The sequence below is a fragment of the Vigna unguiculata genome, chromosome 7 (assembly GCF_004118075.2).
Source record: "Vigna unguiculata cultivar IT97K-499-35 chromosome 7, ASM411807v1, whole genome shotgun sequence".
Classification (NCBI taxonomy): domain Eukaryota; kingdom Viridiplantae; phylum Streptophyta; class Magnoliopsida; order Fabales; family Fabaceae; genus Vigna; species Vigna unguiculata.
Genome location: NC_040285.1, coordinates 29,811,749 through 29,881,398, shown reverse-complemented (window position 1 = coordinate 29,881,398; position 69,650 = coordinate 29,811,749). Strand labels below are relative to the sequence as shown.

Here is a 69,650-nt window from a genome sequence, read left to right as displayed (position 1 = left end):
ATATATATATATATATATATATATATATATATATATATATATATATATATATATTAGTAAAAATCAGACCTAATTTTTTCTAAGCTGCACATATTATCTTGTCTTCATTCTTAGCCTTAAGTATTGATACGTTATCTTCTTCCAAGTACACTCTTTGGCATTCTTCTCTTTCCCTTCTTTGAAATTGGACATATACATCAAACCCTATATAGACAATGACGTTTATGATATGCTTGTTGTCAAATGATGAAATCAAAATAAGAATACTTGACACATGACAATTCAGGTTTATTATTTGATTATTTTTCAGAAATCAAGGAGAAAGTGGGCTTATTGATCAAAACATTAATTAAAGAATTCTCATTGTGTTGAAAGTCATTTTATATTTATTTTTATAATTATTTGGACTTGTATGAACTTTATTTAAAATTTATGACATTGATGTATTTTATTTTATTTTATTTGAATTTATGATTAAATATCTGTTTTTTAAATAATTTTGTAAATAGTCATAGATACCCGTGGATATGAAAAATATAGGCAGGTACCCGCATAACCGATACTCGACGGATATGGGTATGAGTACGGGACAAATATTTATCCAACGGGTAAGGTACAGGAGAGCTACTACCTGTACCCTACCCGCCCCGTTGACATCCCTAATTTTGATGCTTAACATAACCTTATTTGGAATTAAATGAATTCGAGTAAAGTAATTAGCAGGTGAAGCCTAATGATTTTTTAAATTAATTAACTTATAAAAATAAAATTTTAGAAAAATGAATGCAAAATAATAATCATAATAAACTTTCAAGTTCAAAAAATCAGTTTAAACATTAACCTTCATCAATTTTTTCTTGGTATAAAAATCATTAATTCAGCATCTAACAAATTAATTATCGTTTGAAATAATTCTCTTACCTACAAGTTGTTTGGTCGGAAAATTCTCCAGAAAATGAATCTAAACATAGTAATTAGATCATATAAAAACTTAATCGTTAGTTAAACTATCAAATAAAGGAAGATGAGGGATTTTCATAATGAAAGGTTACTTACTCTAAATTAAAAACTGAATCCTTGATAATGATCCCAAACTCGCCTGCTACGCATAATGAGATTTGATTTTAAAATAGAAATGTCGTGATAAATTAAGAGAAATCATAAAGGATAAAAGTTAGAGAGAGAAAGGCTTAAAGAGAAGAAAAAATAATTAGGAATATGAAAGAAAATAAAGAAGAAAATTATCTTAGATTTTTCTAATGAAACAATAAAGTCTCTACTTTATATATATATATATATATATATCTTACAAAAATATTAATATAGTTTGAACAAGATATTCTTATAAATATGGTCAATGTAAAAATTAGTTATTTTATAAATTCTTCGTATAATATATATAATATTTACTTTTTACATCAATTATATAAAGATAATATAAGTATTTAAAAAGTTGTATTTGTATGTTAACATTGATTTCTTTATCTTTATTTTAGTGGTGTTTTGAATTCATTATTATCAAATGATTTAATAAGAATAACATTTTATAATTATTGTTATATCCGCAGCTTTGTTTATTCTTCAATTTTTAAAATATATCGAATTACTATTAAATTACAGTTGGTGATAAGTCCTTAATTACCCTTTTTATCTTTCTGAACCTGTCAACAAAAGCACAAGCATAATGCATTTTTCCTAATTTTAACCAGTTATATCTAAAGTGATAAAATTTGTAAATAATTAAATTAAAAACACACACGTAATATATAATTAAAAATTAAGAAATTAAAATAATGTAAAAAAAAGATGAATAATTAAAGTTAAGTGACTAGATTTTTAGAAAAAAAAATCAGGGACACCGATTGCAAATTTTTGTAAAATATACGAGCAAATTTTCAATAAGGTCAATAAATTATTTTAAAAATTATCTTTAAATTTACCTAAAACCGGCCATCAGTAAAATGTAAATTTTTTGCTTTGTTTTAAACTTGGTTAGCATAACTTATAACGTTAATTAGGTTTTGCTTATGCCTAGTGATGTTAATATATGCCCGAATCTCTTTAGAATTTATCGAAACTCCCTCATTGAACCATTCATACATTTTTTAAAATATCAAATACTTTTATAGTTTAATCAACCCAATTAATGATCTCAAAAAATTAAAAAAAAACATGGGGCCAATTTATCTTTGTTATGTGAATTTCCAAGATTTAATTAAATTATTATAACTCTGTCAATATTTACCTATTACTCTATTCAAGTATTTATTGTTCTGTTTTACACTAAATCCGACGGATACGTAGAAATAATAACTGGGATATAAGGATGTAAAACAAAAAACATGGATCGGTTTTGTAAATAATAATTGAAAAAGGAGATTATAGAAGACATATATATTTAACTAAGCTAAAATTCTTCAAAGACATTAATGAAAAAAAAATCATTTCATTGATAAAATAATCGATAAGACTAAGTATTGGATAACAATCAAATATGTAAATATTTAGATGTCATGTTATTAATACGTTATAGATTATATATAGTATATACTAAACACATCGTCTTAAAGATTAGTCACCATCAAAGAAAGTGGAACAACATAGGATTGTATTTGAGGTGAAAACAAAGCACTGTTAAGTTTTGTATAATACTTTTAGTTATAACTAATAAAATGAAAAACGAGTCAAAATGTAATTTGTCATCACTTTAATTTTTCTTGTGTTGTTTCATTTATCTTCTTTTCCTTTCATTTATATTAATGATCTCATTCTTATAATTAATACTTATTTAAGCACTAAAACTAATTATGTTCCTTTGAATTTATAAAACCTAGAACATATTTATCTAAGTTGAAAACCGTATTCGCCGAAATATATATATATATATATATATATATATATATATATATATATATATATATATATATATATATATATATATAAACTTACATTCGTATTTAAGATTTTGGTTAGATATTTAATTTTATATTTTCACTAAAATAACTATAGTTAAATATTATGCATTCACATGTTGTGAGAATGATTCATATAATATGAAACTTGTGTTTTTGCACGATGTAGAAATAGTAAAATTGTAAATTTAATTGAAGAAAAAATTAGAATTACTTAAAGTATTACACTAAATTTTTATTCAATCGTGTTATATATTAGAGTATTTGTACGTTATGTAAAAAATTACGACAAAAAAAAAACATTATTAATTTAATCTATTATTTTGATATTTAATTAAATATTAATTAATTTATAATTATATACAAATTTAGTTAACATATTTCGTTGAAGGAAAACTATTGTACCAAAATAATGTAACAAATCTTGAGATTTACAATCTTGTTTTAGATTATAATTCTTTAGGTGGTTTAAAATTCTACAATATTTTATGTTGCTTTCTTAAAAGTTCATGATAATAAACAATATTTTTAATTTATATTCATTATATTTCGTATAATTTTGATTGATTAAATCTATATTAATCTTTAAATAACATTATTTCAACGCTAACTTGATGAATGCAATTTTTAGTATCGTTTTTAAAGGAAATGTTTAACTGGCATAAGAATGAAGGGGAACACTTCGTGTGAATTATTCATTCAAAGACCAAAGTACAATAATGATTTTGTGGAACTGTACATAAGGAATAATGGATCCTTATGCAATAATTAATCAACTCTATTTATTACATAACAATAATAATAACAATAATAATAATAATAATAATTATTATTATTATTAGTATTATTTGAAATGCACGTGACCTTATTGAGTATTGGTTACTATTATATGAGTATTTTTATGCCATGGTCCAAATAACTGCTACTTCACCATCATCAGTGTTGAGTCCCAAATCATTCCACACAGTTTCCGACGCATCCACCACGTTGTTCTTGCATGCTCTGGGGCATCCATTAACGGAATCACACTCGTCCACCACCTTCGCCACCGTACTCCTTCCGTTTCTAGCTTTGATTCTGATCATTCTCCCGCACCGTGCGCCGTTGCTGTACCATCCGGTGGACAGCGCCACCACTCTCTGCGGCAACGGGTGGAACTTGCCGTCGCACTCGGAGGCGCCCCCTCCGTCTCCGTCGCGACCGAAGTCGTTGAGAGTGAGAATGGCAGGCGTTCCAGAGGGATTGATTTCGGGGGAATGAGCGCCGTTGGATCCGCATGAAGCTGCGTGCGTGAGAAGTGTTGTCACATTCAGTAGGCAAAACAAAATCACCAACGCAACGATATTTGCCATTGCTCAATAACTAAATATGTCGCTTATTTACTTCAGTTGAGTTTCTCATATATATATATTAGGCAAAGGTAAGGGTGATTAATCTCGGGTTTATCACTTTAATATTTGATTATTGTGTACTAGTGAGGCTGCAAATTATATTAGAGTTTCATTTTTACAACCGATGAAAAACCATGTGGAACTTTCTTTAAAGAAAATGATTTTTTGACTATTAAATTTTAATAACTTTCTCTTACAATTTTAGGTGGCATCTTTTAAATAATTTTTCATTTTTTCATTTTTTCATTATCAATATTCCAAAACCACTTAAAAAATAACACATCATATTATAAAGTTGTCAAAATTTAGTAATCAAAATATCATTTTCCTTTCTCTAATCTACTATAAGTGAAACCAATAAATAAAATAAAAAAACACAACGTGTAAAGAAATTTAAAGACGGCAAAAACAGAAGATAAAAAACCAGCTAAGAAAATCTCTCTGCTTGATTCGATTTTGCAGACACTTCTTGTTACCATTTTTTTTTATTCCGAATGACGCAACCTCGGAACTTATAAAAATAGATGGTTAGAAAATATCGAAAAGGATTGAAGCTTTAAGAATTTCAGTTTTTCTTGCCGGTCACAACAAGAACCAAATAAAACAAAGTTATTCTACATGTTGTTATAATATATATTGTTGTTATTATTATATAGTTTCAAGTAAATTGACTCAGATGTATCTACAATTGTGTTTATTTACAACACTAATCACAACAATACACTTATTTAAATGTTGTTTGTTTTATAGTCATGAAGTTATTTTTTTTACTTACGGAATAATGAAAATACAATAAAGTAAATTTAGAGTTTTTTTTTTTTAATTTCCAGTTATCACGTGTTCAATATTTGAAAATTGACATATAGTATTAAAAGGTTTACTAAATATTTGTAATATAAATAATTTTGGAAAAAATAGCTTATAAATAAACTAAATAAATTAAATTAAAAATTTACAACGAATAAGTTAGTCTTACGTAAAATAAAATTTAGATTATAGGTGGTATCTTTCGATGAATCTATGATGCACAGATACGATACGTGTATCAGATACGACACATATATGATACATTATGTTTATTTTTAAAATAATAGGATACGATACATGATAGATACGTGATATATGGATATTGGAAATTTTACAATAATTCTTACAAACATAATAAATATATGATTGTTAATGTGTGGATCCAAATTTCCTAATTAGAGACCAATTATTTTGGTAACCAAAATCTGGTAGCTAATGTTAGTGACCAATTTAAAAATCAATTCATAATTGAAACTATTTTAATTATCAATTTAGAGACGAATTATAATTTTTCGGAACTATTTTAGTTGTTAAATTGGTCACTATATAGTGATTAATTATTTTTTGTCACTAAAATTGATTATTATTCAAATATTTTTTGTAATGTACTACGACTTTATAAATTAGATACTTCATTGATAACTATCATTAAAGTATCCTAAAGTATCAGACACGATACGTGTCAAATACGGATACGTGATCCAAGTTGAAATATCGGTGCATCATAACAATGAATAGAATCTAGATTTCAAATGATCAACTCGTTTCAATTTATTTACCCTTAGTTGCGATTGTATTATTAGGACAAAAATATCGTATAGATTTACATTGCATGCATTCAAAGATTTCAAGGTTTGTATGCAACGGCTGAATAGCCGCAACAGAAAAAAAAAAAAAGAATACAAAGTTCTTAAAAAGTTTAAATTTCCTCCTTTCGAACACAAGAAAATAAGTGAGCAATATTTTTTTTTGTAGTGTATCAATATAGAAAAATTATTATATCTCAGTTTTATATAAATATATTTATATTATTTTATAAAAGTGTTGCTTTTGTGATCAACGTGATCAATAAAAGTATTGTATTATAAAATGATAATGATATTTTTACAACTAAATTTTGACAACTTTTTTTTATAATTTCATGTGACATTTTTTTAAGTGTAAAGCTGTCAAAACTGTCACCGACTCGGCCTGGTCCGACCCACCACGGGTTGACCACTTAGTAGTGAGCCAACCCAACCCGGTTGTTAACTTATTAACGAGCCAAAAAAATTTGAACCCGACTCGGCCAACCACGGATTGGTGGGTTAAACGGGTTGACTCACTGGCTCAATTAAAAAAATACATTTTTTTTCTTCAGTCCTAGAACAACTAAATTATAATTGTGATTAAAATCTAAATAAACTTCAACTCAACCTGGTTGTTCACTTATTAACGAGTCAAAAAAATTTGAACCCGACTCGGCTCACCACGGATTGATGGGTTAAACTGGTTGGCTCACTGGCTCAAATAAAAAAAAAAAATACAATTTTTTTCTTCAGTTCTAAAACAACTAAATTATAATTGTGATTAAGATCTAAATAAACTTCAAAATAAACCAAATACAATCCAAAATAATGTTCAACCCCAAATACAACAAAAATCACAAAAATATTAGGTTTATATTTATGTTGGCTAAAAAGAACAACCCAACCCAATCTAAATAACAAAAGAAATTGTGTGATCTTTTATCTGCGTGTGGGTTGGTGAGTCAACCTGACTCACCACAAGTTCAATCCTAGTGAGCCGGGTTTTTGGTGATCGGGTCAAAAATTGATAGATACTGAAATTTGTAAAAAAATCCAGTCCAACCTGAACCGACGTTGTGTGGACCATGTTAGCCAACGAGTTTAAATCTACTTTGACAGATCTATTTAAGGGGTTTGAAATATAGAAAAAAAAAGTAGAAGCCATTTAAAAAATATCAACTTAAGTAAAGAGAAAATTATAAAAATTTCATCGTTAAAAAAGATGTCTTTGCTTTTTTATTGAGCAGATTTTTGTTTCTTAGATTTTTATTGAGCAGAATTTAAACCGTTAAGCTTTTATTGGAGGGAAAATACTACTTTCATTATTCAAACTAAGAAAGACACGCACATAATTATCAGACCAAGAGATAAGAAAACAAAACGCATAGATGAAGTAATAATGTATTTCCTGATGATGAGCTTTTTATGCCATGGTCCACGTGATTGCTACTTCACCATCATCAGTGTTAAGCCCTAAGTCATTCCACACACTTTCCGATGCGTCAACGATGTTGGTCTTGCATGGCGATTGATTCGCGTGTTCTTCGTCACACCCTTGCGTGGAGTCGCACTCGTCCACCACCTTCGCCACCGCGCTCCTGCCATTCCTCGCCGTAATCCTGATCGTTTTCCCACACCGGGAACCGCCATTGTACCATCCGGTGGAGAGCGCCACCACTCTCTGAGGAAGCGGGTGGTAATTCCCGTCGCACTCGGAGGGGCCTCCGCCGTCCCCGTCGGGACCAAAGTCGTTCACGGTGAGGATAGCCTGCGTTCCCGAGGGGTCGATTGCGGGTGAATGTGCGCCGTTGGATTGGCACGATGCTGCATTTGTGAGGTGAGGAAAAAGGGTTAAAAAGAAAACCATGAATACTTGACTTATTGCCATGTTCAGATTTCAACTACTTCTCCTGATGTGTTGCTTAATTTACTAACTTCTGTTACTGCATTATTGTTCACAAAATAACTCCTATATAAAGATATAATTTTTCCGAAAGAAATTTATTCAATTATAAAATTGTAAGTTATAAAGTAATTTCTCTTTGGCATGTAGTAATTTAGGTTGGAATTTGATGTGAATAGAATGATGTGGTATAGTATGTAGACATGACAAAAAACAAAGCACACTCACCATGTTATGCTAGCTCCTATTTTGAAATTTTCATCCTTATACTTCGACCAGTGAAACATGATCTATGCAATGTTATTCAGATTTGAATTTTTCCCAAAATGAAAAATATAATATAATAAATATGGACTCAACTTGATGATAATAATCATAAATTTGAAGTTACATATTTGTATTGGTAATATGATGACATGGTTTGATTTTAGGTTTTTTACTTGTTTGATGGGTTTAAGTTAAAACTTTATACATTATTTTTTTAGAAGAGGTTAAGACAAGACAGTGTTTGGAATTGAGCTTAATTAGAAGCTTGTGAGACTCAGTTTTGTTCCTCTTTTTATATCCTCTTAGCTTAGACGGCAGGAATATAAGTGAAATAGTCCTGTGAAGAAAAATAAATGACTCAATCACATTAAGTTTTACCTATATATTATTAATATCCTTTAAATAAAGTTTAATCTCCTTGTATATAACACACAAACTGGATTCAGCAAAAGTATTTTTTTAATTTTTTGCCTTTTTTTTTCTGTAAACAACAAATAAGTCTTTTTTCAGTAAAATTTCAATAATTCTATAAAATGAAAAAAATGCTATTTACAATACCCTATAATCGCAATAAACAAATAAATTAATTTAAATTTTCTGAATTTGTAATTGGATTAATACGGTAAGATACCATACAAGTGATATTTAAAAGTATAAAAATGTATGCATGATTTTTAGACCATTTTTTTAAATTAAATTCAAAATATACATAATATAATAATAAATAATTTATTTCGATTTAAAAACTTTATTTATATTAAGATCAAACTGGATCAATTTTATACTAATATTAATATATAATGTGTTTATAAAAATGAAGAAGATCAAAACATGTTTGTTTTCTCATTCTAGAACTTCAAGGGTGTCAATGGCCCCCACTATCCCCTATTTCCGGATTATCATGTCTGACATGAATAATTTACCTTGGGAGCCAGCTAACACATTAAATTATGAGTTTCTTTCTTCTTCTTTTTTTTTTTACGAGTGTTTGATATAACTATACATATATTTAAGATTATACATTGAGATCACGGATTCATATTTAATAATTTTACACTAATTATTATATGCTTTAATAAGTCGTAAGTCCAGATGTTTTAAATTAAAATTTTACAGATGAGAAAAATGTCAAAATTAATGCATGCTTTAGTTACATAATTATGGAATACGAGTTTTTTTGTATTCGATTTCATGTTGTTTGTTAGAAGGACAATAAAAAATTGATGAGTGAGAGACTAAAAGAAGGGAAAAATGTAAAATTAACATCCTTTTGTGTTGCAATTTTTATGTTTACTTCTGTTATGTAGTTTTCTGGTTTTGCTTATATTTTTTTGAGGAATCCTCAACTTGTAACGCATTTGTCTTAATAACTTGTTGGCAGATGTTTGGAACATCAATAATTGAGGATAGGACTCTGTCAATGTTGGCGCATGCAAGAACAAAAGGACACCATAACAACAAAATTGCTTTAAAAGGCTTACAATTCTTTCAATATCATTGCTTTTTTAACTCAAATATAATACTTCCAATTTTATGCTGATTTTTTCAAAAGAAGACTTAACACAAATGAAATAGGATTCCGATCCATTTATTTAGGAGATTTCATTAGAAAAAAATTACCTTGATTCAGTTTACATAAATAATTAATACTACTTTTAATCTAAAATATTAAGACAATAAATAAATTTATGTATTTTTTCTTATATAGTGTTTAATTTTATTATTTGTATTGTATCAAATATTATCTTAACACTTAGATTATTTTCTCTCTAGATTTCTCACTTTTGTATTCATCTATGAGACCATAAGGTGATCCTTGAGACAAACTTTCTAATTTTGTCTGATCAATTTCTCGAATTGAGTAAGTTGATTTTTCTGTTATTTTCTCTTGTTTAGTTTTGATTTTTGTGTATGTGGAAAATTTTAGTCCACATGTGTATTTGAGCTTCCTCTATATTTTTTCATTGATCAGTGGTTTTGATGATGTTTCCTGATTATGTTTATGTTGTTCCTAAGACAGAGAATAACTGGTCTTGGAAGTCGTTGGGCGAGCAATTACTCGCTGGATGAATTCTAAGACAAGGAATCATTGTCTTGAAAGTCATTGGGCGAGCATTTACTTGCTGAGCGAACTTTAGGTCAGGGACTCACTGACTTAGGGCTTGCTGGAAGAGCAATCACTCGTTGGATGAATTATTGAAGGATTTTTCCTTTAGAGTCCCACCAATACACTCACTGGATGAGCAGTTTGTTGCGGGACGAAAATGTATTTTTAGTCCAGCGAGAAGATGTGTTCGCCGAACATGTGGATTACAACTTGGACAAATGTTGATTGATTAACTTTTAAATACTTGGTAACTTTTATGAATGATTTATTTAGAGGGTAACTGGTGAATTAGAACTTGTTAATACTAATTAAAGGATAATTAGTAGTGGATTGTATAATGTATGCATTGATGTAGGGGTCTAGTTGGAGTCCAGATTCTCTACTGGTTTTTTTGGTGTTTCCTCTACTGAGCATTAAAAATTCACTGTATTGATATTTTAAATATCTTTTTAATATATGGTATCAGTGTATTATGAAGACATAGTAGAGGAACAACACAAAAAACCCAATAGAGAATCCAAATTCAGTTGGAAGTTATCATGAGACTGTAATAACCATTCAAATTCTTAATTAAAGAGGAATGATGTATGTGGTGAGAGGAGCAGGAGGTCCTAGTATAGGGTTTTAACTTCACTAAAGGTGTTAAAGGACTAACCTTGTATGTGGTAGAGTACAACTCCTTATTTACCGTTCTGCATAGCATGATATACCACTATAAGTGCACAACTTACTAGGATCTGATATCAATGTAAGTATTCAGATAATCAAGTCATAGAAGTCTTGATATGAAATTTAATGATAGATTATGTGTGACTTATGTAACTTCATTTATAAATGACTTTTTCTTTTAATTACATTAGTTTATCTTTTTTCTCTATGTCTTGTTTTTTGGTGTCTATTTTTTTTTTTTTTGTAATGATCACCTGATTAGTGTTAGCAGTTGAAGATCTTGTGGCTAGATCGGTGCAAGAAAGAAGAGATGCAATTGTTTAGTTTGTTATGTAGAATTTCTAGTGTATAGTCTTTCTTTCCTTTTGAAAAACTTTTATTTGGTTATATATAGTATTTGTATTTCAGTTTATCTTATTTTTTGAATGACTGTAATATAATAATTATATATTAGAGTTTTATGTTTTGATTTGATTAATTATGTAATATTTTGTTTGATGGTTTAGACGGCTAAATGAGATGTTATATTTGTTATTGATTATTTTAATTTTATTCTTATATATTAGTTAAAATATTTAAATTAAGATAATTATGTATACTATTTTTTATTTGTCATTCCACAATTTTATTTTAATGTTTTAGTTATATTAGAGATGATTGCAATTTAGTTAGAGCTTATAATACTAAAACTAACGTACAGAAAAGAAATTATAAACATCTAAAAAAATGAGTTTATTAATAAAAAAATATTAAAATAAATCATTGAATAAAAATAAGAATTATATATAATTATTTTATTTTTAATGTACAAGACATAAGACACATGTTATTTAATTAAACACGTAGGTATTTTAATTTGATTTTTTTTTACTTTAATTATATCTATCGATATCTTTCATTTTCATCACTAAACTAGTTATAATCAGTGAAAAAAACTAAAATAATTACAAAATATAATAAATTTAAATTAATAATTTTTTCCGGAGATTAAAACAATCATATTTGCAGATATTAAAAACATAATTAAAATGAAAGACCACTAGAATAACATAAAAAAATTAAAATAACGAAAATTAGAATTTACACAAAATTATTGCGATGCTTTACTCCTGTTTCTGCTATGTTATTACTTCGTCAGATAAAATCATCCGTCTCACTCGTTTGGTGCTGCTCGCAGGTGCCGCCACCATTTCTGGTACGTTGGTGTTCTTGTGATTTCAGATTAATCATTTTCTTTTATTCCGACATACATCTTTTTAATTTTGAATAACTCTATTGCATTCTTGAGGATGAATTTTTAGAATGATTTTGGAGAAGAAAAGAATAGTTTAGTTAAATGTATAAAAGTTAGGGTAACAATGAAATCGATGTTTTGAAATTGGAATGGAATATCACTGGATGCAATTAGGGCTTAAGTTTTGGCATGTGACATTGATTTTTTGTGTGCCTCCAAAATATTTGCTTATTATGGTGAGAATTTGGGATTTTCTGAAATGCCTCTGTTTTAGGGTTTGATTTGATTTCGGGAAAGAAATGGAGTTTGTTAGCCGAATAGTGGACATAGCTGCGAGAGCTGCAAACAACAACACATTGATCAACGTTTGTCTGCTTGCTTCGTTTGCAACCCTTGGGGTAAGATCTATGAATCAACAATGGACCATTGAAGCTCTTGAGGCTGAGAAGGAATCTTTAGCCAAATCCAACAAGTCCATTAGAAGGACCATTTGGAACTGGAAGCAGCAGCTTTATGCTGAAGCCTCTACTGATTCTTTGGTGGTTCCTCTGGCAAGGCTCAGAGCCATATATGGAGATGCCGCGCCTCCTCCACATGCCAGACAAGGTAACTCATTTACTTCTCTTACCCTACTCTAGACTCTATCTATTGAGTGAGGCAATGAAATTTGACTTTGTTTATGTGGAAAGTGGTTTGGTGGATTAGAAAGGAAGGAGCAAATTTTGTGTTGAAGTTATTTTCACCGTTAGGTTGCTTTATAGATTCCTACAATCATTTTCCCTGTTATATACGGTTTTTGTGTTAGCTATGCTAGAACTATTGGTTGGGCATTGTGCATTTGGGAACTTAGGGGCCAATTTTGTGCCTTTACTCCAATCCTTTGTGCTTTAGGAGTATCAATGTGCTTATAACATGATCTGTTGTTCGGGAGGGAATGGACCTTCTTATGCTTATAGTCTCTCTAGAAAGGGTTTTCCTAACTAGTTTCCTGAGGAGCTGGTTCAGCACCATATAGTACACTTTAAATTGGACATATTTGTGTAAGATTCTGCATAAATCTTTCTTGACAAGAAAAATAAGAAGAAAAAATAAAATGAGTCTCTCTATAAGTAAAAATTAGCTTATGCAAAAATTAAGTACAAGAATCTAAGAAAGCTATGAGAAAATTTTTACAAATTAGCTTGTACATAAACTAATATGGATAAGCACATTTCTTTTCTTTTTTTTTATTCTCTTTTAGAAATGTATATGGAGACATTTGTTCAATTAGGCCTTACATGCTTTCAAGTACTTAGGAGAAACAAATATTAAATTATTTCTGTTCTTGTTATAATACATATTTTATTTTTCATTAAAAACTTGATACTTTTGATTCCTTATAATAAATGATTAGCTTGTGCCTTCTCGAAAAGATCTTACATTTTTATTAAGCGAGGTTCAATTGGGGAAAAAGTGAACTAAACCTCCTTCACATTCTTATATTAAATGTATATCAAGCAAGTTGATAATATTATTGTTGGAAGACCATGGAGATAATTTGTTACATGCTTCTTAAAAGTTTTTTTGGTTTTGCAATGTCTCAACGAAACAGAAGAATGCATGTGAATTTATTCTGATTATCTACCAAGGAGAGAATTAGCCTTTCTTTTTGAAATTTTCCTTTGATAATAGAGAAACAGCGATAGGGGAAAATGAGAAAGCAGGGATGGAGGCAAAACGGTTGAGTCAACTGTTGAAGTTAACTTTCTGAAAAAAAAGAAGAAGAAAGGAAACAGTACTGGCCGATATTTATTTTTAGTCAAATTGTAAGAAGACGAAAAATGAAAAAATAACGAAACAGACAAAAGTTCAACATAGCAATTTAGTTCTATCTCGTAGAGAAACCCCACTAAATCGTAAAATAGTCAATATTACATCATCATAGGGAAGCTAAATGAATACATTTACTCGTATACACTGTAACCCAAAACTAAGCATTAGAGTTCAAATCAGACTGTATTTCTCTTGAAACTACTTATACTTTTATATTTCAATTTTGACCATTGTGTATCCCAGTTTGACTCCATATGTGGCTGCATAGTTAACAGTGACGTAGCATTAAGCACATTTCGTTTTACTAATGGTGTGAATTTCTTTTACTATATATGTTTTTGTGTGAAAAAATGTTATAACATGGCTATCGTGTAAAGCTGTAGTAAAAAGATGATGTTTTCCAATCGTAGTTAGATATTAATCACACAGATTAGACGTGGTCAATCTGCTTTATCTATGCATATCAGCTATTGCATTATGTCTTGAGTTTTGGCGTTTAAGTTGTTTTTCTTTTTCCAGGAGATACTGTGACGAAAGATGCATAGTCATCTGGTACTACCAAAATAATGGCCCGACACCTGTTTAGTATCAGCACTTTCAAAAGTTTTTGGCCTTGGAAAGATGCTAATGAATGTTTTTCAAGAGAACAAAAAGGTATCCTTTGGTAATTTGTTGTTCTGTTAGCATGTAAATCAAGAACTTTGAAGATGTTAGAAAGGGTGAAAAAAATAATGATTGTAATGACAAAAACACTCTTATTTTTGTTACACATGATATCCATCTAACAATTTTGGGGGGCAGATGAGAACTAAATACAGTTTTGGTAGTTGATACGGCGCAGTCTTCAAATATTGTTTCATCAAACTTGTCTGGTCGACTCCCATGATTCGTGTAATGAACGACTTCTCGTGAGCAAAAACATTGCTTCATTTTATATCGCCTGTGACTTGTAAATTTTACTTGAGATCGTTATAATATGAGCTTTTGGTTCAAGCTTTCAATTCAGGAGAGAGAGACAGAGTTGCAAAAATGGTATTTGTTTGGGATATAAAATGATCACTCACACCTGTGTTCATGAATGGATTCACAAGGTTCGATAATTATGATCCTTGTTTCCTGCATTTTTTTTTAAACAAAATGACTCATGATATTCTGTAGATTGACAAATTGAATTGTTCTTTAATCAAGTAATGTAGTTTATTCTAACTCGAGGAGCAACATCCCTATGTGAGTTATATTATCACATTTTGTGAGCTTTATTATGTCACTATTTTTTGGTATTTTTGTAACTGTTGTTTCAAGGTCTTGTACAACTTAAATTTTAATAAAAGGTTGATTTGTTTACTATATTTAAATATTATTTTAACGTTATTATGATTAATTAATTAAAGATATTTGCGTACTCAAGGTGTTAATAGGTTAAAATGGTTTTATTGAGATTGAAAATTAATTATTTTATTCTTATGATTCAAAGTTTTATTTAATATTTAGATTTAAATTTATAATTTTCTTATATTATATAATATGTTTTAATTTGGTGAAAGTATCATATAATATTCAGATCTTGATTATCATATCCGAATTTTAATGAAATTGTATTGTAATATTTACATATTAATTACTCTTGAGATATGAACATGATGATTTAAATCTATAGATTAATATTGATGAGTTAAACCACTTGACAAGTGAATTATCTCGACAAGTTCTCTCTGCTCAAATCATACTCATTTGAGGTCATCTTCAGGACAATTCATCAAGATAAACCACTAGTTCGCTAAGGCAAATTATTAGTTCTAATATCAGTATTAGTTATGAATCTTTTGTTAAAGCATTTATCAGGAAGATTTAATATCAACATAATCTGAATCAAATCTAAGAAATTGATTAAATTCAAATTCAAATTCTTTAAGACAGTTTATAAATCTTTCATACTTAATTTTCTCATTTCCATTTAATGGACTCACAGTTGAATTCTTGTGTTTTTTTCTTGTAACATGCAAAAAAGAGAAAAACTACAACAAGTTTTTGACCATTTCAAACTTCTTTTTTATTAATTTTTGTGAAGAGGAAGGGACAGATAAAGGGATGCAGATGGTTAAATTAACTGAACAGATGCAATGTATCATTGAAATCAGGTATCTGCTTTTTGAAAATTCTGTTAACAAACAGTGTTCAAACTCAGGGCAGAAGAAATTTGTTTCCTCCAATTCCTTGGAAGTTTCGATTCCTTATGTGAGGAAGTAAAATTTGCTATTATTCGACAAAATTTGAAAGAAGACAAAATTAATTCCAATCAAAGTTTACCTACCTATTGATTTGACACCCATAGAAATGGAGTAGCACAATATTTTATAGACACAGTGAAACGAAAAAAAGGATAAAACATTCCAATAATACCTTTAAAAGAATGAATTAAACTCTGCCCTTTATTTTTTTTAACCTAACCATTGACAACAAGTTTTTCTTAGAGTATTACATAAGTAATTTCTTACATACGTTATAGTAGTGGTATATGAAGGATATTTCCAATATAAACTCTATAATGTATTTTAAATAATGATTCAGAATAAATAGCTAAATTATGTGACTTTTCTTTCATTCATAGCAGACCTCCTACTAGTTTGAAGTTAAAACTTAATGACGAAATACTAAAAAAAAATCTGTGGAAAGTTCTATAAAAGAATAGCAATTAATTGAAACGATTAGCAATTCAATTAAACTCAAACTCAAATACTTTGCCATGGTTAAGGATCATGAAATGTTCAAATCTAATCAACAATCCAGTGAAAGAAGGACAAATGTGAGCATGAATTAAAAAGTGAAAAGTGAAAGGTTAAATGGAAAAACAATCATTCAGCAAAAAAATTTCGTTGAAAGAGACTTGGATCGCAGCCATATGCTGTTTAGTTCAAAGGAAAGTAGCCATAACTTTCACTGTTTTGTTCTTGAAATTCTCTGTCTCTCTCTCTCTCACACAAACACATACAACCTAAAACATAAATACAAAAATACAAAAATCTGTTTATTGATTTCCCTGCATCATAATTTGATCATGGCATTCATCTCTTCACCTTTCATAACTTGCAAGGTCTTTCCACTAATAAACTTACATTCCACACACACACACTACATCATTATTACTGTTAATTTTCTCTTATTATCATAGACTATAACCATTGCTATCTCAGATTCTGAATTATGATTAATGGAATTCACATATTCTGATACTTTGTTTCAGAAAGACTTGAGTTTCTCTGCTCTTTCTTCACAATCCTTTACAATAGGGCAGAGACAGACCTGCAAGAAAACATCATCAAAGAAGATTGTTTCTGTTGTCTCATCCCAGAAGAACAAACGCAACCCTTCTGCAACTGGCTCAGTTGTGTTCACTTTCTTCCCTGTTTTCCAACAACAATCTCAATTATACATAGTGCTAATATTGGTGAGTCCTGTGTTGGTTCACTGTAGACCAAAATTCCCATGACCGCAACAGAGAAGATTCTGGCAAGAGCTGCTGAGAAATGTGAAGTGAAACCAGGGGAAAACGCATGGACAAATGTGGATGTTTTGATGATCAATGATATCACTTGTCCAGGGATAACTGGAATCTTCAAGAAACAGTTTGGCAACACTGCAAAGGTATCTTTGTCTTTTAACACGTTTTCTTTAGAACATGTTTGAAATTTTAGTTATGAATAAACTTTTTAGTGATATGTTACTACATTCTTGAATAATAATAGTGATGTGAAATTTGTACACCAAAAGGTTTGGGACCGTGAAAAGGTTGTGGTTATCCCTGATCACTATATATTTACAAATGATGAACGTGCACACCGCAACGTGGATATTGCAAGAGACTTTTGTGTGGAGCAAGATATCAAGTACTTCTATGATATTCAAGATCGCAGTAATTTCAGGGTGCGCTTTCACATTATTTACATTTCCAGATTTTCTACCAGTTTGGTGTTGTACTTTGCTGAATCTTCAAAATACACTGATGTTGGTACTTTAAGAATCCTTGTAATATATTTTAAAAGATCGAAATAAGTGTTTATCAATGTATTTTGAAAACACAGAAGAGAAATATTAAAAAAAACACAACAAAGAATCCAAATTCTTGATCCTTTGCCGTTTTAAAGATTTCAAAGAACTGATCTCAGCATAGAAAATGTTTGTTTAATGTCAACCATTATTATATCAAGACCTTAATTCTTTGACACTTTGCAGGCTAATCCAGATTATAAAGGTGTTTGTCATGTGGCTCTAGCACAAGAGGGTCATTGCAGACCTGGAGAGGTGAGTTCTGTTAACAAAGCTAAGACATGTTAAAATCTGAAACCTAAAGATTTCAGAAATGTTCTGATCATTTCATATGTGACAACAGGTCTTGTTTGGTACTGATTCACACACCACATCAGCTGGAGCATTTGGTCAGTTTGCCACAGGAGTTGGTAACACTGATGCAGCTTTTATATTAGGGACAGGGAAGATCTTACTCAAGGCAAGTAAAAAAGTTTCTTCATTTTGTTATATGTGAAAAATACTTGGATTTTGTTTATGAGGGTGAAGACTTTTTCATTAGGACTATGAGTCTATAAGACTGCTATGAAATCATCCATAAATATCTTATTTATATCAATTCCAAGGATCCTACTATTAATATTTTGGGTGACACACCATATTATCCATGCACCAAGCTTAATAGTATTTTGGGTGAAGGAGAGTGTATGGGAAAATCCAAATTTTGTGTCTTTCTTCCAGATGAGCCAACACCATTATTTCTGCTTCTGCATAACATCTTAGTATTTTTTGTTATCAACCATGGGTAATGTCTGAAATATGCTTAAACTGCAGGTGCCTCCAACATTAAGATTTATACTGGATGGTGAAATGCCCAGCTATTTGCTTGCAAAGGATCTAATTTTGAACGTGGGTGATGTTTTCCTCTCACTTTTTTTTCCATTTGAATAAAATGTGGCTAATCAAAACTATTTGGCACTAGTATATTATATCATTGTTTTCTGTCAAAGGTGTTGCCTTTTGAAACCCTTAACCTTCATTCAGATAATTGGTGAAATATCTATGTCTGGTGCAACATATAAAACGATGGAGTTTGTTGGGACAACAACTGAAAGTTTAAGTGTATGTATACTTAACTTTTCTTTTTTTGTCTATGCTATGTTATTTGCTCAAGTACGTGACTTTGGAATTGGTGTATCGTAGATGGAAGAAAGGATGACACTGTGCAATATGGTTGTAGAAGCTGGAGGGAAAAATGGTATTGTTGCTGCTGATAGGACCACATACAAATACCTAGAGGTTATTGGAGTTTATCAAGAATACCCATAATGTTTTTCTTAATTTCATTCTGTCTCTCTTCTCACTGGTGGTAGGAAGCATCTAATATTTCCTTATGCATGTACTTACTCACATATACATATGTATACACACGAAAGATGTTGAATTTTCAATTAGAGAAACATTGGCTAGTTCAGGAATGCTTGAAATAAGCTATTGCATTACATGTTTGTATAATAATTTTTGCATAACTTTATACACAGTTTTCACTTCTTAATGCATTCCCCTTTCTCTCAGTGCCATGGATTTTATATTGTTGAGTGGTTTTGCACAGGATAAGACGTCTTCACCATATGAACCAGTTTTTAGTGATGAGAATGCAAGGCAAGTTCTGTTTGCTACTCATATACACACAAATATAATTTATTTGATCCATAATAACCAAGATATAAATTCCCTTTTCTGAATAGTTCATATATTTCCACCCTTGGTTTTCTTGTATGTGATTTTTGAAATTTCTCTTCTTTTTTCTTGTCTTTTCTTGTTATGTGCTAGATTTCTAGCCCAGTATAGATTTGATGTATCAAAGATGGAACCATTGATTGCGAAGGTACTTTGACTTTAACTCATCATATTGTTTAGCTTCATTTTGCCATAAAAGTGTAAAGAACTGTATTGTAAAAAAAAATCATTGTGTTTGATTGCTAATATAACGTAATATGTTTAAACCACCACACAGCCACATTCCCCTGATAATCGTGCTTTGGCAAGAAAATGCAACAATGTGAAAATTGACAGAGTATACATTGGATCCTGTACTGGTGGAAAGACTGAAGATTTTATGGCTGCAGCAAAAGTTTTCTTAGCGGGTGTATGTCTATTACAATTTCTTATTCTACTTTATATTCTTTACAACATACAAACTGCACATATTTTATGGTGGAGATTGGAAGAGGTTATAATTTTGGGGAGGGATTGAAGCAATCACTTCTCATCATGCATGAAGGATGACAATCCTGCAGAGACTTTCATGTCTATGTTTGGAATCTGTCATGCTGATGAATTAGAATCAGGAATTTTGAATTGAGGCAAACATGTTATTTTTCACTCCACCTGTAGTGAAGTATTCAAATTAAAAATTACTATAGATAAGTTTTCTTCAATATCTATGACTGATTGTAAATGTGTAAGCCATATATAACTCTTGCAAATGAGACTATAAATTATAATACTTACAATGCATAAAAGAAAAGCACAGGTTTTATGAACAGGAGTATGAGAGGCAATTGGATATTTTGATCTCAGTTCTTATTTTTTATTTTTCTGCACAGTAAACAATAGTAACTGGCACTTCTTTTTCTTTCTTTATCATCTTTTGCATAATGAAACTGGTTCCATTGTAGGGAAAAACTGTCAAAGTTCCTACTTTTCTTGTTCCTGCTACACAGAAGGTGGGTGAAGGATTACTGTTTCTATTCAACTTATGGGGTGTGTTTCCTATTTCATTAGTGTCAACTACCAAAATTGTCAAATTTTCAGGTTTGGATGGACCTGTATACACTTGAGGTACCTGGTTCAGGTGGCAAGACTTGTTCAAAGATTTTTGAAGAAGCTGGGTGTGATCCTCCAGCAAGTCCTAGTTGTGCTGCATGTATGGGTGGCCCAAGAGACACATTTGGACGCTTGAATGAACCCCAGGTAAACCTACACTTTCTTCAAATCGAACTTACCCTTCATAAAATATTGCTTAAAAAGAAAAATCTTAGTTTGTAGCTAAAATAGTTGAATCTCTCGGAAACATCATGTGACAAAAATTATTGTTCAGAGCCAAATATAAAACCTAAAATGTGGTTGGGTCATATTCCAGTTAGCGCCACTGCCCTTCTGCTAAAGTTAAATTCCTTAGAAAAGGCTGGTTTCTATTTTCTGGAGCAGCTATAGATAAATGTACAGAAACTTCTTTTATATTTTGAATGTGTTATTGTTTTTGCTTTCTATGCAGGTCTGTGTCTCAACAACAAATCGAAATTTCCCTGGTCGGATGGGGCACATAGAAGGGCAGATATATCTTGCTTCTCCGTATACTGCAGCAGCATCTGCACTGACTGGTTTCGTAACTGATCCCAGGAAGTTCCTGTAGATAAGCTACCATGTGTACACAGCAGTTTCTACCTACTTGGAAAAATGAATGATAGAACTGAAAGGATTTATATGCTAGAGCTAGAATGATGCATTTGGTAAATATGAGCTTGTAAGCGGGATTTTTAAAACTACAGCACTTGGAAAGTTGTCAAGATAGATTGCTATGGTTGATAATGTTTACAGAACAAGATATACATGCAAGGGTTTCTGTTGAATTCATATGCTACATTACAACACAAGAATAATACAATGCTTCTTAAGCAATCACAGGGTGTGTTTTTTTTTCTTCTTTTAGTTAATTTCTTCATGTTATCAAACAAGAATAGTCAATGAGTTGAGGTATGTGAAAGTTTTGAAATTGGCCTCATAAATGCTTACTCAAGCATGTTTATTTAAGCACAAAATAGTTTACTTGAGTAGTTGACATGTGTGATGTGTGTATTGATGACATGGAAACAAGATTTTGCAATAAGGCACACGAATATTCCCATGTTGTTGTAGTTGGGCTGGGTTCTTCAGAGAAGGCTGCTGGTATTGTCTTCCATGGAGGACGAGCGGCGGCGGCCGCCCTTCTTTCCTTTAGAATCGCTGCCGCAACCAACGTAGCATTCAACACCGCAGATCTTACTAAAGCATGAGAACAACCCAGCCCCACTACGACCCTTACCCTTACCCTTACCCCCGCTCCCACCCCCACTCCCGCTACCGCCTCCGCCTCCACCCGGTGTACTACCACCGTCGGTGTGCCTCCGGGAGTGGCGGCTTGTCTTTGTGCTCGACGACCGGTGGCTTGAGAGCTCGCCCTGATCAACCACTGGCGGCAGGTCTGACCGCCACCTTTCCATCTTCGACTGTAACCCTTCCATGCTCCCGTCCAAGCTCCACCCTCCCGCCATCTCGTTTTCCCCCTCGTCAATAATTGGCTTTCTCGCTATCGCCGCGGCCACCTCCGACGGAGACGGTCCCAGCTCCGACTCCGTCATCACCATCTGTCCCATGTTCCCCAAGTTTGACCTCCTTGGCGTCATGTACTCCATCCCCCCGTTCACCTTCCCGTACGTATGCATCGGCGTCCCCCTGTTCGGATTGAGATTCGATACCGTCGGCGACGCCCGGAACTGCGGCGCCACCACCGCCGGTGAGTTTCGAAACTGCGGCTTTGGAGATGCTAAATATTGCGGCTTCGGAGACGCTAAATATTGCGGCTTCGGAGATGCTATGTACTGCGCATTCTGCAAATTCTTAAACTGCGGCGCCGGAGAACTGACGTACTGCGGTGCCGGAGAGTTCTTAAATTGTGGCACAGGAGAATTCATATACTGCGGTTTCGGAGAATTCATATACTGCGGTTTCGGAGAATTCTTGAACTGGGGCGCCGGAGAATTCTTAAACTGCGGCGCTGGAGAGCTCATATAATGTGGTGCCGGAGAATTCTTAAACTGCGGCGCCGGAGAGCTCATATAATGTGGTTTAGGAGAATTCTTATACTGCAGTGCCGGAGAGTTCATATACTGTGGCGCGGGCGAGTTCTTAAATTGCGGTGCTGGCGAGCTCATATGCTGCCTTGCCGGAGAATTCCTGAACTGTGGTGCGGGCGAATTTATATAGTGTGGCGCCGGAGAGTTTCGGAACTGGTGTTGGGGGGTGGCGCAAACTTCGTACGTAACGTTGTTAACTGGCACGTATTCTTCCTCCATGGCCTCGGTAACGAAGTTGTTTTCGCCAATGCTAACGTCGGAATCGGAGTTAGCGTCGGAATGCGCGTCGTGGTCATGGTGCTGGTTATGAACATCTTCGTAAACGACGTCGTTGCGGTAGTGCTGAAGTGGCGAAATCTCCTCCACGTGGAGTATATCGTCCTCATGAGGACTCGTTTTTCCGCTCTTAATCTTCCAGGGCTGAACGGTGTCGCTGAGCATAGAGCATGTTTCCTCGTTGATGTTACTCGGAGACCTCGACTTCTTCTTCTTTCCTTTCTTCGTGTTATCCAAGTTAACTTGGTATGCTGAAATGTTGGAGTTCGCTCTGTTATGGTTGGCCTTGGCTCGGTGCTGCCGCGCCACGGCTTCCGAGGCCACCACGGAGCTTGTGTCGCTCTTGGAGCGGCGGAGCTCAGGCTTGGGGGTGGCGCCGGCGAGGACGTGGGGGCTGAGATGGTTATGGCTGTCGTAGGCGTCCTTCTCTCCCATAAGGTGGCGGTAGCCGACGGCGGATGGGTTGTGAGTGTAGAGCGGCATGTTGTGCATGGAGCCGTCGAGGATGGTGAAGCCGATGTTGAGGATCCCCTGGGGGCGGCCGGAGGGGCGGCGGACCTGGAGCGCGACGAAGCGCGTGCCTAGCGGGGTGCGGTGGGTCTGGGAGGGGCGCGAGGGTGGAGGAGCGAGGTTTCCGACGAGGACGCGAACGGTGCCGACGTGGATGTCTTTGAACCAATGTAGCGCGTAGATCTCAATCATGATGGCGGAGGAATCGGAGCAAAGAAATTCCTCGTCGACGCGGAAGACGAACTTGTCGTTCCACGTCGGGTTATTGTGGCCCTGCGTGTCGACGCACGTGGAGAGCTTCCGGTCCGGGTGGACCCATGAAACCGCGTAGGTCCGCATGGTGCGACCCACCGGAGCCAGGTCCTGAGCCGAAATGACGCTGAGTTCCAATAACTGGAAAGGTGGCATGATTTGAGACATTATTTGTGTGCAATAGGGATTGGTTTGTTAAAAAATCAGGGGGAATTGGTGACAGTGATGCAATGCAGGAAGGGGGTTATTGCGTGCATTGCATGGTGGAGCTCTATTTGTTCTTGTAGCCTCGGAGGTATTTTTCGTAGAGTCTGTCGGCGGTTTTGGTGCGTTTAAGGGTTTTGATCCAGGGACGGCTGAAGACGGAGGCGATACGGCGGTGGATGCGGGGAGGGTTGCCGCTCGCCGTCGTCCAGGCAGGGGACGGCGAGGGAGGGCGTGACATGAATTGGGGGTGGGAAATGGAGAGTAAGAGACCCACCAAGGCACCGAATCAGAGGAGCCATTCATTTCTTTTGAACCCTTCTTCTCACCGCTGTTTTCGCTTCCTTCCTTAACCAACTAAAACCACTTAAACCCTTTCATTCCTTTTTTTAACCTTCTTTTTTTGTGCATCCCCCTTCCTTCTCACATCACCAAACTATCTATCAATTAATACTATTTTTAATACCCATTATATTATTCAACAACAATATTCATTTTATGTTAATAATATTTTCCATTACATTCTTTTTAAATTGTTTTCTTTATTCACTAAAAGCACTTTCATGTGACAAGACTCTTTCTTCCTGCGCTTCTTCAGCAGAATCACGTTGGTCTTGCTTCTTGTGGGTGCTCTTTTGACCTTCTTTTCATAACTCCACCTTCAAAACTAAAATCAATTATAATTCTTTACTTGAATCTTAATTAATAAATTATTTTTTACCCTTTTAGCGCTTTCAATGTTTAGCTTCTCCGCTCAAATTTGTCAAACAGTTAATAAGAAAGTATTGCTTAGTTTATAGAATAAACAAAACTAGACTTTTATTACATTTTATTTTTATACACATTTATACAGTTTTTCTAGCTCAGTTTAAAAAAATTGAGAAACGCGGTTTATTAATATATGAGAACTAAATATACAATTATTGTGGTCATGTTCCTCCTCGTGGTCTAATGAAAGGTGGACTCGGGATCTGGATTTTTGTAACATAAAGCAAGCAAAAGATATTTTAAAAGCTTGGACCAGAATTAATGCTCATAACCATAATAAACAAACACTGCCATTTCTCAATAACTCGGTCTCTTCCATATTTTTGCTAGCAACATCTAACAACCGACCTTGCCTTTTTAGACTCTGTTTTTCATCCTTGTATATCAACTTTAACATCTCTGAGAGTAGTAGCAAATTACAGATATTGGCATATCTTGTTGATAGCACCATGGACGGTTCCAAGTCAGTGATGGAGGATGACTTTGAATCAACAACCTTGCATTCAGCTCCATCATTTGCAATATACAACAACCCTGATGGAGATGATGGCATCACCCAAGATGAAATTTTGAAGAAAACTGTTTTGTTGGGAGACAATTTGGAAGTCACGGGCAGTGGTGAGTTCAGTTTTGAGAACAAGAAGATGGATTTGATTGAGGAAGGTGAGAATGAGAATGATTGGTCCAATGGGATTCAGAATTTGAGTATTGAAGAGGAAGATGTTGAACCAGCAAGTCCTCCCATGTATCTTGCATCAGGGCTTGGGGTTGATGCTGACGCAGGATTTGATAAACTCATGGATGGTGATATATTTAATCCCAACTTGCAAGAAAGTGAGGATCTTGAAGGGTATTACAAGAGGATGATTGATGAGTATCCCTGCCACCCTTTGCTTCTCAAAAAGTATGCGCAGCTTTTACAAGTGAGTTGTCAATCATGAATGAAACTATTGCAAATCTTGCAGATTTCGGATTAGTTTGTGTATTCTTCAATTCAAAAGTACATCAGTTTTGAAATTTTGGTTCTGACATGAATAGATGCAGGTCTTGGTTTTAGATTGATATGGGCATAGACATTGAACCTTTCATGTTTGTAGTAAATCCCATGAGACATGCTTTGTTAGGACTACTCGTTTTCTAAAAATCATTTGTAAGAGTTAATTAGGTTTGTAGGAGGCATGCTTGGATGACAAATAAAGGTATATTGTTTAATCATCATCTTTAGTTTCTTTGAGGCTAGCATGAAGTTTGTCATAGTTTTTCTCAGAAGCTTGACATCCAATTTTTTACATCTAATGCTGATAGTCTAACGGAGACCTTCAAGAGGCTGAAGAATACTTTCTTCGTGCTACCATGGCAGATCCTAATGACAGTGAAACCTTGACGCAGTATGCGAAGCTAACGTGGGAGAATCATCGTGACAAGGATACAGCATTAGTCTATTTTGAACGTGCAGTTCAAGCTGCACCTCAAGACAGGTAGATTGCAGCATAGGCATTGTGTTTAAAGGATAAAATTGTCATCAGTTAGAGCTTAGTACTTGCCTAAAAGTTGCTCTTCAACCTTTTTGTAGCCTGTAGAAACTTAAAGTTTCTATTTAGACATGCAAATTGTGCAGCTTTCCATGACTAAAATAAGATAAAAGTAAACATGTAATGTATCCTTTTTCAGCCATGTTCTTGCAGCATATGCTAGTTTTCTCTGGAAAGTCGAAGATTTTGAGGATGAAGATGGAAAACATGAAATTCAGGTGCTTTTGCCTTTTCTGATCTTTTCATTCCTTACGGGTCATTTTGTCTTCCGAATGACACATTGATTATTTAATACTCACGGTTTATATCTAAGCGCAGAGTGAGATGAAAAATCAAGAGACCGAACTTTTGAAGCCCTCCAAAGAAACAAGTGATCCAATCAGCCAACTTTCAGTTCTTTCAAGTAGACAGGAGATTGATGCAGCACAAATTACAGCAGCTAATAGTGGTGACGAAAGTAATTTTGAAGATTATTTGAAGAAGATGATTGCTGAAAATCCAAATAATCCTTTGTTTCTGAAAAAGTATGCTCAGTTTCTGTTGCAGGTGAGGTTTTTCGTTTTATTTTAATGTTCAGAGTCAAACAAATCTTTTACGAACTATGTTGGACATATGATTAGACACCAACAGATGCTTCTTTGTCTAATTTTTTTTCAATGTAGCAACACATGCAAGCTTCTTCAACTGTCTTAATATTTTGAATGAAGAAGGTCTTCTTACCATTATTTTCTGTTCTTTTTTGGTCCTAAATGTACAGTCCAAGAGAGATCATCAAGAAGCAGAGGATTACTATTCACGTGCAATAGTAGCTGATCCCAGTGACGGTGAAATTATATCAGAATATGCCAAGCTAGTATGGGAACTTCATCATGATGAGGAAAAAGCTTCATTTTTATTTGAGCAAGCAGTTCAGGCTACTCCAGGGGATAGGTACAGTTTTTGAGACACGTCTTATACAAAATGTTATGCTTCTGAACATGTTTATAATTCTGAAAAATATGAGAGAAAAATTCATGGTGGCCTGGCTCTTCTTGATCCTTCATTGGAAGCATTGTTGAATCATCTAGAACTAGTGTGCAATGCAGTATATATGTGCCCTTAATTCTGAACAAAAGAAAAAGAAATCTTTACATAAATAATTAAGATGCAACTGTTTACAACTTTTCTTCTTTCAGCAATGTTCTGGCAGCATATACGTCGTTTCTGTGGGAAACAGATGATGGGGAAAGCTGAAATTTAGAGGCAGAGCCATGTTCAAGTGATATTCTGCAGAAAAAGTTGCCAAATAAATTCTTGTGGCTTCTGGTGAATTAAGAAACCGCACACAATCAACACATCTAAGGAGAAGGCTCAACTCATCCACAATAAAGAAAACCATATTTATTTACTAACTGCATTTTTTTGGCCTTTATTTTTCTAGAATGACATGTATCTAATGTTGCAGCAGGACAATAATAGCTTACGAAATGATTTATGATTATGTTAAAAAAACTCAACTAGTTAAGAGAAATTTCTTTCCCTAGTTAGTGTTGCAGCCATTAAGAGTGTACCCTGTCTAATTCATGGACCTGATTTTAATCTATTCTGATATACTATGTCCATCCACAAAGAGCTAGTTAGGGATAAAATTTTCTAATGTAGCCACACAAATAACTCCATGAAAAAACCTACACTTTATTTTGTAAAGATTAAGTTATGCTAATAATAATGACAGAGACAACATAATAATATCATTTTTTTTAATTGTGTTCCACTAATTTGTAATGGAAATTGTAGTTTGAAATGCCCCAGCACACGCACAATAATTTCACTTTTTGTTAAGATATTAACAAATTATATATAGTTTCCTGGACCTGTAAGAAGTTTCTACAGGAATAATGTAATGAAAGCGCTTATAAATTGCACATTTTCACAGATATTGCAAAATAACAGACCATACACAGTTTGATTTAGAAACAATTAAATTACTTTAACCATTTATTGTTTCTTATATTTCCTCCAAGAAAGTATGTAACAGTTCGTATTACTCCAAATGATCCTGACTCTATTTAAATAATAAAGACCAGACATCGACATATAACTTTTAAAAAATGAAGTACTTGGACTCGGAAGTGATGAGAAAAATAAGTAATTTCAAAGGCGATGAAAACAACTGCAGAACGTTTCAAAACAGTGCAAACTAATCATAAAACAAATGAAACAAAACGGCTCTTACATTATAAATAAATAACAATCATATTCCAAGAACATGAATGAAGGCATAAAAATATCAATATTTGATTCTTAAAATCTATTGAAAGGGACTATTTAATGCTGAAATCTCAAAAATTGATTCTCTTGGTAAAAATTTATGGTGATAGTTGAACCTTGATAATCTCAATATCCCCTCTCTTGGCGGGTAGTGGGTCTATAGAAAGCGTTTCCTCTAGTTTTGTTGTACTCTCTTTCACTTCCATCTTGCCCATTTCCCCTGCCATAGCTTCTTGGACCAAAACGCCCTCTCTGTGTCTCTGATTGATAGCTACTTCTTCCTCTGCCCCTCCCTGTTCATGATCAAGTCAGAACATCCATAAAGCTGAACAAGAAAAAAAGTTTCTAGAAAATAATCACAAGCTACAAATTTTCAGATTCATAAAAACAGCTAAAAAGTGAAGAAAAAAAGCTTCCAAAACATGTAAGTTCTCTGAACTTTCATTTTAACTAAGTATTATATGTACATATGGAGTCAAGGATATTCATGAACAGAGAAATTTTGGAGAGAAAAATACACAATAGAGAAGAAAACTTAAGAAACATACTTCCTCCTCGGGAAGGGATGTTACTGTTTGGTCTTCGTTCCTCGATGTATACTTGTCTTCCTGCTACTTCAACAGATCCTGCCTGTAAACATACAAAACAAACATGAGTCTACAGAGATCAGAAACAGTTTAATTTGTAGATCAGCAATGCAGATTGAAAACTTGTGTAATCATTATGAGCAACTAGTTTGTTTAACATTATTTTTGGCTGAAAAAAGGGGTGATATTAAAACATGATTTTAATTCCAAAGCAAGTGGATATCATAAATTTATCGAAAAGGGAATCCAAACCTTGATTGCATTGTGAACCCCATTCATATCTTCAAATTCAACAAATGCATAGCAGACTCCGACGTCCTGGAGATAACTGGAAAAATTAGCTCAGTAATGGGATACAAATGAATTAATAAAGTAAAATAATTATTTGAAACATAGTAGTCATTCCCTAATAGCAGTGCAAAGCCACATAACTGCTAATTTGAAGTTACACATTACATAAATTGCAATACAAATACATAATATTGATGGAGACATTATATAAAAACCTACCTTACGACTTCTTATGACTACACCATCCGGTCGAATCCTGCCAAAATTTTTCAATTCCTCTTCAATTTCAGAAGCAGAGACGGTAGGGGACAAGTTTCTCACATAAACAGATTTGATTTCATCTGAAGGCATTTTCAATCAAATAAAATGTTACAAATAGATGAGGAGTTACAAAACCCATGCAATGATTATTTTAAGCAAATTAGATTATTGGTTAAAAGATGTAATGAGCCGTCATAAACAGGTATCAACACCAAAGAGTAACTATCTACAAAAAAAAAATTAAAAAGATTGAATGAATTAGTCTCAACAAGTACACACAGTAACCTTCATCTTCAGCTGTGGTAATGTCCTCCACTGCATCAGTTTCAGATCTTTCAAATGCTTTATTCAATGTAGGTGTTTGCTGACTATTAGTTGGTGTAGAATGCTCCTTGTCCAAAGAAGACGATTTCTTCAGAGATGGCTGAGAAGCTACAGATGGTGTAACTTGTCCTTTAGCAACCTGTAACTTCCATTAGTTTCATAACATAGTCAGTTCCGAAGTCATAACAGAATCTCAAAAGAAAAACATTGTGCGGCAAGTAAGTAATCCATTTGATAGGTCACACATACGATGGAAGCATAAGTATGTTTTAGGGGCTCCTCAGGAGGTTCTTCGGCAGAAGAAGGTGCGTGTTCTTGTACATCATTCACAGAAGGTTGAAGAAAACCATGTGACTCTTCAGCGATAACATCTTCCCGAACATGTTCAGATTCATGGACTTCTGCCATTTGTTGCTGTGAAAATCCATGAGTATTGACTGCGCCATTTTCTTTGACCTCATTTGTAGCAATGAAGTCCCTTGCCTGTATATCTCCATCCAACATGTAGTTGGAAACTGTAAAAGTAAAACTCATAGATCTCAATTACTAGAAAATACCATAGTTTGAAGAATTGAGTATACTCCATAACCAGCCACAACGGTTATAAGACAAAAAACAAATCATGAGTAAAAGTTTTTGAAGTTTTAATGCTTTATAAGAACATTTATCGACAATAAATGCAGTTCGCAGTTAATCGTCCCTTCCCATTTTACATTATAAAATAAAATCACCACCGACCACTTGTTATGGATAAATTCATATGGATATATGGTTCAGATTTACAAAGCTAGAAGCTCTTTGTTATGGCAATTAATCTTCACTTACCATTTGTCATCATAAAACAAAATCACCACCAACCACATATTATGGCTATATTCATATGGTATATGGTTCAGATTTATTAAGCTAGAAACTCCTTGATAGAAATATGGGGTTGCCATTTATACTAAGTCCCTATTTGTATAAAAGAAAAAAAAAAATCGAACATTCTTCCATAAGTTAAATCAAAATATGCAAGTCAATTTTCAGAGAAGTTAAACGAGAGATTTTCACTAAAGAGCATAAGTTGATTTTTAAGCTACACAGTTATCAGTTTCAGTAGCACCAGATGCAATGGACGTGATGATAATAGCTTAGGAATCCAAATAAGGGAATAAAGTTCAATAAGTTACATTTTCTGACTTAACATCTTAAGAACTACCAGATCCTCTGAGACAAGCAATATATAATGAAAATTCAACTACCAGTCTAAGTCCGGTTTTGAACAAAATCAGATAAAAAATCCACATAAAAGAACAGGGATCATCCAGTAGAAAGTCATTGAGACCTAACTTCTAAGTAAATATAGCAGTAGAAACAACATTGCACTTTTCATTTATCTTCAAATGACAATAACTAATAAGTGAAGAAATAATTATAAGATTCAATCAAAACTAAAAAGATCCCAAAGGCTGAAGTAGAACATACCTGGTTTATTCATTGTGCTGGGAGCATTCAATTTTGAGTCTCTCTGAGCCAAAAATACAGGTTGTAGATTATGAACTGGCTCCTCCTCAACAAAGTGAAAAATATCATTGAGCACAAAGAAGCCCTTTTCTTGGGGTGCAAGGAAGAATAACTGCGTAAATTTCCTCCTCACACTGTAGCCCTTATGTTGCGCAGAACCAAAAACCGATATAAGAACGCCACCACTCCAAGATTCCAGACATTGTACTGTCTTGATTCCAATTCCAGTAAAACTGATTGACATAATAAGCGCGTGGATTTGCTGCCCAGAGAGAAATTTCTTTAATTCTGGGGGAAATAAGAGTTTCACTATAATAATTGGACAAAACCAAAACAGTTCTACCACAAAATAAACTGACTAATACACTAAAACCATTCAAAAACATCGGTCAGAACATCTTATCCAAAGATTACACATCACACAAGACAAAACCAGAACAAGAAGATAGAAAGGCTGAAAATGCCCTATAACATATTCCAAATAATCAAATTTACAATAATGCAATTATATTTCAAACCACAATATAAAGGCCAAAAATATAAAATAAAATTATCCTTAAAATAGAAAACAAAAGAGAAAAAAACGAACCAGCATTGCATTGGCAGTGTCCCTGGCGTTGCCATCAATGCGTACCATAGTGCTGGCGTCAGAGTAGAACTGATACACCAACTCGGGCTTGGTCTCAAGAACATGGTAGTACTGCCCCACAAAGTAAGTACCCACCTGAACAAAACAAAAATGGTTGCTTTTAAGGTTAATTATAATGATGGAGAAAAAGGGTACGTGGGAAAAAGAAATTACACGTGAACCTGCGTAGCGGAGAGGGGAAATGGAAAGGGTGTGGCCATTGTAGAAAACCCTAAAAAGGAGGCGTCTTGCCCCCTCCCCCAATCAAAACCTCACCTCAGATCCCTCTTGAGATCTGCACCACGGCAAGAAGGTGAGATTTGAGACACAGACAAAGCGGGAGAGAAAGAAAGAAAGAAAGAGAATTATTTTTGTATAGTTAATGTTGTCTGTGGTGTGGTATGTCGGAGTTTAGTTTTGTTTTGTCTGAGGCTGTGTTGTTGATGATATCATATTGCTGGATGATGGAAGAAGAAGCATGCTACACCTTTTCCCCCTTTTCTTTTGAGCCTTCCCCCACTTCACTGTCTCACTCTACAGGCTTAATTACAATTGTTTTTTTCTGCACTAATTCCCAATATGAGATATTTTGGTGTTTCAGATTTTAGTGCCTTAAATTAGGCTTTTACCTTTTAAAATTAATGAAATTTGGTCCACTTTATAAAGTTTTGTCCCATTTTGTGCATCTAAAATGACAGATGACATTTTCTAACATGACAATAACATCATGATTAGTTCAAAATATAAATTTGATTTATTTGATAGTTTTTTTGTTTAGGGATAATAGCTCTGTTAGATATGTTCCCTTAAGATAGGTCCCTTAAGCTTTTCAGTAGGATGATTTGTTCATTCTTGTTAGATAGATTTATGTTTTTATGGCACTCAATAGTTGTATATTGTTTAGAAGTTGAGGTCTAAAATAGTTTAAATACTATTTTTTTCTTTATTTTTTAAAATACTTTTTAAGGACAAAATTGTGACAGTTTTAACGCTTCAGAACAGACAATACCTCATATTAGATGGCAATATGGGTCTGGCCTGTTGGACCGGCTCGCAAGCCCACGAAAAAAACACGGGACGGGCCATGATAGTGAATCACAAGCCCGTAGTAGCCCGGCCCACATAAGCCTGTGGCCCGCGCGGGCTGGCTCGCAAGTTCGCATAAAAAAATAACTTTTACTTATATATATTAGTTATTTTTTGTATGGACTCCTGCATTAACGTCCTAAATTCTTGTATAACTGGAAAATACAAGTATTATGTATTTTTTAATATGCTAAAATTTAAAAAATACATTGTGTATGTCATAATGTATGAATATAAATATGATGAAAATGTTGAATTATCAATTTATCATCCAACTCCCCACAGTTTTTACTTAATTTTGGAAATTTCTTAAAGTTTCTCAACTTTTATACATTGAAAATTTTATCATAAGAATTAAAAAAAATTAAGAAAAAAAAAACGCGTCAGTTCGCGATGTACGGACATTATGCGGGTCGGTCCATATTGTCATCCCTACCTCGGATGCATAATGATTTTGTGATGATGCCGACAATACCTCATATGTATAGTAATTTAACATTGGCTCCACCATAGAACTGATAACAAGGTTCTTCATGCGAACCATCGGTCCTTTAAATATTTCACTAAAAATGATAGTAGATATTTTCTTTTTGTCATGTTTTTAATTTAATTGAAATATGGAATGCAAAAAAAAAAAGTTATATTATCATTTAATAACATATTATAAAAATATTAATTTTTGTAGTCATATACTTTTATTAGTTAACCATATAATTAACTTTAAACCATAAAAATCAAAGTTTAATTTATACAGCATAAGCAAGATATTGTTTAAAATAGTTAAATCTTATTGGACGAATATGTAAAAATATTTTATAACAATAATGTGTATATATTTAATTTATTAATGGGGTTAATAAATCAATTCAACATAATATAATTTATTTAAATATATTTCTCATAAAAATCAGACTAAAGTTTGATATTGTTTTTTTATAGAAAGAAAGTATTTAAAATGTTTTTTCTGCTTTAGTTATTTTCTCATAAAATGTCCATAATTTATGAGTCATTTTCCAAATGCGATAAATAATTGGCAACATACATTAATAAGTTGATGATCTTTCTTAATAAAAAATAATATCTCTAAATAAAAATAATATTCGAAAGACGTTATTTTAAAGTGTTGTTTTTATTACTTTCTTTGTTATTAGTTTATCATATATGGTTTTATAGTCAATCTTTTTTTCTAAACACAGGTTTAATTTTTTCTATAATTGTTTTAGCTAGTAAAGTTATTAAGATTAATCTATATACGATAAAAATGTTATTAATTTATAATATAACAGTTAAAATTATATTCTATACTATTATATAAAAAAGAAGATTTATTATTTTTTTAATTTTACCCTTTAAGTATTTTTAAAAAAAAAATTACCAATTTTATCTTTTGAGTGAATTTTTTTAATTTAATTTTTTTTTTCAATTTAACAGTTTTTGTTTAAAATTTGACTATTATTTTTCACTAAAAAAATTATTTATAGTAAAAGAATTATCTAAAATAACTAAAAGTTATAAGCAATTGTAAAAATTATTTAAATTTACTTTTATAATTATAACAATAATTATTTTATTTTATTTTATATTTTATCATAAAAAATAAGAATATATGGCGTGTTTTCATTAGTTTTTATTTTTACTAAAGTCAATTCTAATAGATTTTTGTAATTTATAATTGTATTCTTATTCTTATTGGGCAAGGTTCTAATAACTGGGATGCGATAACGATTTTTTTATTGTGTAACTATGTTTACAACATTCTATTATGTAAACAATATTTTAAAGTAAATCTTTCAAAGTTAAGTTTCCAAAATGATAACATTCATTAAGAAAATTAAAAACAATTTAAGATAAATGTTATGCTATGACTATGGCTTCTAATTACGGTTAAAATATTATTATAGTATTTAATGATACGAGACTATTTTAATTACTATAACATTTCATTTTTAAAATTAAGTTTCGATAAGGATAACGATTCTATATGAATAATAAAAAGAACAATAAATGTATGTCTAAATTATGGCCATGTGTTACGTTTTCAACGTTATTATACATGTAAATATGTACAAATATTTACAAGATATACTTTTTTCAAAAAGAAACTGTCTCCAGCATTATAAGGAGTAAAAGAATTAAGTTGACTTTAACAAAATGAAAAGGTCAATGAAAGGAGCTACCAAAATTTGATGAATTTTTCCATTAATGATATATATTTGGAAGGTTGTCAAAATTTTGATGTGAAAAGGCTATTAAAGTATTTATTTATAAAGAATTATTAACTTTAATTATTTTTTTTATAATCTAAGTTTTGCTAAGTAGTTGACATTAAATTTGTTTATCTCTCTTGCTAAGTAGAAAAATGTGACGATTAGCCTTTATTTGTTCACGAATCATCAACTTTATATCATAATGTTCATGTTTTGTTTCTTACGTTCAATAAAAAATTGAGACGATACGTTCAAGATTTATTTACTTTTATTTGTAACAATGTTTATAGGAAAAATTGAGAGGAGGTTGAAGTTGAAAAACATTTATATTTAACTTTACCTTGAAATGATGATAGAAACATCGGAATGGTTATCCTAGACGGGGAGATGTGTTTTATTTTAAGTGTATTTGTTGATTTATCTCAAATTAGTTTCATTTTTTTTTTAAAGTAACAATTTCATCTTTTTCTAAATTTTAAATTTAATTTTTATATAAATATTACGAAGATAAATTTAGTTTAAAATATCTATTATAATAAATATTTATTGTAATGTTTATATAAAAGTTAAATTTGGGATCAATTTGAAAGTGATGAAATTGTTCTAATTTAAAAAGACTATAGAACTAAACTGAGATAAAATAACAAATACATGACCACGTTGAAATCTTTCACATCAACAATGACACATATCATAATCTTTATTTTACACGTGACATTTTTTTTAATTAAAAAAAGTTTAAAAATTTAAAATTCACGAGTTGTCATGTGGCAAAATTCTATTTTGACACGTGACATCTTTTATAAAAAATAAATAGAATTAAAATTAAAAACAAAAACAAAAAAAAAAATCACAAACTAATATGTGACACACAATTAACGTTGTTAGTATTATACTAATAAAAATGACCAAATTAGAGCATACTTTCAAGATGATAACCCAATTGTGACGAGGACACAATGGAGAATTTTGAACAAAAATAAGAACAATCTAAAGCTTTTAACCAAATATAAATTAAGTGAGGGCCCTAACATAATATTATAGGGACAGGGAGAGCCATGACTCCTCCAAAATTTTTGGAATTAACTTGTTTTTTATATGCTTATATATTTTTAAAATTATAATTATATATTATTTATATTAAGTTTATATTATGGAAAATAATAAAAAATAAAAAATTTAATGGAGACATTGATTTATAAAAGATGTTAGGATTTTTTTACATGATTTTTTCACCGTATAAGTTATTATGAAAGTGTGTGAAGAGAAAATAATACAAAGAGATAGATCGGGAAAGAGAGGTTGAAGAACACATAGATTGAGATTGAAATATATAATTTTACATTTACATATCAAGGTTAGTATCTTATAATGATTTATGTATGTTAAATTTATGATTCTTTTTAGGATATTTTTTTCCAAATTAGTATAAATCCTAACTATGATTTTAGGGATTCTTTTATGAAATTTATATAAACCCTAATTATAATTTTTCCCAAATTAGTATAACCCTTACTTATGAAATTAAGGAATTTTGTGTTTTCTTACCTATGGTAATTTTTTTTGAAGTTTTGAATTTATACATGGTTGCTTATTTAATTAAAGCATGAGTTTTGTTATGTTTTGCAATGTCATAATTGTGATGTATGAATATAATTTTTTTATCTTTTTCTAATCAGGTGAGAAGTGATAAATTTATATTAGAAAGATTATGATAAAGAGTAAAATAATTGATTATTTTTATAAAGGAGGAAGGTTTGTGATAAAAATGAAAAAAAGTCTTCTATGTTAACTAAACTTCACAAATCAAGATAATGAAAAACAAAACTCTAAAATTCCTAGAGTTACATATAATGAATTTAAAACTTCATTAGAACGCCATCTAGGAAAAGCTTTTTCAAATTTGATAATACCCAACCAATCAAATTGACGAGTAGAGATGATAAAAATACACATGCCCGCGGATAAAATTTGCGATGGATAGTTAGTACCCGCACATATTTATTACTCGCGAGTAGTGGGTATTTTAATACCCGCTTATAAATGGGTAGGGCACGGGTATCATACTATCTGTACCCGCAAAAAAATTAAAATTAAAATTTAATTTATATTTTATTAAGTTAAGTTTAATTAAAATTAAAATTAGCAATATATTTTATTATGTCAAATTTAATTATAATTAATTTAATTTATATTTTAATTTTATAATTTTATATTAAACAATTCATATAATATATATATTTTTTAAATATTTGCGGGTATCAGGTATCCACGGGTACTTGCAGGTTTTACAAATATCCGCGGGTATTTTTTAAGCGGATACCCGGCAGATAAACAGGCGGGTAGCAGGCGGATTTTGTTTTGGCGGGTCGGGTTGCGGGTAGGCACTATCCGTGCCCGACCCAACCCGTTGCCATCCCTATTAACAAGGTACGAAAGACTTATCTAAAATGGTATTCATGGTTTATCATGATATAATAGTGAATGATAGTTAGATTTTTTTGAATTATACTATTACGTGTGTTTGTTTTAAGCATAGAAAATGAAAAGAGAAAATGAAGAATTTTTTTTAACTAAAAAAAATTACATATAAAAAATCTAATTTAATAATCATAATTTTTTTGTCCAAATTCTGCCATTCACGAATAATAGAAAGATAAACATACATTGGTTTCTAAGGTTTGAATGATAGACAATTTTGGTTGGTAAAAACATTTGTAATTATGCATAAATTTAAACTCGTGAATAGGATAATAAACATTTGTATAGAAAAAATTGTAAGAGTTTAAGGATCTAAATAATATATAATGAGAGAGTTGAGTACGAAATTTGCATACAAAAAATATGTTGTGGGTTAGTTCTCTCTTTGTGGAAAAATTAATGTATTTGTAGGCATTCAAAGAATGACCTGATTAGATATGAGTTAATCATTTTATCATAGTGTGATAGCTTTTTAAATGGTTGGTAACTTTTATGATGACATTCATCATACTACATCCACCTAGTGTGCCATAATTAGGGATGTCAAAACGGATCAGGCCTATTGGGTCGGTCTGCCAGCCCGTCAAAAAAAGGGTGAGCCGGGTTGAAACTTTTCAGCCCATCAACTCGTTGTAATTTGGTCCGCCTAACCCGCCAATTTAGCAGGCCAAAACTGGCCAGTCCGCCAACCCGTTTTTTTATTTTATTTTATTTTATTTTATTTTAAAATTTTTTTATGTTTAAAATTTAAAATAATTACAAAAATAATACTTTTTTATATTATATAAATACATTTATATATATATATATATATATATATATATATATACATATATATTATTTTACTTTAAAAAAGTTCACATCTCAAAATGTAAATATGATAAGACATCTTTTATTCTAATCATATATTTAAATAAAACTATTAGTCTATAAAAAAAATTAACATTATCTATCATGATTAAATGCTCTCTTATACTCAACATTGCGGCTCACCATTCCAAATTCAATGAGAATAAAAGTTACTGACTGAATCAGGAGCGAGTAATGGCTAGCAAGCTTAGTAACATTAATGGGAAATAATTTTTATATTGGTTGTTGAAAAACATATACTTTTTAAAATTTAACTAAACATATTTCGAATTCCTTTTTTATTTCTTAAATAAAATAGAAAGTTACATCAGCGAAAACATTTTATATATTCATTTATTGAAAAAAAAATTAATTTATAGAAATACTCAAGTTATAAACGTCATTCAAGTTAAAATTATTGTTTTATTTCGACCTTTTATATAGCATAAGATTTCATGAAATATTATTATTCAATTGAAATTTTGAATATGATCGAAGAGCCATTTTTGTAAAAAGAAATGGAGCAACCTTTTGCTACAACGTAATAACTCAAAAAGGCAATATAAATGTAGACATTGAAAGCAAATAAAAGTGATTAAAAGCTATTAAATAGGAAATGGGAATCGAAAAACAAAAAGAGTGGAAGGATAAAAGAAGCGTTGAAAACGTAGTTGAATTGAATAAGGAATCAACTTAGGTGGCGTAAATGTGGACCCCACCATTCCCCAGGTGCGATGAAATGGAGCAGTGCAATGCAATGATGCAACGCAACGCAACGCAACGCAACGCGGAACGAGCGAAAGGGAAAGGAATCGATCACTCCTTTGACTCAACCTAATCATTCCTTTTCCTCACAATCAATCACACGCCTTCTTATTCTCTCTCTCTCTCTCTCTCTCTCTACACTTTCTCTTCTCCGATTTTCCATATTTCACTTTCTACCTAAATCAAACAAGTTCGTAATTTCAATCCTGTTTTATAGTTCTTGTTTTTACCATCTGTGTGTGCTGCTTTTGTTTATATGTTTGTTTGCAACTTTCAGTGTATCCGAAGGTGAAGGTAAGACACGATGACGACGGTGAACTTGGTCTCAAAGCTTTCCTGTCTCTGTATTTGCAGCCATCTTCTCCAGGTATTGCTAATTTGTTTTCGTTTAAATACAATTTTTTTTCTTTTTATTTAGTTTGCAAATTGTGTCCCCCGTGTTTAAATTCCATTATTAGAAAGCTCCCAATTTTGATTCATTGTTAATTTTATCTACATATATATATATATATATATATATATATATATATATATATATATTTTAAATTATTTTTATATTAATTTGAATTAATCTATAGTTTCAATTGAACTAAATAAAAGAAAAATAGTATATATATAAAATTAAAGATTAAAAGCGAAATAGACCAATTTCTAAAACAAGAGACCAAGTATCCCCTATTTTAAAAGGAGAAAGATTGGGGATTCAATAAAACAGAGTAAAATTTGATTAAAATTGTATTTGAACTCTTTTAACATGTGTTTTATTTTGTTTTCTTTTGCTGGTTTTAATTTGCAACTAAACTGTTCGAGAAAACGTTTGAGACCTCGAATAGCTGAAGTTTTTTGTTAGAGTTGGCATTTATGTGATTGTTTGTTTTACGTTTCTTAATGCACGAATTATCCTGATTTTATCATTAATCTTCATGCTTAAAGATTTTTGAAGCAGTAGTTGGGTTAGTAATCACATGGATGAGTGAGTGATGTTGTTTTCCTTTTCCCTTTTGTTAGTTTTAGTTTATGATTGGTTTTTCACTGCAGTTTTGGCCTAAATTTGGAGGTTGAGAGTGTGATTTGTATTATATATGCAATATTGGCATTATTACGCTAAACATTTTCATTCGTCTAGTTAGTCAAAATTGTAGTTGGTCTTTATGATCTATCATATTCATTTTACTAAATATAGAAAAGAATCGCTATTGTCTGATTTTACAGTGACAGACAAGAAAGTTGTCTCCATGCCTTCTGTTGTCAGAGTACCGGAGTGTTATGTTCCGCATGTAGCTATTCCAAGAGTACCCGTAACTGAAGATTCTGGAGACTTCAGTTTGGCATCTGATTCTCCAGTAACTACAGGATCTGAGAAGGATGGCAGTACTGATGAAATTAAAGTAAATATTAGAGCCAGTTCAATTCCTCCCCCTCGTGCTGTCATTTCTAGTCCTGGTAAAATCTCATAATTTTCATCCGATTTTGTTAGCTAAATTTATTTGTGTACTAGATGCCTCTTGCAATTTGAATATCTGAATTTTTTTCTGAATCTAAGATTGACAATGAGATCATAAGAACTATCATGATTTATAATATGCATAGCAATATCTCGGGTTTCTTTTGATTGGCCACTAAAGCTGAGTATAGATATCCTATTATCCGTTAAAATTTTTTCCAAAGGGATGCAATACACATGTTGGCAAAATGGGATTTTCAGATAAAAGCCCTAACCTATGTTTCAGATAATGACATTTAGACCTGTCAAGGAATACAGAGCTGTTTTATGTTATTAGGAAATTGTTTTAGCAGTGTGACCTATGTTTTAGCAGTGTGACCTATGTAAAAGGTGTGGGTGTAATTTTGTGAGTTCTGTATTAATGAATGCAATCGTCAGCAACCATTCTACGTAACTTAGCTTGCCTATTTTGTGTTCCCTTTCACACTCTACTTCAATTTTCCCTCAAATCAATAATTCTGAACAATTGTGATTTGTGCACCTGGCACAAATCAATAATAGACGTATTTTGAAGTAAAATAGATGCAAATAAAACTCCCTTTTAAATCTTACTCGGTATGTTTTATGTATTTATGTTCAATACTGATTCTAGTTTTTTATATATGGAGATACGAGTTATCTTGGTGCTTGCTAGTTCCCAGACGTGATTGCTTACAGAGCTTGGAATACTTTTTTGTATTTAGATAATGACAGTATGATTGGAAATCGAAACAAGACTAGAGATGGAAGACTTTCTACTTCAAAGAATGGTGCAGTGTTGCAAAATCGACACGCACATTGCAAAGTTAGATCGCATGATGTCACTGATTTTCCTCCAGAGACAAGAAAACACAGGGAACCTGGGTCTAAAGAAGAAACTGATTCTGTAGGAAAGAAAAAAACCCATAAAGGTAGCATAAAGTTCGAAAAGGTACCCTGGAGATTTTAGTTTTGGTGAAATCTAGGAGCATGACTAGATACCAGTTTTTTGGCGATAAAAATTTAGTGTGATCTTAATCTAGGATTAGGTTTCCTGCCATACAAAAAGAGAGAATACAATGATGCATGCTTTGGTGTTTCATGTAATATAGCCACTTCTGCATGCTATACTTGCCTCAAAATTTTGAATGACCATTTCATGCGCACGTGCAAGATTCTCTAAGGAAGAAGCCAATGCCCGAAGGGTCATCATATATATTGCAGTTTTCCCCCATTTTTAATCTTTCTTTTTAGCTTGTTTGAGGAAGCATATCATATAGCAGCGATTCATGGTATCTAATGTGTATTAGAAATTAATACCTTGGAGCAAACATGAATCTTACATTTTTCTACGTATACTGTATGTTTTGTATGTAGATTACGTGACGCTTGAGTGGATATAAATTTAATGCGAACTACTCATTTTAGCTTTGTTGTCAGTTCTCGTTTCTCATTCACCCTCAATATGCACTCAAATTTGTATTGCATTTTACATTATGTTTCTTTCTAGTAGTTTTTATTTAATTTAGGTACTTTTCAACTGTTGCTAATTTTACAATTTTACTATTTTTATGATCCAATCTTAATATTTTTATAATGGTTATGGGTTCTATTTTAAAAATAGAAATATTTAACATGTATGTTTAATTTAATAATTAACACGAAATGAAAGAAAAAAAAACATCTAATTTCGATTCATACAATTCAAACAATAGTTTCTTCAAAAGGAAACTTTTTTATTATGTTATTCAAACAAAAAAACAAACTACTACCTTTAACTTCAAAATCAAATTAACTACAATCAATTCTGTAAAACCATAACGGTCTAAAATAAAGCCAATTTCATACACAATGGTCAGGGATAACATAACATCATGCGGTCAAACGGTCCCTAAAAATAGCATATGAAAGGTAAATTTGGATTTCGATACAGACATTTTAGAATAATGTAGTTATTAAAGCAAAATATGATTTGAATTACTTTCCCTTTTCTCTATACTCTCAAATATTAAATAAAGTAAATGTGAGATAAATATATAATTTGGTCAACTATTTATCCTCTTCATTAAATTTTAAAAACATTAGTAAACTTAATCCATTTTGATGGCAAAATGAGTTTAAATTTATGAGTCAATTCGATTTATCACCAAAAAGATTGAGTTAGAAAAAAATTACTCTTCTGAAATGTAGTTCAAATTGAATCACAAACTCTTTTAATCTATGATTAAATCGATTCAAGACAAGATGAAGGTAAATTAACTCCTGATTCATCACACCTGAAGCAAATCCATTTCTTTAACCTAAACCTGAAGCGAATCTAACAGAAAAATAAATACTCTCCTTGAACCAGCACGAGAACACCCGCCAAAAACACCACACTAAGGATGTATATAAAAAGGAACCAAACAAGAAAAAACACGCTGAGGTTGGGGAAGTGTCCCAAGAAAATGTCGACAACTGTTCTTCATCATGGTATCAATTCTTAGCATGAAACAGTACCAAACTAAACAAGCTACGTAACAGGACGAAGGTGAAGGATTGTGAAAGCAATTATCCTCCAGGTTTGAATGAGGAGGCACTGTGACGCTTCACCAACATGGACGTTCGGAGTATGGGCAATCGTTACTTGGCCCAACTCACCCACACCTCCCTCGCACGTGCCGTCCATGCTCACATCCTCACCTCAGGTTTCAAGCCGTTCCCTCTCATCATCAACCGTCTCATCGATCGTTACTGCAAATCCTCCAACATCACTTATGCCCGCCACCTGTTCGACAGAATTCCCAAACCTGATATCGTCGCAACTACCACCCTGCTTTCCGCCTACTCTGCTGCTGGCAACATCAAACTCGCCCACCAACTCTTCAACGCCACCCCCTTGACCATTCGTGATACCGTCAGTTACAACGCCATGATCACTGCCTTTTCCCACAGTCACGATGGTCACGCCGCTCTCCAACTCTTCATACAAATGAAAAGGCTCGGTTTTGTTCCCGACCCGTTTTCCTTCTCAAGCGTTCTTGGCGCCCTGTCTCTGATAGCTGATGAAGAGAGGCATTGTCAGCAGTTTCACTGTGAGGTTCTCAAGAGGGGTGTACTCTGTGGGCCTTCTGTTTTGAATGCTTTGATGAGTTCTTATGTTGGTTGCGCCTCTTCGCCTTTGGTAGACTCTTGTTTGTTGATGGCATCTGCTAGAAAGCTCTTTGATGAGGCACCTCGTGGTGTGAGGGATGAACCTTCTTGGACTACCATCATTGCTGGCTATGTCAGGAATGGTGACCTTGTTGCCGCGCGTGAGCTTCTTGATGGAATGACTGATCACATTGCCGTTGCTTGGAATGCCATGATTTCTGGCTATGTGCACAGGGGTTTTTATGAGTCGGCGTTTGACTTGTTAAGAAAAATGCATTCCTTGGGAATTCAGCTGGATGAGTACACTTACACCAGTGTAATTAGTGCTGCTTCTAATGCTGGGTTGTTCTATATTGGAAGACAGGTGCATGCTTACGTTCTAAGAACAGTGTTGCAGCCATCACAGCATTTTGTTTTATCTGTGAATAATGTTTTGATTACTTTCTACACTAGATTTGGTAAACTGGCTGAGGCGAAACAAGTTTTTGACAAGATGCCTGTGAAAGATCTTGTTTCATGGAATGCGATTTTGTCTGGGTATGTCAATGCTCGATGTATTGAGGAAGCTAATTCCATTTTCGGGGAAATGCCGGAGAGGAGCCTGTTGACGTGGACTGTGATGATATCAGGCTTAGCACAAAATGGGTTTGGAGAAGACGGTTTGAAGCTATTCAACCAGATAAAGTTAGAGGGATTGGAACCATGTGATTATGCATATGCTGGAGCAATTGCCTCTTGTTCTGTTCTGGGATCATTAGACAATGGACAACAACTACACTCTCAGATAATACGGTTAGGTCATGATTCAAGCCTCTCAGTTGGCAACGCACTGATTACAATGTATGCAAGGTGTGGTCTTGTTGAAGCCGCTGATACAGTGTTTGTCACAATGCCGTATGTGGATTCAGTTTCCTGGAATGCCATGATTGCTGCTCTTGCACAACATGGGCACGGTGTAAAAGCCATTCAACTCTATGAACAGATGTTGAAGGAGGATATATTACCTGATCGGATAACTTTTCTCACAATTCTCTCTGCTTGTAGCCATGCAGGTTTGGTCAAAGAGGGACGCCATTATTTTGATACAATGCGGGCCCATTATGGTATAACCCCAGAAGAGGATCATTATTCTCGTTTGATTGATTTGTTATGTCGTGCTGGTATGTTCTCGGAAGCAAAGAATGTCACCGAATCAATGCCTTTTGAGCCCAGCGCACCAATTTGGGAGGCTCTTCTTTCTGGTTGTCGGATTCATGGGAACACGGAATTAGGTATTCAAGCTGCTGAAAAGCTCTTAAAGCTTATGCCACAGCAAGATGGAACCTACATTAGTCTTTCCAATATGTATGCCACTTTAGGTCAGTGGGATGAAGTTGCCAGGGTGAGGAAATTAATGAGGGAGCGAGGGGTTAAGAAGGAACCTGGGTGTAGTTGGATTGAGGTTGAAAACATGGTCCATGTCTTTTTGGTTGATGATGCTGTACACCCTGAGGTGCATGCTGTGTATAAATATCTGGAGCATCTGGTACACGAAATGAAGAAATTGGGTTATGTTCCTGATACAAAGTATGTATTGCATGATATGGAATCTGAACAAAAGGAAAATGCTTTGTCTACTCATAGTGAAAAGCTTGCTGTTGTTTACGGAATTATGAAAATTCCTTTAGGAGCTACAATTCGGGTTTTCAAAAATTTGAGGATTTGCGGGGACTGCCATAGTGCATTCAAATTTATCTCCAAAGTAGTAGATCGAGAGATAATTGTCAGAGATAGGAAGAGATTTCACCATTTTAGAAATGGCGAATGTTCTTGCGGCAACTATTGGTAACAAGAGGTTCTGTTATTTGATTATCATCAAGTGTTAATGTTAACAGCACTCCAATGAATTTTAGAATATATGAAATGCAACCTAAAGCCTTTGCAACCGGGAATTCAGAATGGAGACTGGTATCGTATCAGAATGCCCCAAAATGATCACAAAAGGGTTGATCACTGGTAATATGATTTTTTTATTACACTTTTTCCCCTTTTTATGCCATTTTAGTTTTATTTTTGCTAAATTGATTCTTAATCTTTCTGTTTCTATTTCAATGTTACAATTACACCATGCTTTTCTGTCACTACTTTTTACAGGACAATGCCATTGGGTCAAAAGGGTATTTCATGTTCTTCAGTTTGTTTGTGCACTCTCCAGAATGAAAATTTGTCTTATGCTAATCTACTCCTCTTGCACGGAGACAAGGGCGTTAGAGATGACTATTGAGCCATAACCATTAGAATAGAAGTCAAGAGCAATAGTATTAGAAATGAGTTGATAACGGTTTATGATGTGGCTGTCACAACGGTCATATGATCTAAACTATCGTCGTTACTACTGTTTCCCTTTATCATTTCATTTCAACTTTAGAAATTTTGCTTAAGAGTTTGTTCGCTTAAGCAATTGCTTCAGCCACTGCGTTTCAATTTAGTGATGCTGCACGCAATCTGGGTTACCATGGCTTTGGCAGGTTAAAAGGAGTAAATGAGGTGTTGTTCAGTTTAAATGCTCCAGTAGATGAACAGTGATTCCAAAGCTATTTTGAAATTGAAGAGGCAAACTCATGTGCACTCTTATTGGCTTCGGGTCAGTGCTCATTAGTGTGTAAGAGAGCTCCAAGCAGAACACTCTCAAGCCTCAACCTTTACAATCAGAGAAGCTGTAGTTAGGATACCGCCCGCATTGCTTGTGCTAATAAAAAGTGAGACATGGATCATAGAAATTTCAATACATAGAACAATCTGAGAAACAAAAATTGAAACATTATTTGTAGAGATGGAGAACTACTCATACTATTTTTGGAGAAACAAGAATGGTGACATTCTTAGTAGAGATGGAGAAGAACTTATATTATACTATTGCCGGTGACTGAATTATAAAGCAGCTGGGAACCTTTACAACGGAGAATCGTCTTCACTGTATACTAGTGTTTCTTTTTAAGAGTGCTAGATCACTGGCTTTAAGGTTACACATTTGGAGGAGTTATTTTTGTTTATTTTTATATGCTTAATTTTTTTTGTGCACAGATTAAAAAATAATACAATTCATATATTAATTTTAAAAGAAATCTATAGACACCACAGTTTATTTTATTTTATTTATGGGAAGATGACCTAAACATCCTATAAAACAACTTAACATGGTCAATTAATGATCAACTACCTTAACTGATAAGCTTAATTTTTATAATAATTGTCTTCGAGATTATATAGTAAGAGTATTGTCAAATGCATTCCAATGGTTATCAAACATTTATTTTATCTTTTCTATCCATTATTATCTCTTTAGTTAGTTCAGTAGAGATAAAAAGTGGATTAATTTCTCTTAACTGTCATTAAGAGATGATGTGTTATTTAATCCTCTTGGAAGCAATCACCCTTTGTCTGTATCCTCTCCATAGCAGCAACTTGGACCTGAAAGATGATACATTAAATTAAACTTTGACCCTCCAACTGTACCACTGCATTCAGATGCATGGAGAGAGACTTGGACTGATCATAATTTAGTTTTTGTAGAAAAAGCTAACCTGTGAAGTACTGTTAGAAAACTAAACTAAATTAATTATGTATTGAACTGAGATGAAATATGTAATACCTCTCTTTTTACCCTCTTCCAAAACAGAAGCTCACTCTTCTTCCTCATTCCTTCCACTCTCCTCTGCAACTCCAAACTCTCTTCCATTCCCTCTCTCTGTGCTGCCATCTCACCATTTCCTTTTTCCTACTCAGATTCTGGAAGAACCAACCAGCAGGAACCTCCGCAGCTTCCTCCCTCAAACCTTCATTCCCCAAGGTAGGTTTCTTTTAAAATTGGGTTCGGTTCCAGCTAGAATCCTCTAGTTACTCGCTGATTTCTGAATCTAATCACGAAATTCTTTCTTCTCCATGTCGTTGTGATGAATTCCTCTAGGTTAAGCTAAAACTCTGCTGTCTTGTAAATCTGCTTGAGTCCACCAGTTAAAGTCTTGGCAAAAAGGTAAGGGAAGCTAACTTTGTAACTCATTTTGGTGTGAATTGCGTTTGGGAGTGCTTTGATTGCATGATTGCTTGTTTAATTGACGTTTGAGACTGCTAAAGTATGAAATTGAGTGGGGATGACCTTTGGGCGAGTTTGCATGTGCAGAACAGGGAGGATTTTCTGGTAGTTTCGCCTAGGCGAGTTGGTCTCGCCTGAGCGAAAATACCAGAAGCTCACCTCTGTCATTGTGCGAAATCTCGCCTAGGCGAGCTGAAGTCGCTTGAGCGAGATAGCCTCTCGCCTAGGCGAGCCTGCTTCGCCTGAGCGAGAATTCGTCCAGAACTTCTCTTTGCCACTGTAAGGGCTCTCGCCCAGGCGAGGGTAGCCCGCCTAAGCGAGATAACCTCTCTAGCTTAGGCGAGACCCTCTAGCCTAAGCGAGATCCCCTGCAGAAGACTGTTTTTCCCACTGTTTTGTTTCCTTGATGCTTGATTGGTTGCTTTAAGATGATGAGGGTTGATAATTGTGTGAGATCTTTATGTATGTTAAACTGTATGCAAACTTTGGGTGTGAGTGTGATGTGAATGGAGTATGTTATAGTTAGGATTTCAAGGGAAATCCTAAAGTATGTGGTTTAGTGAATGTAAGGGCATGAGGACTCAAATTGGTGACATCCTGACGCTTCCAGTAACCATTAAGACTCAAATAGAGTGTGATGGATTACGTCGGGGGAAGTAGCAGGAGGTCCTGGTCTATGATTCCGATCCATCATAGAGGTGATGGGATTTACCTTGAGAGTGGTTGGGTGAATACCCCTTGTGCCTAAGACTCTGCAGAGTTTAGAAGCCACTTCAAGTGCAAGTCACCAAGAGCTCCAATGCCACTTACATAATCCGGATATCGAGTCTAGAATGAGGTGTGATGTTATGGCCAGGATTAATTGGATTGATTTTTAATTGATTATGTAACAAAAGTATATTCTCTGTGGTAGAATAAAAATACCAATTGCATGATTTACTCCGTGTCCAGTTAGCTTACCCTTTTAGTTTCTTTTGTGTTCTGTGTGTCTTCTATTTTTCTTTTGCAATGACCGTCTTTAATGAACGGCGCGAGCAGATAAAAGTGTAGGTGAAGGTACACCCTTCCCGGACCGACGTTGAGTGAGTTCCCAGACGTTTCCCAGCTGTAGTAGCCACTTGTTTCTCTAGTAAATGTTTAGGATGTTTCGTAACCTTCAGTGATGTGGGCTGTACATATTGATCAGTGTATGCACTTCTTTTGGATGACTGTACTAGTTATGCTGACCTATGTCATTAACTGCTTCTGAATTATTGAAATTTAAATGTTTCGCTTAATAGTTTAAAAACTATAAAAACGGGATGTTACAAAATAAACTGTTTAGTTAATTTTTTATACTAAACAACTAAATAGAACTATTATAGCTTCAACAACTAAACCAAATTGAAAAGAAATAATTCATTAAATATACATATTTTTTCGTAACAAAATATGCTAAAATAGTTATAAATAAAGAAAAAGTAATGAAGGTAATAAATTTTCATAAGCAGGTTCCTAGAACACCATTTGAATAGAAGTTTTCAAATGTGTTAAATTGAATTAAATTGCATAAAAATTCAACTAAACTAGAGAATAATTTGTCCAAATTAAATTGACTAAAATGTAGTTCAAACTACTAAAATGAGCTTGTTTTTTCCTTCTTTGGAGACCTAACTGGTGTAAATGATTGAATTGCATTGTTAATACACTAGAAGGAAAAAAAACAAAAAAGATTTTATTATTATTTCTTTCAACTCAAATTAATACATAAATTCATTTATTAGTAATATATAACCACCAATTTTTTCAATAGTATATTTATTAATAAGCTAACACAAATATAAAAGTTTGGAAGGAAACTAGCCATTGACAATGTAAAATCATGGCAATACAATGCAGATATTATTAAGGAACTAAACAACTTCAAATTTAAGTTTATTGATGAAAAACCACAATCGAAAATTCACTTAACAGTAGATAATTATGTAAGTATGTTTTTCATTCTTATAATAATTACAATAGTGTGCTGAGTTTTTTCTTTTCTTTTTTTTAAGTAGTTTAGTTTTTAAAAAGCAACTAAAAATAGTTTATTTTAATAAAATTAATGTAATTTTTTATAGTTTAGTTTAATTAAGTTTAGTTTTTGACAACACTCTTATCAAAGGAAGACCTAATGAAAAAGATGTAAAAGAGTTTGATTGAAGTGTTTATTAAAATGAAAATTAATGCTATTTATATTTCAACACAAATAATTATTTTATTTGAAATTATTAAAACTACATATAAATGAAGAAAATGTTTCAATTTGAAAGTTATGAATAAAAGGAAATAAATAAAAGAGTGTTGATGTTCAGACATTCATAACTAAAAAAGCTAAATAAAACTAAATAATCAGCACATTTTGTATTGGAAATTAACCAAAAATTTCCATTTAGGATTTAACACTAAGCTTAAAAAAAATTATACTAACTTTTAACTAAACACTCTTAAAATACATAAATAAAAAAATTAACTTCTCCATAAATTAACATTAGTTTATACATAATGTATAAAAATCATTTAATATAACTTCTTTTAATTTCAATTTATTCACAAACTAATTTTAAATTATAAAAAACAACAACTTATTTTATCTTCTTATTTTTTCCTTATTCAAAAAATTTAATAACTTATCAGTCTTAGATCATGTTACCATAATTGTATACAGATAGTTATTTTCAAATTTACATTAATGAAATCCCCTAAAATCTTAGTTAATAACGTTTTCTTAAAAGTTTCAATGTTTTCAATTAAACTATCCTTATATTAAAGTTCTAAAATTTCAAATTTCCTTTATTATCATGGACATCATTTGATTCTACCATGGACATAATAATCTCGTAAGTAAGTTCATCAAATCTGTAAACTAAACATTTTTTAGGTCATATTGCAAGTTTCTTTTTTAGATAAAAATAAAATAAGCAACAGCTCAAACTAACATGATTATCTAAGGTTTTACAATTGAGAAATTTAATAGTCTATGTGACTGTGAATATGTTTACAAGTTACAAATAACACATCTTTTGCTTTAAACCCAAGAGCCAGTGAAAATGTCTCTTTGTTTCGATGAATTAACTCTGCAAGAAGATTAGGTTCGATGCTTCATCAAAAGAAAAGGTACAGTGCCATCAAACTTAATATAAGAGCTACACTCAACTTCACATCTTATCCATTTTGAATCATATTTAGTTGTGAAAACTCAAAAATACTAGTTATTTCCCAAATTCCTATGAATATGAGAAATAAAAATATTGAATTTGATGACATACTTGACTTTAGAAATGAACATCTTTTCCTCTAAATTTTTCTGTGTCAATGTAAATCCTTTTTTTGGGGGTGAATCATGTACCAGAGTAATCCTGAATATACTAAATGCTGAACTTTTGAAGTGTAAATGGCAAAGCATTAATGTTCCACCAGAAAATCTACAATGCTTACTCTCAAAGCATAGACAGATTGAAAAATAGCTATGGTGATATTTGCTTTTTTCTTCTGAATGAATGAGAAAAGAAATACTAGTAAGTAGACCACACATGATTATTTTCCCACAACACAACCATGAGGAAAGCAGAAGACACAAAGCACATGCCATGATTCCAAAGCTAAACTTCTTCCTGCCTTTGTTAATAACATAACACAGACTTTTCAGGTTAATGCCACACAGAAACTCCAAATACTGTGCCAACTTTTGCTTCTTCCCTCGGTAACTTAAATGTTTAGTTAATTAGAATTGACTTGAAGTAGTGTATCTGTCATTGTCTACCTAAACACACAAACCAAAACATGTGTTGGAGAGGGGAAGCTTGGAAAAAGGGAGGAGAGAGGATGATGCAACTTTTTAAAAAGTTAAAGTTATTGATGCAAAAATAGAGACTCAGTACTGTGGAGAGAAGGGAATAAAGAATCATCCAAATGATAAAGAAATAGACACAAAATTTTCACCCATTCAGGATGACAAACATTCATTACTCTAGGTATATTTCATCTTTACCTTGTAATGTAAAAAAATGTCACTTTCATGAGCTAATTACACCCTTCTTCACAGCAAAATCATCTCACCTAACTACAAGAATTAGAGTCCCAAATTTAACCGTCCCAGACTCTTTTCCTATCTGCTAAAGTCTAATTACCAGAAATTTTCAATCTTTTTCATCCAAAAGCTATATATAGAAACAATCCATTGCATGAAGAATTATGCCTCCTCAATCAATCATCTTCGACTGTCAATAATCTGTGCAGGAAAATGATGTTGTTAGATGACAGAAGCAGAATATAGAAATGTAGAAACCAAACTACAAACTGAACCTAGTAATGTTAAAAACCAACCATTCCATATAGTGATGTTTAACACATACCATCATGTTTCTTCTTCAAACTCCTAGCAAACAACAAGCATATAACCACAAAAGCCACTCCAGCTGCCCCTCCTAATATTATAGCCACTGTCTTCCCTGGATTTTGCCCTGCCATTACATCAATTAGCTACAAAACACTTCACAATCCAAATACGATCCACATTGAGGAAGGAATGTTGAACATTCACCATTGCATTTGAACAATGGAACAATTAAAGCAAAATTGCTGTGTGTATGTGAAATTAAACAAAGACAAACAAACACATTCAATATGACAAGAGAAATGAACAGTCTCTTCTGTCAATATTATCTCTTTTGGTGTTTAGGTATTAGTTATTACCAGAAGGAGATGAGGAGAAGGAACCAGAGGAAGATGAAGCCGCAGATGAAGAGTGTCTTCCTGGAACCCCATTAGGATAATAGCTATAACTGATGAAGCACTTGTACAAATAAACCTGGCCTGAAATGGAACTGCCACATTCTACCTCAGCCCTCTGCACAGCATTTTTTATACACTCCCCACAATCAGAATCACCAACATCTCCTTCACACTGTCCCATCACATACAAAGACTGATAGCTGGTTGCATAGAAGCCATGAGCACTCACCACCCCATTTTCCATCACGGAAAAAGCAGTGTCCCTCCTCTCCTCAAACCCTCTTCCAGCCGCATTGGTTGCCCCACAAGTCTTGTACAAAATTTGCATCCCCGAGATTTGTGCAAACCCAGTAACCTCGTACAGCATGTAGCAACCTAGAAGCTGGACTCTAGCAGCTGTGGTTTTGCCACACAATTTGTCAGACAAGACCGGGAGTCTGCTCACACAGTTATAGCAATCAGAGTTGGATAGGTCCCCTCTGCATTGGAAGAGCCCAGTCATGGAGGCTTGGCCACTCCCTGTTGTGGCCTTAAAGAACTTGGTTTTAGTGGATTGTGAGACCAATGAACCAAACAGTGCTGAAAGGGCTTGCGAGTATACCCCATTTGGATCTGTAAAAGGTTCCTTGGAGCAGCCCTTGTAGACCAAGGTGGTGTAATCAGAAGCAGATTCAGCAAGCTCTGAGGACAAAATCAGAAACAAAAAAAGAAATAGAGACTTTAAAGGAAGACCCATTTGAGTGTGTGGTGTTGAGAGATGAGAGGATCAAATCATGACAGTTTTGGAGGGGGAAAGAAAGGAAAAAAAAGGAGAAAACTTGAAGGGTATGAATGTGTGTGTGGTATGGTACGATGTGGTGTGGTGCTATCAGATTCAGAGAGAGTCTGATTAAGGAAATGAGAAATGAAGGGTTGTGATTGAAGGTTTGGCCTTTTAGCTGAATCAGTAGAGAAAGGGATTCTGGGTGGTGTGGTGGAGTGACTCTACATTCTGAAAATTGTGTCCTTGGGATTCACTTTTCTTTGGATGGATGGATGAAAATTGGATATCATAATGTAATATATAGTGCAATGTCTCTGTAGATGTGCATAAGGGCACTAGCTGTATCATACCATGTATACTCTCTTTCTCTCTCTATATCTGGTTTTTCTCAAAAGTGTTTAATAACTGGTTAATACTACAGAAAATGGGTTTTGAAAAGAGGGTGTAAGTTTTTTGAGAATGGTGAACAGTTTTTTATTATTTGAAGAGAATGAGAACAAAAGTGGTTGAATTAATTAGGCGTTAAAAGTAGTGGGAGAAATATTCACAGGTCTTGGTTTTGGAGTGCATGAAGAGAAAGGAATCTGGTTTTGGTAAGAGAGAACAAACAACATGCCACTTTGACCATAACACATTGTGCTCTATCTAAGATTTCATCTCAATTCAACATTGTCTTTTTAATTCTACACAACAAAGCTTAACAAAAATGAGTATTAACTAAGATATGATGTATCACATTCTAATCCTTTCAAATGGTTAAAATGTTTAAAACATTAGAATCTTTTGAACAAATATAATTTTTGTTTCTTCAAGTCACTGCAAATCCCGTGATTTATTTGTAAAAAAGACTGCAAACATCACAGATATATGGCTGGCTAAAACGATAATATGAGAAGAACACGACAAATTAGAAAGAAAAGTATAGCTGGCACATTTCTGTTTTAATCGAAACAAATTGAATTCAGACAACAGTGTGTGTTATTGTTCGAGCGGTGCGGTGAGTTGCAGAAGTTCTGCCACCTGCACCAGCAAAAAACTTTCTTTTTCTTCAACGACTTTAAAGCGATTAGATTGAAATTATTGTAATAAAAAATCATAATTTATGTTATAAATAACCTTATAAAATTATTCATAATCATTTCAAATTATAATTTTATATGCTACATAGTTTGTAATTTGAAATAAATCAATAATAGATAGCGATATAATTGAAAAATGATATAAATTTTATAATAATTAATTTTAATTGCTATAGATAATGTTTATATACCTTAGTTGATGTTATTTTTTATGCTATTCTTCCATAAAAAAAGTTGGGATTTTATACTAATAGTTATTATAAGAATGACTAATTAAAGAGCAACATAAAAAATCAAATCAAATGAAATTACTTATAGTGAGTGATAAGAGAAAGAAAATAAAGGAGAATATGGTATATATGGAGAGGAATCCTCTTCCTTGAAACAGGACAAGAGAATAGAATAACAAGTTACATGGATTCACATAAATGCTTTTCATCTATCTGAGAATCAAATCAGAAATATTGTTAGCACATGAGTGGTGTGGCTAAATTCTTAAATTTATTTGCATCATGATATTTTATATGAATTATTTCAGTTGGGTATGCTAAAATTTATTAACCATAATCTAAAAGATAAACTTGGAAAATATATATATATATATATATATATATATATATATATATATATATATATATATATATATATATATATATATATATATATAAAGAAAGTTGTGAGATCTGTAACAAGATGTTCCGCACAAATTAGTATAAGAAGTGAACACTTTTTTTTTTCTTTCAAATATTGATAAAAGAATTCATGCATGTATATTAAAATATAAATTTAGTGACATATGCTTTTGTAAAATTAAACTATCCTAGATAAATACTGTACAAAACATAATAATATAAACATTATAAATTATAAACTCACGGTGTGGATTGCTTGAAGTTTTAAACTTAGTTACACTTAAAATACCCAAACTGAGTTAAATATTTATTGGACTTAATAATTAAAAAATGAGAATTGCACATGATCTACTAGTTTTATTTCTCAAAAGAATCTTTCAAAGTCATTCTTATAACCAAAAATAAATTTTTAAAGTCTTTTCAAAGTTATTATTGAAGTGTACTTTAAGTCTATTGAATAATTTATAATTAATATTTTATAATTTTGTTAACATGAACTATATATAATTTTATAATTTTCTGATTTTATACTTTTACAATTTTTAGTATCATTATACGTAATTTTCGGTAATGCGTATAACTATATAACTTTTAAATTTATATAATAATATAACTTTATAATCAACCGTAATTTTATCATATAAATTATATGATTAATATATTTATAATTTTATTATTTATATAACTTCGTATTGATGATTAATTATAAGGTTTTAAATTTATAAAATCGTATTTTATGTATCCATCATTTTGTAATTAAAAAGTAAATATTTAACCGAGCATAAAATAGTAAACATCATTATAAATTAACAACAATAATCTAAAATATAATAATTATATCTCCTACATTTTAGTTATAAAATAATATTTTTATTATTATAATACAATAAACATACATTTAATGTAATTTATATTTTGTATTAAAAGTATCTCACATATAAACATAAAGAAAAAACTAATTGGTCAATAACATATACCATATTGAAGTAGTATAATTAAACTTAAATAAAAAATCAAAATAAATAATAAATAATTAAATAAATAAAATTTCAGTCTGTCATTTAACAAAATTCATTAATAGCATAAAATTACACACACACACATATATATATATATATATATATATATATATATATATATATATATTATATATATATATATATATATATATATATATATATATATATATATATATGCAAAAGTTATGTCATAATCCACCTTCTTAATATCATTTTTATTATACATTGCTACACGACTCAATAATTCAAAACATATTTTTTTCCTCTTTCATAGTTCAACAAGTCTTACATTTAGACTTTTCTTGAACAAATTATCCTCCAAACAATTATATATATATATATATATATATCTCCCATCAGTAAATCACAAACACAACTGAGTTTAATATTCAACAATAATAATTCCACAAATAAAATGCATGTATCCCAAAGTTTTATCCATATAATTATAAACACAAATCACATAAATAAAATAATTATCTTCCCTTACCTTAAGGAATATTCTTAATATTATTCTTCTCTTGCATAACTTCAGAGTTTAAAATATGTTTATCTACATAAAGAAAAGTTCAATTAATGATCAGAATATAATTTTATGATCACTAATAAACAAAAATTTGTTCAGAGTGTAGAAAAATCACATACAACCGAAAAATGCTACATAAAAAAGGAAAAACAAATTGTTTTAAGGTTAAATCATTCCAGAGGTCCCCATTTTTGTAGCGAAATCTCAAGTAGGTCCCCCATTTTCATTTCACTCAATTGAGTCCCTATTTTTGAAAATTCGTTACAATCAGTTCAGTTAGTTGTACAGTAACGGTGTTAATTATGTGTCACGTGTCAACACGTGGTTTTTTTTATCTTTTTTATTTATTTTTTATAATTATTTAATAATTATTTGATTTTTTTATGATTTTTTAAAAAAATTAAAAATTGTCACGTGTCAATCTGCCATTGTGCCACGTGGCAGAGACAATGTGACGTGGCAGTGCCACGTGCCACTATTGGATGTGCAAAGTCTCAATGTAGTCCCTATATTTGTTATTTTGTCTCAATTTGGTCTCAATTTTTTTAAAACTAAATCAATTTCATCCCTATATCAAATTTAATTTTTATATAAATTTTACAATGGTATTTTTATTATAATTGATATTTTTAACAAAATTAAGTTTATTTAAATGTATATTTTGCATTGAACTTTATTTAAATATTGTTTCAAATATTTATACATCAATAATTTATAGACAAATGTTATAATTTATATTTAAAATTTTATATTTAAATTTATAAAGTTTTTATTTTTAAAACAACTCTAACATTTATCTATAAATTATAGATATATAAATATTTAAAAATATAAATAAATATCAGTGCAAAATATACATTTAAATAAACTTAATTTTGTTAAAATTATCAACTATAATACAAATATCTTTGTAAAATTTATATAAAAATTAAATTTGATACAGAGACGAAATTGATTCAATTTTAAAAATTTTGGGACCAAATTGAGATAAAATAACAAATACAGGAACTACGTTGAAACTTTTTCACATCACGTGACACTGTCACTGTCACATCACATTATCTTTGCCACGTGGCACAATGTCAGATTAACACGTGTCAATTTTATTTAAAATAAAAAAAAAATAAAAAAAATATGTGCTGACACGTGACACCTAATTAACATTGTTACTGTACAATTAACGGAAAGAAACTGATTGCAACGAATTTTAAAAAATAAGAACTCAATTGAGTCAAATAAAAATGAAGGGACCTACTTGATATTTTACTACAAAAATAAAGAACTCTAGAATGATTTAATCTTATTTTAAAGAATAAATGATAGAAATTGAAGTTACTCTGTTCCAAAATCTATTCGGTTAAAAATTATTTTTAACTCTTTGACTACACAGCAGTACTGGCAATTTTTGAAATGGATCAGTATAGAAAGAAAGATTAAGAGAAAAAAGGACTGATGAAGGAAGGTTCGAAGGAAAGTATGACTCGAAAGAAAGAAAATAACAGAGGAGATGCACTACTTTTTTTCATGCTTTTATTCTAGTCTCTCTCCTTTAAAAAATATTTAAAGTTATTTTCTTTTATTTTATCATTTTATCTCTCTTTTTATTAGGCATGCTACACTATCTTTAAAAAATGTCTTAGTTAATTGAAAGTAATGGTTAATATGAGATTTTTAAGGCATGATAGGATTATGAGTAAAATATAAGACATCTTATGTCTAGATAAATTTCAAACTCAATATCTCAGGTCTCAGTTTGAATACATCTGGATATATGACAACATTAATGATTGATCTCATCAAACATATCTAAAGCATAAATTATAATTATTATATACATCATCATATATATAGTTAACATATATTTCATAACCTATCACTATCATAATAATCACAATTTAATACAATGAATTACGGAGTATATGTTTATTCAACAAGAACATGTATATTAAAATTAATGAATAATTTAGTGATAAGATGATAGGGTGAATTTCAATTAGATGTGTTTTTAGAATAATTTTGTTCCAAAAGTTATTGGGCCAAAACAGTATCACCTTCCCATAAATTAATCGGCTATTGCTTTGTAACCTCCATAATTACTAACAGCATCAGAAAAAGACTCAAAAACAACTTAGATGATAAAACTACTCGTATACATAAATATTTACAGATAAAAATCTGACAGACAATTAGTGTTTATGGATATGAGTATCATATTATTCGTAGATATTTTTATTTATAAAAATTTAAAATTAAAATTTAATTTAGATTTTATTAAGTTAAATTTAATTAAAATTAAAATTAAAATTATATTTTATTAAATTTAATTAAAATTAAAATTTAATTCATATTTTATTAAATTAAATTAAATTAAATTTATATTACATTTATAATATATATTAAAAAGCAGTTATCTATGAATACTTACATATTATTTTAACGGTATGATAACAAATAAATTTTTTTATTACGAATTGAGTAGCAGGTAAATATTATTCATATCTAATTTGATCTAATCTATTATCGTTCTTAATTATATTATATTATCATTTTTTATGTTGCGAGTGATATTGGTTTCACTGTCACCATTACCGTGGGAAAAAGAAAGAAAAAGAGAAAATGAGAAAAAATATTGTTCTGAATAACTCTTTGTTATACATATTTCATTTATTTGGAAAGTTTTTTCCGAAACACATTTTATATAAGGATATTTCGAAAACACGTTTCGAAGAAATATATACGTTTCAGAAAGTTAATTTTGGAAATCTTATTCTCGAAAAACTTGTTTGGAATAAATTTCTTACTTTTTTGAAAATTTTGTTCCAAAGATTTCACTGAAAATTTTATTTCGAAAAAGTTGTTCTGAAGATTCTGAAAAAAAAAATGTTTTTGAAATATGTAATTCAGATCTCACTTTTATCATAGGTCAACTGGTTATTTTGAAAATACAAAGAGGCCGAATGTAGAAATATTATAAGGAGTGCAGGAAATAAAAGTTGATTAACCAAATTTCTCTGCACTGACGAACTGGAACAAGGCGCTACGATAGGGCTTTGTTATTCTCATCGCCAATTAAGTTTACCTCTATTTTATCATAGTTAATTCTTTTTAATCAGGAATGACAACGGTTAAGTCGAACATGAATAATGTTTATCTATTATTCGATTGGTAAAAAAATTATCCATTATTATTGTATTTATTTATCGGATGCCTGTTTAATTATGTTTTATAAAATGTTTGACCTTAAAAAATAAATGAAAAAATTATCACAATTATTTTAGTGAAAATTGGACCTGCATTACTGGTTTTAATAACTTATTTTAGGGAAAAAATTACCATAATTATTTTAGTGAAATTTGAACCTGCATTATTGGTTTTAATAACTTATTTTAGGAGTGATATTGTGAGTCGACTTGTCCTATTTAGGCCAGCAAAATGTGGATTGGATTTACCCGTCTCATGTTGAAAATGCGGAGTAAAAAGTTTGGTCCATTCTACATAAGTTTTGGCTTACAAGCTCGTGGATCAACTTTTTTTAAAAAAAAAATAAATAAAAGAAAAATCTAATGGTAAAATTTTTGATGTTCAACAAATTGGTGAACTTTAATAAGTTCACAAAATTAAGCGAAGACTTTGGAAGCTAAAACTTTGAAAAGTTGGATGATAAATTAAGAATTCAACGTTTTCATCATATTCATATTCGTACTTTAGTATATAGAATGTATTTTTCAAATCTGAACACATTCAAGAATACATAACATTATTTTTCATTAATACAAAAATTTGAAATATTCATATGTAGAAGTTTAGAAAAAAAAAAAAAACCTAGTATACAGGAGTGCAATTATTTTTTTGTTATGTGAGTCGTGGACCAACCCATACGGACCACATATTATATGGGTTAGTGAACTCAATATGTTAGACTGTCTTGTGTTTTTTTTTTCAAACCTACAAGTTGGTCCACTAAACCTAACCCATATTGTCATTGGCTTATCTTAACTACTGAACCATCCTTAACTTATCTTACTTACTATAGATTGTACTTCTCTAGTATGATATATATGCAATTAGTTTTAAATGAAAATTATACACGTGTACATTATCTACTTCTAAAATATAAATTTATATTTATTATGTATCAGTATTATTAACTGTCTTAATAGATTATACAGTCATAAGTTAATTGATAATTTAAAATGTGATACATTTATACAATTACTTCTTATCTATAATATTATATAAAGATAATTTTCTTTTTTTGTATTTTTTTTTCTAATTTTACCTCAAAATGATTATAATTTAAATTTAACCATTTTCTTTAAATTTAACTATTTTCTCTAAATATAAATGAAAATTATCCAAAAAAAATAAAAAACTATCAATAATTAAATTGTAAAAATTATTTATATTTTTTCATAATTGTAATTTGATTATATTATGTTATTATAAAAAAAGTTAACACATATACATAATACATTTGTTTTCGCTAGTAAATTTTGAAAATGTATAATATAAATATGAATTTTAGTGATGAAAATTGTGAATCAGCAGCAGTAGATCTTGACACTAGTGCTAATAATATTATTGATAAAACAATAATGGTAATACTGTTAATATATTAGTGGTTGGAAATAAATATATATTATTATTACTAGCATAAACACAGGCACGATAGTGACTGTGTGTACGCATTTTTTAAATTATATTAATAATTAATAATATTGTAATGTTATTAAGTTAATAAACAAAACAAAAGTATATTTATCTATATCTATCTATAACAATAAATGGAAATCCTCTTTTTGTGTCCACATTTCATAATATCCGTTTTACTCTTAGTTATTTTAAAAATTAATTATTTTATAGATAATTTATTTTTAATCATTTTTCTATAAATCTCTTTTGTTTTAAATCATCATTTAAATTTTCTTTTTACATATCTTATTTTTTTTATAATTTTATATTTAACAACTATTTTAAAAATTATATATTTGTTATTAATCTTAACTTTTTTGAAAATTAAAAAATGCGAATACACAGGCGCTGTCGCGCCTGTGTGTTCACTAGTAAAAAATAAAATGAAATGTATAGATAAAATATGAGATAAATAACTGTTGATGAATAGTAGGAGAAAAAAGAAGAAGGAGATAAGTAAATAGTTTTATAAAAACTTGTAAAAGTAACCGTTAATTTTTAAAAATTTAATAAATAATTAAATTATAGAGGGTAAAGTTGAAATTATGAAATGTGGACACAAAAGAGGAAATTCCCTTTATATACAGTTATAGATTAGCACCGAAGGGAGGAGATCGAGATATAGGGTTATTGATTTACCTATTTTCAATCGCTAAAATTATCCTCTTATCATATTTTTAATTTATATACTCTATTGATTTATTTATATTCTGATTTTAATAATTTATATTCATCAGAGATCATTATACCTATTGTTATATACTAGTATACTAACAGTGTTAATAATAGTAATAATATGGTAAAAAAATTTATTCGGTAGTAATTTAACTTTTATATATATATATATATATATATATATATATATATATATATATATATATATATATATATATATATATAACAATAATAAAGAGATTCTCTCTTTTATGTCTACATTTCATAATATCAATTATACCCTTTATAATATAATTATTTATGATTTTTTAAAATTAATGATTATTTTTTAAAAAAAAAATTTATCTTATTTTTTTTATAATAATCTATAACAATATATAATTGGGATTTCCCTTTTTGTGTCCATTTTTCAAAATACCGATTTTACCCCTTTAAATATAATAATTTATTAAATTTTTAAAAATTGACCGTTACTTTTACAAACTTTTTATAAAATCAGATGTTTCTATTTCTTCTCTTCTTCTTTATTTATCAATGGATATTCTTTTATCTGTTCTGATATATTTCACTTTATTTTTAATAAATATAATTTTAATATATATATATATATATATTAATTTAATAACATTATAATATTATCACCTATTAATATAATATCACGCATATTTAAAAAATGTATACACATAGGCACGATAGCGCCTGTGTTACGCTAGTAAATAATAAAGAGGATTCCCTCTTTTGTGTCCACATTTCATAATACCAATTCTACCCTTTATAATATAATTATTTATTATTTTTTAAAATTAATGGTTATTTTTTACCTATTTTCTATAAAAAATTTTATCTTATTTTTTATTCATCAACAATTAACTTTTCTATTCATTTCACTTTATTTTTATCATTTCACTTCATTTTTAATAAATATTAATATAAATATAAATTTATTTTATATATTATCACCTACTAAAATACTATCATTCATCTATAACAATATATAAAGGGGATTTCTCTTTTTGTGTCCACTTTTCATTTTCCAATTTTACCCTTAATTATATTTTAAAATTTATTTATTTTATAATTATTTTTTTAACCGTTATTTTTAAATCTTTTTTATTTTAACCGTTATTTCAAAAACCTTATTTTAACAGTTATTTTATTTAATAACTATTTTAAAATTTGTTATATATGTTTTAAAAATAAATATTATTGATCTTATAAAAATAAAAAAATGCAGATACACAAACACAATAACGCGCCTGTGTGTTCGCTAATATATATATATATATATATATATATATATATATTAATTAAAAAGGTGCATTAATTTATTGGTTCATATGGTCACGCCATCAACGTGTTGTGTCTTATATTAGTAATTTTGTCATATATTAAGAATATACAAATATAAATGAAAACCCTATGATCAATTAGCATAATTAGCATTATATAAATATATATAAGTTTTTAAAGAGCTTCATTTATATATATTAGGAGCAATATAATGTTGTTAAAAAATCGAGAAGACAGAATAAAAACAAGTATTAGAAAAACAAAAACAGAAAAATAAAGAGGAAAAGCATGAAAATGTTGAAGAGATCGGTGAAATTAACAGAATTGAGAAGATTAATATTAATTCAACGTTGTTTGGTGACGTAAATAAAATCTTTGTCCCGTCAACCAATCAATCTTGCTTAATTTACGTTTTGGGCTTCTTTTCACCTCTTTGTTTGTTGTCGTGTTCTGTCACCACCGACTCATACTCCTGTCGTTCCCAATTCCTAATTCCTAATTCCCAATTCCCAATTCCCAATTCTCATTCTTTACAACACCATACAAACCCTTTATTTTTCATCACATTTCATGGAATCGCATTCATAATTCGCCTCTTCAAAATGCATTCTTTCAGAGACAAAGTGACGCAGAAGTTCTCTCATCTCTTTCCCAACTCCTCCTCGTCCCAGGTATTCTTTTTTCATGATCTGCATTTGCTTATTTGTTATCGTGCATGTCATTCTCGATTAAATAAAAATCTGAGCTTGGTGTGGTGGGCACTCTTATTTTGTCCTTGAACACAAGCTTTGATCGTCTTTGCCCTCGATCTTCAATCTGATTTATGTGTGTGAATAAATCTGAATCTGGGTTAAGTTGGCTTAATTATTTTTCATCACGGTTTGAGTTTTCCGACAAATGCGCCGAAGATACATGGTAGAGAAGGAAGAAAAGGCAATCGTGTTGCTTCATTTCGTTAATAAGCTGAATATTGTTTTCAATTTGAATTGTAATCGAGTATATGGGTTTTTTACTGTTTTCTATTCACATGAAGAATTATGTTTTATGGCCTGTGTACATTACTAACAGTTAGTATTATTCTGTTATCTGTCTTTGGTAGCATGTATTATATATGTGGTATGGCCGTGAGTTCTGTTTGACTGGCTGCGAGTGTTGTAGAATATAGATTCGGCTTTTGGGCTATTCGTTATTTTGTTGGGGTGGGTAGAAAATGAACCAGGAAAATGATTCCTTCTCTTCTTCTATCTGTCTTATATCATGAAGGGATTGAATTTTCAAGTGGATAGCAAACTTTATTTGGAGTAGGTTTACTTTATTTAAAAATTTAGGTGCATCACCAGGTTTAATATATTTTTTTTCCTCAAATGTCCTATGTCACTGCTTTATGCTTCCAGTACAAATGCCATGCATTATAGTAACATTGTACTAATTTGTTCTACTTATCCCAGTTGGAAAAATAACCCCTTACCTTGCTTTATTTATCTTTTATATTTGAAATGAGGTTTTTATTTGTGCAGAATAGTCCTTATTCTCAAGAGGATAAACCCGCGTCTTCATATTTATCTTACATTATCCCTTCGATCAGCTTTGATGGATCCAATACAAGCAAGTATCAAAATGAGAGTAAATCACCTTCTGCTGGATATAATTATGAGAATTTTGACTATCAGGATGTTCCATCTGATAATTATGTTGACTGTAGTCCCATGTACAGTAATATGGACTCAGTGAAAGATGGTAATGACAATAATACTAACGAGGACCATACCTCTAGAAGGAGCAGTAGCAGTTCTGAGGTTTTTGAGGAAGCAAATGAGATGCAAACGCCAAAGACTTCAAAGAAGTCTCGACTCAATCTTAGTGATGAATCTACTTTTATATCTCCTGAATTGTATGAATTTTTGGAAATATGCCTCCCTAATATAGTGAAAGGACGCCAATGGGTCTTACTATATAGGTAACTTTTCTCAGTAGGGTTTTGTTTTTTGTATTGAAAGTAATTTGCCATTGCTTTGAAATATTGATTCAACATTTGTTCTTTATATTAAGGGCAGTACGTTAAAACATGGCGTATCACTTCGAACACTTATTCGCAAGAGTGCTGAGCTTTCGTGTCCCGGTTTGCTGGTATGTCAACCTTTCAGAACTATTTTCCAGTCGTGGTGTACACATAATATTTCATCTACATATCAAGGTGTGGTTCTTTTGTTAACAATGAATTATTGTCTATCATGCAAAACGATTAGATCGTGGGAGATATGCAAGGTGCTGTTTTTGGAGGGTTGCTAGAATGTCCCTTGAAACCTACAGCAAAGCGAAAATATCAAGTATGTCAACTCTCTTTTTTCATGGATAATGCTTCTTTGTGAAGGAACTTTTTTCATCTTGAAGTGTGATTTTATTTTGTATACTGTGGTGACAGGGAACGAATGAAACTTTTGTCTTTACAACTGTATATGGTCAGCCAAGGTTGTTTCTACCTACTGGTAAGGATTCTCATCATTTTAATGCATTATTTTTGGTAGGAATTTTGATGGAACTTGGGAAAATGTTTTAAATTGATGCATTGTCCGACTGGTGAACAAACGGACAAGTTCGTATCAGCTAGAGTGACACTTACATGTGTTTAAGGTTAAATATCTTAACTTAATGTTGTATTGCAGTCATCAATATTCAGCAGGACCTGGATTTTATAACGTGGAAGTATGTAAGCTTGATATAGGAATAATCTTTTTGTTAGAAAAAACTGGCTCATTGTCACCTCTTGAATGTCTTCTTTTAGTTTAAGTTGCAATTGAGAAAGGTTTGGGATCAATGGAATCATTGGGTATTCTTTAATACGTATTGTAAATATGACTATTCACCGTACTTCAGATCATTGCAGAATTAGTATTTTACAAATATGAACTCTTTACTGATAATCACATACTTTTACGATAATAAAAAAACCTTTTGAATTGTTTCTTTAGAAAAAGTTGTTTTCCCACGACAATATCAATATGTTTTAATCATTTTGACCATTGCACTTATAAGGATTTTCAGTTTACATATATAACGAAAGGAAGAAACGATAATTTGTCAAGACAATCAGAAATGTTAGATGTTCTGGTGTCTGAAGTTTTTAGAACCATTTGGAGTCCTTACTACTTTACTCTATTTCTATAGTAAGAACAATAAATTATCTTTGTTCACGGTATAAAGTTCTCAACTTTTATTATTTCTCTGAACTTGTGTTCTAATTGTATGTGCAGGTGTCAACCGATACTATTGCATGTGTATGAACGATTTGCTTGCACTTGGTGGTGGGGGTAGTTATGCTTTATGCTTAGAAGAGGATTTGTAAGTATTTAATAATGTCGCTTAGTTTTGTTCCAGTACATTTAATTTGTCATTGAAGTAGCACTATTGGATTCTCTTATTGAATGCATCCTTTTGGTTGAAAAGGTTATCTGGTACTAGTGGACCAAGTGAAACATTTGGAAACTCGTGTCTTGCTCACAGTCCAGAGTTTCAGTTGAAGAATGTCGAGGTAATACACTACTTCCACATTTCTTTATTTGTTTATGTAGAATCATCATTCACTATATCTCTATTATGTGCAGTTGTGGGGTTTTGCGCATGCTTCCCCTTTTCAAGGCTAAGGTGCTTGTTTGATGTCCAAAAGAAGCTTTTCTCTCTTCTACTTTTCTTCTCTGTTTGGATGTAGTTTAGTTTAGCCTTGAACTATTTATCAATTTGATGTTCCTACTCTATTCTCTGACATGTTCCAAATTCTTTTAGTAATGTATTGTTGCTTGAAATTCCATTTTTTTTTAAAGTTTGGGTTTGTGAAAGCGAAATGGTGTGCACACAAGGTTGTGTAGTAGAATATTCTACATGCAAATATATGCATTAACTATAGAAGGCCAGGTATACAACATGAGAAGTTTGTACCTCAGTTCAGTACCCACAAATATAACACTGGTTTTACAATTTGATTTGACAAACTAAACAAATTAGAGACAAGTCCTTTGGTGATGGTTTAAAGCAGTGCCACTACGCTCTCAGATGTATTCAAAAAGAACAAGGATGTCTGTTGGTGGAAACTGGTTGGCCACATGACAGAACGTATCTACAACTATGTAATTTAATTGACTTTGGTTCATGTCTTCTAAACCTTGATTGAGTGTATTAAAACTCGTGTTTGATCTGTTTATGATGTAATCTTTTTCCTGTCTATTAACAATGAGCTTTTTGAAAAACTTTTCCCTGATTACGGTTAAATTATATTTGAACAGTTATATTAAATCTCTGGCCTTCAATTTAATTTGGGTGGTTAATGCTGGTATGCCATTATTCAAAAGCAAAGTTCCAACGGTCAAGGTTGTATTTGACTCGTACTGAAATCACCTTTTTTTTTTCTTCTTTGTCATACGACATGCTTGGTTCTTTTAGTTGAAACGACTTTCCATTCAACACATTGATTATGTGAACAAACAAAGTTTACTTCAACAAGTTCTTTTTATAGTTGCCGGTCAAAATTGTCATAGCATATGTAATAAGGAAGTTTAAGCTTGATGCAAATGGTTAAAATTTATTATTAAAAAATTATTCTATGTATTGATTTGGCATGTTGGGATATCATTATTCTAAATATTTTCAGGACAGATAGGGTATGAGTTGAGTAGTAAGGTAGATAGAATATGAGTAATAGCTTTCCCATATCATGTTTAAAAATGCACTCATTGTTGTTTTCATTCGAATGATTGTGATAATCTATCTGATTTTTATAGATGTTTCTATGTTTTGTTTACTGTTTCATCACTCATGATACAAGCCATAATATCTATGCCTTTGCACAACAGGTTTGAATTACAAGAAAGAATGTAGTACCGAAAGCGTCTAACTTCCACTAATATATGATAAGCAAATGATATTTTACTTGAAGATGTTATAATATCCAAATTTCGTAGAGAACAATCCGTTCTTCACCTATATCTACTACACTAGGACATTACTCTTAATGTTACATGAGAACTTCTATTAACTATGTAAAAAAAGGTTATCTGAGATTGCAAGGAAATAAAATAATAAAACTATTAGAATAATATTACAAGTGATGTTTTTATTTGGTTTTATCTAAAAATAATTTTCTAATTATTATGAACTAAATAAAGCAAATAAATTTTTAATTAAAAATTGTAACCATCCTTAGAAATTAATCAATCATAACATCACATAGTGTAGACAAATTAATTATTTGAGTTTTGATTTTTTTCTTTATTGAAAAATTTTCAAATACGTGATATAAGGATAATAAGATATTCATATGATTTATTTTCATAGATGTAATATATTAGTCAATCAATTTAATCAATTTTATAATCATTGTATAAATTTTGACACTTTAATCTCATACATATGTTTTTCTACCTATTATAAATTTTGTATGTAATATATATTTTTGTACATATTATATGTTAAATATTTAATTTGTAAAATAAATATTATTATTTATTTTGACTACATTATAAATAATGTTAATGCAAATATTTATTTTGAATGATTGAACCTGAGGAGTGATACGGTAGTTACAATATTTTTAATTGTGATGAATTTTTATTCATAAAAATATTCTTACGTGATTATTTAGTATTTAGGATCAAATATTGAATTTTATTTTTCAAATTTCTCACAAAAATTGAGTAAAATGATATTTTACTCGAAAATGTTATAGTACTCAAATTTGTTAATGCTACACGAGAACTTCTCTTAACTATATAAAAGAAAGTTAACTGAGAGGGCAAGGGAATAAAATAATGAAGCTATTAGAATATTACAAGTGATGATATTTTTCATTTGGTTTTATCTAAAACTAATATTCTAAAATTATTATGAACCAGATCACATCACATAAATAAAATTTTAATTAAAAATTATAATGATCCTTAGACATTCATCAATTAGAATAATACGAATTCTCGACAAA

The 69,650-nt window shown here is 31.4% G+C and overlaps 11 protein-coding genes and 1 long non-coding RNA gene across 20 annotated transcripts; 7 read left to right on the top strand and 5 right to left on the bottom strand.

Annotated features, from left to right (window-relative positions):
• Positions 1–3,811: 3,811 nt before the first annotated feature.
• On the bottom strand, positions 3,812–4,264 carry LOC114191382 (ripening-related protein grip22-like). The gene has a single exon (XM_028080551.1). It carries the CDS (start codon positions 4,262–4,264, stop codon positions 3,812–3,814), a length of 453 nt encoding a protein of 150 aa, XP_027936352.1.
• Positions 4,265–7,321: 3,057 nt separating this feature from the next.
• On the bottom strand, positions 7,322–7,786 carry LOC114191381 (ripening-related protein grip22-like). Its single transcript, XM_028080550.1, has one exon. The coding sequence runs from the start codon at positions 7,784–7,786 to the stop codon at positions 7,322–7,324; it is 465 nt and encodes a 154-aa protein (XP_027936351.1).
• Positions 7,787–11,942: 4,156 nt separating this feature from the next.
• On the top strand, positions 11,943–14,891 carry LOC114190434. Its single transcript, XM_028079311.1, has 3 exons — positions 11,943–12,039; positions 12,353–12,684; positions 14,410–14,891. The coding sequence occupies exons 2-3, from the start codon at positions 12,378–12,380 to the stop codon at positions 14,433–14,435; spliced, it is 333 nt and encodes a 110-aa protein (XP_027935112.1). The 5' UTR covers positions 11,943–12,039; positions 12,353–12,377; the 3' UTR covers positions 14,436–14,891.
• A 1,905-nt stretch (positions 14,892–16,796) lies between these two features.
• Positions 16,797–21,597, top strand: LOC114190720 (3-isopropylmalate dehydratase large subunit, chloroplastic-like). Of its 2 annotated transcripts, XM_028079702.1 has the most exons (15): positions 16,798–16,981; positions 17,132–17,272; positions 17,362–17,532; positions 17,659–17,811; positions 18,121–18,189; positions 18,278–18,394; positions 18,748–18,822; positions 18,958–19,035; positions 19,117–19,212; positions 19,526–19,575; positions 19,747–19,801; positions 19,931–20,062; positions 20,595–20,642; positions 20,731–20,889; positions 21,194–21,597. In XM_028079702.1, the coding sequence occupies exons 1-15, from the start codon at positions 16,946–16,948 to the stop codon at positions 21,329–21,331; spliced, it is 1,518 nt and encodes a 505-aa protein (XP_027935503.1). In that variant the 5' UTR covers positions 16,798–16,945; the 3' UTR covers positions 21,332–21,597. The 2 variants fall into 2 exon arrangements, with proteins under 2 accessions (XP_027935504.1, XP_027935503.1); XM_028079703.1 differs by lacking the exon at positions 19,931–20,062 and having other exon boundaries at positions 16,797–16,981.
• Positions 21,598–21,703: 106 nt separating this feature from the next.
• On the bottom strand, positions 21,704–24,920 carry LOC114190719 (serine/arginine repetitive matrix protein 1-like). The gene has a single exon (XM_028079701.1). It carries the CDS (start codon positions 24,015–24,017, stop codon positions 21,849–21,851), a length of 2,169 nt encoding a protein of 722 aa, XP_027935502.1. The 5' UTR covers positions 24,018–24,920; the 3' UTR covers positions 21,704–21,848.
• Positions 24,921–25,001: 81 nt separating this feature from the next.
• Positions 25,002–27,875, top strand: LOC114190722. Its single transcript, XM_028079709.1, has 6 exons — positions 25,002–25,744; positions 26,127–26,299; positions 26,493–26,571; positions 26,672–26,899; positions 27,111–27,283; positions 27,529–27,875. Exons 1-6 carry the CDS (start codon positions 25,271–25,273, stop codon positions 27,584–27,586), a joined length of 1,185 nt encoding a protein of 394 aa, XP_027935510.1. The 5' UTR covers positions 25,002–25,270; the 3' UTR covers positions 27,587–27,875.
• Positions 27,227–32,754, bottom strand: LOC114190721 (putative G3BP-like protein). Of its 7 annotated transcripts, none has more exons than XM_028079706.1 (10): positions 32,383–32,751; positions 32,162–32,296; positions 31,534–31,834; positions 30,316–30,581; positions 30,022–30,205; positions 29,701–29,822; positions 29,443–29,508; positions 29,152–29,233; positions 28,720–28,896; positions 27,227–27,619 (listed from the first exon to the last, which is right to left on the bottom strand). In XM_028079706.1, exons 1-9 carry the CDS (start codon positions 32,419–32,421, stop codon positions 28,730–28,732), a joined length of 1,362 nt encoding a protein of 453 aa, XP_027935507.1. In that variant the 5' UTR covers positions 32,422–32,751; the 3' UTR covers positions 27,227–27,619; positions 28,720–28,729. The 7 variants fall into 7 exon arrangements, 5 of the variants coding, with proteins under 5 accessions (XP_027935507.1, XP_027935505.1, XP_027935506.1 ...); XM_028079704.1 differs by having other exon boundaries at positions 30,022–30,211; positions 32,383–32,750; XM_028079705.1 differs by having other exon boundaries at positions 30,028–30,211; positions 32,383–32,750.
• A 6,742-nt stretch (positions 32,755–39,496) lies between these two features.
• LOC114192376 lies at positions 39,497–42,484 on the top strand. 2 transcript variants are annotated; one of them, XM_028082081.1, is made up of 4 exons: positions 39,497–39,778; positions 39,866–39,955; positions 40,801–41,031; positions 41,701–42,484. In XM_028082081.1, coding segments are annotated over exons 1-4 (348 nt in total). In that variant the 5' UTR covers positions 39,497–39,777; the 3' UTR covers positions 41,727–42,484. The 2 variants fall into 2 exon arrangements, with proteins under 2 accessions (XP_027937882.1, XP_027937881.1); XM_028082080.1 differs by having other exon boundaries at positions 39,498–39,778; positions 41,776–42,484.
• An 828-nt stretch (positions 42,485–43,312) lies between these two features.
• On the top strand, positions 43,313–47,251 carry LOC114190300 (pentatricopeptide repeat-containing protein At1g25360). Its single transcript, XM_028079132.1, has 2 exons — positions 43,313–46,177; positions 46,316–47,251. The coding sequence occupies exon 1, from the start codon at positions 43,647–43,649 to the stop codon at positions 46,008–46,010; it is 2,364 nt and encodes a 787-aa protein (XP_027934933.1). The 5' UTR covers positions 43,313–43,646; the 3' UTR covers positions 46,011–46,177; positions 46,316–47,251.
• Positions 47,252–47,631: 380 nt separating this feature from the next.
• Positions 47,632–49,538, top strand: LOC114189559. Its single transcript, XR_003605691.1, has 3 exons — positions 47,632–48,011; positions 48,129–48,194; positions 49,293–49,538. It is a non-coding gene; the product is annotated as an uncharacterized LOC114189559 (long non-coding RNA).
• Positions 49,539–52,207: 2,669 nt separating this feature from the next.
• On the bottom strand, positions 52,208–54,164 carry LOC114190394 (plasmodesmata-located protein 2-like). The gene is made up of 3 exons (XM_028079257.1): positions 52,968–54,164; positions 52,628–52,735; positions 52,208–52,503 (listed from the first exon to the last, which is right to left on the bottom strand). Exons 1-3 carry the CDS (start codon positions 53,740–53,742, stop codon positions 52,496–52,498), a joined length of 891 nt encoding a protein of 296 aa, XP_027935058.1. The 5' UTR covers positions 53,743–54,164; the 3' UTR covers positions 52,208–52,495.
• Positions 54,165–64,080: 9,916 nt separating this feature from the next.
• On the top strand, positions 64,081–67,916 carry LOC114189787 (oxidation resistance protein 1-like). Its single transcript, XM_028078473.1, has 8 exons — positions 64,081–64,353; positions 65,200–65,639; positions 65,737–65,809; positions 65,929–66,009; positions 66,105–66,168; positions 66,934–67,021; positions 67,127–67,211; positions 67,285–67,916. Exons 1-8 carry the CDS (start codon positions 64,285–64,287, stop codon positions 67,321–67,323), a joined length of 939 nt encoding a protein of 312 aa, XP_027934274.1. The 5' UTR covers positions 64,081–64,284; the 3' UTR covers positions 67,324–67,916.
• The last annotated feature ends 1,734 nt before the right edge of the window (positions 67,917–69,650 follow it).

What these genes read in the sequence shown, in the direction of transcription:
- LOC114191382 (XM_028080551.1), bottom strand. Translation starts at nt 4,264, where the DNA reads ATGGCAAATATCGTTGCGTTGGTGATTTTGTTTTGCCTACTGAATGTG.
- LOC114191381 (XM_028080550.1), bottom strand. Translation starts at nt 7,786, where the DNA reads ATGGCAATAAGTCAAGTATTCATGGTTTTCTTTTTAACCCTTTTTCCT.
- LOC114190434 (XM_028079311.1), top strand. Translation starts at nt 12,378, where the DNA reads ATGGAGTTTGTTAGCCGAATAGTGGACATAGCTGCGAGAGCTGCAAAC. An exon ending in TCCTCCACATGCCAGACAAG is followed by an intron (nt 12,685 to 14,409) that starts GTAACTCATTTA and finishes TTCTTTTTCCAG; the next exon opens with GAGATACTGTGACGAAAGAT.
- LOC114190720 (XM_028079702.1), top strand. Translation starts at nt 16,946, where the DNA reads ATGGCATTCATCTCTTCACCTTTCATAACTTGCAAG. An exon ending in AGTTTGGCAACACTGCAAAG is followed by an intron (nt 17,533 to 17,658) that starts GTATCTTTGTCT and finishes GTACACCAAAAG; the next exon opens with GTTTGGGACCGTGAAAAGGT. An exon ending in TTTAGTGATGAGAATGCAAG is followed by an intron (nt 19,576 to 19,746) that starts GCAAGTTCTGTT and finishes GTTATGTGCTAG; the next exon opens with ATTTCTAGCCCAGTATAGAT.
- LOC114190719 (XM_028079701.1), bottom strand. Translation starts at nt 24,017, where the DNA reads ATGTCTCAAATCATGCCACCTTTCCAGTTATTGGAACTCAGCGTCATT.
- LOC114190722 (XM_028079709.1), top strand. Translation starts at nt 25,271, where the DNA reads ATGGACGGTTCCAAGTCAGTGATGGAGGATGACTTTGAATCAACAACC. An exon ending in AGTATGCGCAGCTTTTACAA is followed by an intron (nt 25,745 to 26,126) that starts GTGAGTTGTCAA and finishes TAATGCTGATAG; the next exon opens with TCTAACGGAGACCTTCAAGA. An exon ending in ATGCTCAGTTTCTGTTGCAG is followed by an intron (nt 26,900 to 27,110) that starts GTGAGGTTTTTC and finishes CTAAATGTACAG; the next exon opens with TCCAAGAGAGATCATCAAGA.
- LOC114190721 (XM_028079704.1), bottom strand. Translation starts at nt 32,421, where the DNA reads ATGGCCACACCCTTTCCATTTCCCCTCTCCGCTACGCAG. An exon ending in AACATACTTATGCTTCCATC is followed by an intron (nt 30,212 to 30,315) that starts GTATGTGTGACC and finishes AACTAATGGAAG; the next exon opens with TTACAGGTTGCTAAAGGACA. An exon ending in AGCTGAAGATGAAGGTTACT is followed by an intron (nt 29,823 to 30,021) that starts GTGTGTACTTGT and finishes AAATGCCTTCAG; the next exon opens with ATGAAATCAAATCTGTTTAT.
- LOC114192376 (XM_028082080.1), top strand. An exon ending in TTTGCAGCCATCTTCTCCAG is followed by an intron (nt 39,956 to 40,800) that starts GTATTGCTAATT and finishes CTGATTTTACAG; the next exon opens with TGACAGACAAGAAAGTTGTC. An exon ending in TGCTGTCATTTCTAGTCCTG is followed by an intron (nt 41,032 to 41,775) that starts GTAAAATCTCAT and finishes TTTTGTATTTAG; the next exon opens with ATAATGACAGTATGATTGGA.
- LOC114190300 (XM_028079132.1), top strand. Translation starts at nt 43,647, where the DNA reads ATGGACGTTCGGAGTATGGGCAATCGTTACTTGGCCCAACTCACCCAC.
- LOC114190394 (XM_028079257.1), bottom strand. Translation starts at nt 53,742, where the DNA reads ATGGGTCTTCCTTTAAAGTCTCTATTTCTTTTTTTGTTTCTGATTTTG. An exon ending in CTTCTCCTCATCTCCTTCTG is followed by an intron (nt 52,736 to 52,967) that starts GTAATAACTAAT and finishes ATGTAATGGCAG; the next exon opens with GGCAAAATCCAGGGAAGACA.
- LOC114189787 (XM_028078473.1), top strand. Translation starts at nt 64,285, where the DNA reads ATGCATTCTTTCAGAGACAAAGTGACGCAGAAGTTCTCTCATCTCTTT. An exon ending in CAATGGGTCTTACTATATAG is followed by an intron (nt 65,640 to 65,736) that starts GTAACTTTTCTC and finishes TATTAAGGGCAG; the next exon opens with TACGTTAAAACATGGCGTAT. An exon ending in AAGGTTGTTTCTACCTACTG is followed by an intron (nt 66,169 to 66,933) that starts GTAAGGATTCTC and finishes TTGTATGTGCAG; the next exon opens with GTGTCAACCGATACTATTGC.